Here is a 68,244-nt window from a genome sequence, read left to right as displayed (position 1 = left end):
AATAAAATTGGTCACTTCAATCCACGACTGTTTGTGGGACGCTGCACAATTGGCTGCCGCGTTCCGCCCACAAATATACAGTCAATTCATTCTGTATAATCTGTGAAGTGCTTTGAGACGTTCGAAGACATGAAGAGCACTATACCAAATGCAAGATTATTATTTATTATTCTCTCGCTCTCTCACTCTTTCTTGTACACTCCCTCGTCCTCCTTAACCTCTCTGCTGCCTTCGACACAGTCAACCACTTTATCCTCATCCACCACCTCTCCTCTCACCTCAATCTTCACGGCTCATGGTTCAGATTGTACCTCTCACACCCCTGCACTTCATCTCCACAGAGGGTTCCCCTCCAGCCCCCACACCATCTCGTGCGGTGATCCTCAGGGCTCTGTCCTTGGTCCCCTCCTCTTCAACATCGAAGTGCTCCCTCTTGGTGACATCATCTGCAGACGCCCAACTCTCCCTCTGACCCCCCCCTTGACTCCAGGACCCACTGCTGTCCTGATGGAATATCTGTCAGACGTCAAGTCCTGGATGAGAGCCAACTTTCTCCAGTTGAATGTCAACAAGATCGAGGCTCCTGATTGGCTCCCATCAGCGCCTCCTCACCTCAGGCGCTGACAGCATCACCATCCCTGGGGCTCACTCCCCCTCCCTGACCCGGTCCCGAACCTTGGGGTCTGGTTTGACCCTCAACTATCCTTTCTACCCCACATCTGCACCATGACTCTGCCTTCCCCACCTCCGCAACATCGCCCGACTCCGCCACTGTCTCACACCGCAGCCCCCGAGACCCTCACACACACATAGCATCCAGGCTCCACTGTGCAAACTCGCTGCTTGTCGGCCCCCAACTCCTCCCCCACAGACTGCAGATCATCCCGAACTAACTCTGCAGCCCGTGTCCTCTCCCCCACCGGGCACCGTGACCCCATCACCCCCATCCTCTCCCCCACTGGGCTCCGTGACCCCATCACCCCCATCCTCTCCCACACCGGGCTCCGTGACCCCATCACCCCCATCCTCTCCCACACCGGGCGGCACCGTGACCCCATCACCCCCATCCTCTCCCACACCGGGCTCCGTGACCCCATCCCCCCATCCTCTCCCACACCGGGCTCCGTGACCCCATCACCCCCATCCTCTCCCACACCGGCTCCGTGACCCTATCACCCCCATCCTCTCCCACCGGGCACCGTGACCCCATCACCCCATCCTCTCCCCCACCGGGCTCCGTGACCCCATCCCCCCCATCCTCTCCCCACCGGGCTCCGTGACCCCATCACCCCCATCCTCTCCCACACCGGGCTCCGTGACCCTATCATCCCCATCCTCTCCCACACCGGGCTCCGTGACCCTATCACACCCATTCTCACCCGACTCCACTGGCTTCCCATCACACAGAGGATGGGATCAAGATCCTGGTCCTCACCTTCAAAGCCCTCCATGGCTTTGCTCCCCATGACCTCTCCGACCTCCTAGCCCCCTACCAACTTGCTCGCTCCCTCCACTCCAGGCTGCTTCACGTCCCCCGCCTCGCTCACCCCACCATTGGCAGGTGGGCCTTCTGCCACGCTTCCCCCACCCTCTGGAACTCCCTCCCACAGTCTCTCCACCTCGCCCCCTCCCTCGCCACCTTCAAGACCCATCTCAAGACCCTCCTCTTTGACTGTGCCTTCGGTCACCCTCCCCGATCCTGACCCCCAGCTCAGCTCCGAAACACTGTCTGTTCAGCGCCGTGGGACGTCCTCCCGACGTGAAAGGCCTTTACACATGTAATGTTGTTGTTGTTGTTGTTGTTGTACCAGTATTAGGCACCAGGCGTCAGTGTTGAAACTGTTCCTCATCTCACTTTCTGTAGGTCCCAAAATGTTTAAATGCTTTTGAAATGTCTTCATTTATTCCCTCCTCCCACCCACACCCCCCTCACTTGAGGAAGCCATGTGGTCCATCATAAAATGATTTGCAGAGAGTAGCAATAATAAGTGTTATTGCTCCTTTAATCAAATGTATCTGTGTATTTTGTTGGCAGCCAAATGTGGCCAATTTGCACACAGCAGTCCCACAAACAGCAGTAAAGTGAACAACCAAATTATCTGGAGGTTTTTTGGCCAGGACACCAAGAGACAAACACCCTCGGCTTTTTAATAGTGTCATGGAATCTTTGACGTTAATCTGAAGAGACAGACAGACAGAGCCTTAGTTTATATATAATAATAATAATCTTTGCATTTGATATAGCGTCTTATTACGTCTTCAAGACGTCTCAAAGCGCTTCACAGAATATACTGCCAAGAGAATTGACTGTGTATTTTGTGGGTGAAACGCGGCAGCCAATTGCGCACAGCAGCGTCCCACACACAGCCGTGGATTGAGTGACATTATTATTTATTCATTTTTTTTGAAGGGATTATTACCCCCGGAAAAGCGATCCGCCAATCAACTAACAACCGGGTTCCTACTGACTGCGGGTAAACAGAGGCGTGTGTGGGGAGTGAGGAAACTTGCCAGTGTTTCTCAATCAACCCCGGGTCCTCTCGCTTGCGAGGCCTCCAAACAATACACTACTCCCCAAGGACTCCACAAGGTTAACATCTCATCTGAAGGATGGTGCCTCTGAAAACGCAGGACTCATGCACTCCCCCAGCACTGAAGTTCCTGACCAGGACGTGAATTCAAAGTACCTTCTGAAACTATAGGCAAGAGTCCTACCAACTGCGCCAAGTCAACTCCGCCTCCGGTGTGAGCTCTACTGAGAAGAACAGTGCGTACCCACATACGGTATAACTTGGCAGGAGCTAAAATACCAACAGCTTATTTTTATCTACAAGATGACAGGAAAAGTCACGGTTTTATTTATATTGTGTCAGAGTATAACAAATGACCACTTAGTCACATTTCACTGAAGTGCTAACAGAGTACAAACATTTAGTAAAACACATCTGTGCTCTGGCAGGAAATTGCAATGAGATTGTTAATGGAAATTGCACGCAGCAGTGCCCCACAAACAGTCGCGGATTCAGTGACCAATTTTTAAAAGAAAGGGATTTGAAGGGTAGATTTTTCATGGCTGCAAAGTTAAAGGATCATAGTTTCACTCCTGTACAAAACGTGTCTGACAGACGGCACAGACTAGTTTTACTGCTCGTTCTTTTATAACCAGAATTGTTTGTTGTTTAGCTTTTGTTCCACACTGTGACTTGGTTGCAAACTACATTTCACTCAGGGTGGTTTGTTTAGGAAACATTTTTGTGGTCACAACAAAGCCAAATGGTTTGAGATTTCCTGTCATGACAAGTTAATATTTAGTTGCTTAAAACAGAACACACAGAAATTTAATATTTACCCACTCATTCTAAGATTTACAGTGCAGTACAGTACAGTAATGAATAAATAACTGAAAGATTTTGTCCTCGGGAATTCTAATAATAATAATCCCTGCATTTGATACAGCGCCTCATCACGTGAAGTGAATTGACTGTATATTTTGTGGGCAAAACACGGCAGCCAATTGCGTACAGCAGCGTCCCACACACGGTGGTGGATTGAGTCACCGCATCATTATTTTTTAAAAGGGATTATTACTCCGGAAAAGCGATCCACCAATCGGCTAACAACAGGGTTCGTACTTACTGCTGGGAAAACAGAGGCGTGTGTGTGGAGTAAGGAAACTTATCTAAGGTTTCGCCCTGTCTGCCCGGCAATCAAAGCCAGGTCCTCTCACTTGCAAGGCGAGTGTCTAACCACTGAGCTACAGGACTGCACTCTATAAGTTTACAAGTTTAGTCAATTCCTGTTTAGAATAATAAACCCAGTTGAATCTCACAAGACCCAGACTTTATCCCAGTCTAATGCTTCTGTATATCAGCTCTGGAGAAGAGCCATATCGAAAGCAAATACATTTCCAAGAAAGCAGCTGATGGGTTTGGCACTTACTGTTCCTGGAAACGTTCTACGGGTCATCTGCTGGGAAAACAGTGCTCTATTTGCACAGCCACTTGGAGGGTTAAGCCCTTTATGCAATGAGCTGTTAGTTTTGTGGCTACCTTGACTTTTAATTCTTGTCCCAGCTGGTGCCGTTTAAATGGAACTTATACTCTCGCACAGCAAGTCGCACTTACACCACACCAAACAAAAAAATCTCTTCCAACCAAAGTTATCTCCCTGTCGGCAGAGAAGTCACAGCTCAGGTGCCCGACAAGCTTTCTCCTGCTAAATCAAGACAGATTCACACTTCCATCATTTACCAGCAATATTTTTCCACCTCAGTTGGTTAAAAAAGATTTGGGTACAACAGCTTAAGGAACTCTCCACTAGGCAATGAGTTCGCAAACTCCGATAAGATGGTTAAGGAGCCTTGGTGTTCAAAGACGACTATTCCACCAGAATTAGACAAGAATGTGAAGATTTGATCAACTCTGTACCTCCCGTTGTGTCCATAAGAAACAATCTTAGTTTTTTTGTTTTGTTTTTAAAAAGGGTTTATTACCCCCGGAAAGTGATCTGCCAATCGACTAACAACCGGGTTCCTACTGACTGCTGGTAAACAGAGGCGAGTGGAGTAAGGAACTATTTTTTTTCTTGAGGGATTATTATCAGGCGTTTGGAGTAAGGAAACTTGCCCAAGGTTTCCGCTGCTGGGAATCGAACACAGGTCTCTCACTTGTGAGGTGAGTGCTCTAACCACTGAACTACAGGACTCCAAAAAATGCAAAAAGTGGTTTAAATGTTTAATATTAATGCAGATTTAGGAATATTTTTCAATGTTGCATTTACAACCCCGGGGATCTGGGGATTCTATAACCTGCTTCACGTGATTTTTTCAGGTTTGGTGTTAAAATAATAATTTGGTCACTTCAATCCACGACTGTTTGTGGGACGCTGCTGCGAGCAATTGGCTGCTGTGTTTCACCCACAAAATGTAGTCAATTCACTTTACAGTAAATTTTACACTGTACATCGCCGTATCTCACAGGAGAGACATCTGAAAACGTTTCACAAAGTGAATTGACTATTGTGTGTGCTGTCGCGTGTCACCCACAAAATACAGTCAATTCACTTTACAGTATATTCTGTGAAGCGCTTTGAGACGTCTCAACAAAGTGATGAGGCGCTGCATCAAATAATAATGATCCTCGCATTTGATACAACCTCTTAGGAACGTCTTCACGACGTCTCAAAGCGCTATGTTATCTTCATGGGGCGATAGTTCATTTAGATTCAGGAGAAGCTCCCAAGCATATAGAAAGCCACTAGGTGGCAACCTAAAGATGACAATAATCCTTGCGCTTGATAAAGAAACTCTTCACCTTGTTGAAATGTTCTATTTTGTGGGTAAATACTGCAGCCAATTTGTATATAACATTGTCCCACAAACAGCCGTGAATGAGGTGAACGATCAATTTTTCTGGGGGGGTAAAATTCAGATTCAGATATATTCTTATTGTTTTGGGACGTCTCAACGACAGGATAAGGCGCTACGCCAAATGCAAGGATTATTATTATTAAATGTCGAAGGGTGGCATATTTGCATATTACAATACAAACAAAATGACATTTACACGGCGCCTTTCACGTTGTGAGGACGTCCAAAGGCACTGGACAGTCAGGGATTGGGACCTGAGCTGCGGGTTGGGATCAGGAGGGGTGGAGGGCAGGGAGGGTGGGGGTAGGAGGGTGACCGATGGTGTGGTTGAAGAGGAGGTTCTTGAGTCATGCCTTGCAGGAGGCGATGGAGGACATTAAATTATTCTCTGTGTCTGCTGGCATTGTGATGCTCTGCTGTGACTAAAAGTCTGCAATCCCAGCTTCTGCTGTTATTATTACTTATATTTTGTCTCTACCCAAATCCCGTCCAAATCCCGTTAATGAGCCAGAAATAAGATTGACAAAACATTAATAATAATAATAATCCTTGCATTTGTTACAGCGCCTCACCACGTCTTCAAGACGTCTCAAAGCATTTCACAGAATATCCTGTAAAGTGTAGCGACTGCGTATTTTGTGGACGATTGGCCCAATTTGTTTTTTTTTGAGGGATTATTACCCCCGGAAAGAGATCTGCCAATTGACTAACAAGTGGGTTCCTACTTACTGCCTAAGGAAAGTTGCCTAAGGTTTCGCCCGGACCAGGAATCGAACCCGGGTCCTCTCGCTTGTGAGGTGGGCCACTAACCAAATGATTATTTTGCTGAAGCTTATTATTATTTGCAAACCTCTTACTTGAATTTAGTCAGCTTCCGCTAAAGGCGCACTGTATGGTGTGACCCAAAGAGGTTCTAAGTACAGTACACGATTGTGAAAGATTATAGAAGTCTGAATAGATTGGGCTAATGGGCTAAGTTTCCTGTAATAGGCACTTGATATCGCGCCTTACTCTAAAGTTCCATATCAAATGCATTCAATCTTATCCTAAATCATTGGAGATCTGAGGGAGTGAGCGAGTGAGGTTTTGATGAGACTTATCTCTGATAACGCATGTTCACCATCGCAGACTGTTACTGGTAATAATAATAATCGTTGCATTTGATGCAGCGCCTCATCGCGTCGTTGAGACGTCTCAAAGCGCTTCACAGGATATACTGTGAAGTTTATGTTTTGGGGGTGAAACACGGCAGCCAATTGCACACAGCAGCGTTCCACAGACAGTCGTGGATTGAGGAGGGGTAGTGTTGACATAAAAAGAGCAACTGCCACATTCGGAAATGTGAGCCTAACACAGATAAACACACCGGGCGTGACTGCCTCTGCTGCCAACAGCAGCACTAGTGTATCTGCCAGTCAATTCTCCTCTCACACAGCTACCAGCAGCGCGTGTGTAGGTGTTTCCAAATTAATAACGCTGCCAATTCAACCCCAATCTGCCAGTCAAGCCCTTTGATAGCAGTGTGTTTTTGTAGGTGGGATGTGTGAAAATCTCAGCTTGGTTTGGATGCTCTTTAAGCACAGTGATGGTTTTCCGTCTGTGTCAGACACCGACTGACCAACACCTGAACCACCGCAGTCACATTTTCTCCTGTACTTACAAGGCAACTGTCCTGTTTTGAAGGCATCTCAGTCTTTCCTCCTGGTGCTATATTGAAAGTGAGATTAGTGTGGTAGAAACAGGCCGGGGAAAAAGTAAGTTGAAGGCTATTCAAACATGCCCTGACAACTAGTAATCGTGCAACTAGTGACAAAAGCAGAAGCTCCAAAAAAAAAACCTTACAACCAGGAGGAAACCCACAAACGGAAAAGGAAACACATGGTTTTGAGCAGCAAAAAAAAAAGCCCAAGTTACTTAAAGTTAGTAGCACAACTGGCAGCAATCGGGAACTTGGAAGATGTAATTGAGTCGACTCCGTCAGAACATAACAACGTTAACCAAAGCCATGGGTTCCCCGCTGCCTGTACATGTCTTGTGCAGTTGTCTCTTTCTCTGTGCCATTGTTCCTAAGGGGATCCACCCATCAGAACATTTCTTACTCCCCAACCGTGGCAATAACATGGCCCTGAGTGGAGTGACGGGCAGAGTGTATGTGACCACAGACAACTACATGTACCGGCTGAACCAGACCCTGGGGTTGGAGGAGTCTGTAAAGACCGGTCCTGTCTCTGTCGGCCCCTGTACACCAGGGCTGTCCTGCTGTGAGGCCACCAACGTCAACAAGATCCTGGTGGTCGACGACAATCAAGGGCAAGTGCTGACCTGTGGAGTGGTTCGTAGGGGAGGCTGTGAAATCCGACTTCACACTAACATCAGCAACGCCACCCTCAACAACTTCACCTTCATCTCCCCAGTCCATCCCCAAGCCTCTGCTGTAGCCTTTCTAGTGACCTCGGGCAGCAACATTTACCTAGCGGTGGGTATCACCAACATCAGGAAAGACAGCAGATACTCAACTCCCCCATGCATCGATAACCAGGTCAACGAGCAAATGATCATTAGTGTGAGGAACATTAAGAATGCTAAACCACTCCCTTTTTGAGCTACGATTTCAACTTTGGTGAGCAGCTGGTCACACTGGAAGATCTCGGGATGGATTTGAAGTTTGTGGACGGTTTTCAGGCCGGAACAATGATATACATGTTGTTAAATATCAACAATTCCAATCCCGAGCTGGTACAGATGTCAGTGAACAATGAGCAAACTCGTGGGATAGTGCAATCCTTTTATCAGGTCTCTCTGACCGTCAAGAAGCTGCAGCTCAGACTGCTGTCCAGCGCCCTGATCTCACTCCCGGGCCAGCTGTCCTATCTGGCCACAGTGTTCTTACACATAGACAAAGATACTCCGAGAGAGTTTGACAGCACCCTTCTCTACATCTACAACCTGAACAGCCTCAAGGGTAAAAGCCCCATGAAAAATTCCTATTTCAAAATCGCAGGAACTGAAGTACGTATATATATATTTGTTCTTTTTTGTGTATTTTGTAATAATAATACTTTACACTATATCCTGTGAAGCTCTTTGTGACGTCTCGACGTGATGAGGCGCTATAGAAATGTTGATCCTCAATACCAACAAAACCCAGTCACTCCCTTTGCTCGCTCATTCCCTAACTGCTTCATGTCCCCCACTTCACCACCTCCCCACCCCCCCACTCCACCATCAGCGGCCGGGCTTTCAATGTATCTGCAGCCCCCTCTGGAACTCCAACCTGCAGTCCCTTTGACTGGTTCCTTGACTCACCTCCTCCAAAGCCCACTCAATAATAATAATAATAATAATAATAATCCTTGCATTTGATATAGCGCTTTTCACGTCGGGAGGACGTCCCAAAGCGCTTCACAGAACACACTGTAAAGTGAATTGACTGTATATTTGTGGGCGAACGCGGCAGCCAATTGCGCACAGCAATGTCCCACAAACAGTCGTGGATTGAGTGACCAAATTATTATTATTTTAAAGGATTATTACCCCCAGAAAGCAATCCACCAATCGACTAACAACAGGGCTCGTACTTACTGCTAGACAAACAGAGGCGTGTGGAGTAAGGAAACTTGCGTAAGGTTTTGTCCTGCCAGGAATCGAACCTGGGCCCTCTGGCTTGCGAGCGTACTGTATCTACAATGTGCCGTGTATATCTAGATTGATGGATGAACAGGTGGATATTCAGTGTTGTCCAATTATCTTTCTCCAGGACCGGACATCACGTTTTGCCCATTTATTGGGGTTGAAATAAATAGCAGTAATTTAAAAAGTACTAAAAGTATAGTACAAGCATTTGTGACTTTAATGTACAGTAATTCTGTTTGCAGGTCCGAAGCTCAGAACCCTTACAACCAAATGAGGAGACAGCAGTTTTTGTTCATCCTGAGATGGTGTCCATATCAGCCATAAATGTGCGAAACTGGACAGTTTTCATTCTCGGCACGGCAAACGGACAGTTAATCAAGGTCAGAACCGATATTAATGAATAATTCACTTTATTTATGAAACTAGTAAAACTAACTCTAAAACTAATATGTATTTAAATTCCGTGAAATTCTCTCACACAAAATAATAATAATAATAATAATCCTTGCATTTGATATAGCGCTTTTCACGTCGGGAGGACGTCCCAAAGCGCTTCACAGAACACACTGTAAAGTGAATTGACTGTATATTTGTGGGCGAACGTGGCAGCCAATTGCGCACAGCAATGTCCCACAAACAGTCCTTGCATTTCATACGGCGCCTTATCACGTCTTCGAGACGTCTCAAAGCAGAATATTCACAGAATATACTGTAAAGTGTAGTGACTGTGTATTTTGTGGGCAAAACACGGCAGCCAATTGCGCACAGCAGCGTCCCCACAAACAGCCGTGGATTGAGTGACCACATTATTATTTAAAAAAAACTATTTTGAAGGGATTATTACCCCAGAAGAATGATCTGCCGACCGACTAACTACTGGGTTCTTATTTACTGCTGGTAAACAGAGGCGTGTGGGGAAGTTCTCCTGATGTGAAAGGCGCTCTATAAATGTAATTTTGTTGTTGTTGTTGTGTTGTTGTATTTTGTTGTTGTAAGGAAACTTGCCTAAGGTTTTGTCCTGTCCTGGAATCGAACTCGGGTCCTCTCGCCTGCGGGCGAGTGCTCTAACCACAGAGCTACAGGACTCCACAATATGCACATTTACTGACATTTTCTTTTGCAGTTGGTGATGGACAACAATATGAAGGTGAAATCCCGAATGATTCTTTTTGAAACAAAGGAGGAAACCCCATTACATCGTAAAGTATTGTTTGAACCCAAAACGGATCCAAACTATTTGTACCTGATGACTGACAAAGAGGTACTGAAATATTGTTCTATACAGTTTATTACAGGATTGTCATACTTTTATTTTGTATTGTATTTTGCCTGAGGTCCAACTTGCCTAAGGTTTCGCCCTGCCCAGGAAACAAGGTTAAAGAGATTAGAATAGATTAGATGAATTACTAGATCTGGTTATCAGGAGGGGTGGTTGTGGCGAGGTTGCTGATGTTCTGCTGGACTGAAATGTTCCTGCAGCAAATGGAAACTGCTGAAAATAGGAAAGAGAGACCAGAAATTCATGAGGAAGTGAGGAACTAGAGGACAAGTTGACCAACAAAGAGAACTCAAGATGCACGCAATGAACTCGGGAGTTTAATAGACAACGAGTACAAAAAGTACGGGGATTCCTGTAGCTCAGTGGTTACAGCTCTCGCTTCGCAAGCAATAATAGTAATAATCCTTGCATTTGATATAGCGCTTTTCACGTCGGGAGGACGTCCCAAAGCGCTTCACAGAACACACTGTAAAGTGAATTGACTGTATATTTGTGGGCGAACGCGGCAGCCAATTGCGCACAGCAATGTCCCACAAACAGTCGTGGATTGAAAATGGCCAATTTTTATTATTGTTTTTGTTTTTTTTGGAGGGATTATTATTAGGCGTATAATCTGTGAAGTGCTTTGAGACATCTCGGAGATGTGATAAGGCGATATATCAAATGCAAAGGTTATTGTTACTATAATTATTATTATAATGTAAAATGTATATTTTGTGGGAAAATTGCTGTGGTTAGTATATCACAATTTGTAATATTTTTGTTGTGCAATTAGTTACTTGTGCTTCCTGTTAAGCAGGTTCTGGATGGGAAACATTGTGCAAACAAGAGTTTGTTTAATGACTCCTGCTCCCATATCAACCTGTCCACTACCTCCGCTCAGCAGGCTCTGGCTTGCTTCACATCCCCAACCCAGCCTGTCCCACCATCGGCGGTCAGGCCTTCAGTCTCTCTGCCCCCACCTTCTGGAACTCCATCCCACAGTACCTTCCCCTCACGCCCTCCCTTGCCTCTTTCAAGGCCCATCCCATAGGAACAGGAGTACGCCATTCAGCCCTTCGAGCCTGTTCCGCCATTTACTTAGATCATGGCTGATCTGTAACTCAACTAATCCTTTCAATTCCTATTTCCCACTTTCTCCCCATATCCCTCAATCCCCTGACCTACCAACAATCCATCAACCTCACTCTTGAAGGTGTGGATGGATCCAGCATCCTCGGCCTTTTGGGGGAGAGAATTCCAGATTTCTAACCCTCTTTGAGTGAAAAGATGCTCCTGATTTCACTCTTAAATGGCCTGGTTCTAATTTTAAGACTATTCCCCCTTGTTTTGGATTCCCCACCAGAGGAAATAGCTTCTCTGTATCTACCCTATCAAATCCCTTTATCATCGTAAATTCCTCAATCAAATACCCCCTCAATCTTCTAAACTCGAGGGAATACAATCCAAGTTTACGCAGCCTTTCCTCGTAACTTAACCCTTTTATTTTTTTCGGTCCATAGTGGGTGACCTCACACTTCCCTGCATTGAACTCCATCTGCCACAGCTTTGCCCACTCACTTAATCTGTCTAAGTCCCTCTGTAACTTCCCATCGACACAGCTTACTGAGCTTCCTATCTTAGTGTCATCTGCAAACTTGGATATACAACTTTCTATTCCTTCATCCAAGTCATTTATATACATATATATGTATGGCAAGTAGCTGAGGTCCCAGTACAGACCTCTGGGGGACACCACTTATGATGTCCCGCCAATCAGAGAACATTCCCGTTATCCTTCCTCTCTGTTTCCTGCCTCCTAACCAATTACCAAGCCATGTCACAAGGTTACCTTTGACTCCATGCACTTCCATTTTCGCTAATAATCTTTTGAACGGAACCTTAGCAAATGCCTCTGAAAGTCCATATAAATGACATCCACAGACACTTTCTTATCCACCATTTTAGTGACCTCCTCAAAACATTCAACTAGATTATTCAGACACCATCTTTCCTTCGCAAACCACGTTGACTCTCTTTGACTAGCTCCAAGTGTTCAGTCGCTCTGTCACTGATGATTGATTCCAGTATTTTCCCTACAACTGACGTTAAGCTGACAGGTCTGCAGGTTCCTGATTTCTTCCTGGTCACAAGACCTTCCTCTTCAACTGTACCTTCGGTCACTCTCCTCCCCCACACCCTCCCTGCCCTCCACCCTCTTAATACCATCCCCCAGCTTGGGTCCAAATTCCTGACTGTCCAGCGCCTTGAAATGTTCTCCCGTCGTGAAAGGCACCGTGTAAATGTAACTTGTTGTTGCTAACTTTGGTGTGTTTCTGTGCAGGTGATTCGGTTGAAGGTGGCTGATTGTGCCCGTTACCGTTCCTGCCAGGATTGTGTATCTGCACAAGACCCCTCCTGTGGCTGGTGTAATCTCCACAGCAGGTCTGTACATGTTTTGTGAAATTCAGTCCTGTAGCTCAGTGGTCAGAGCCCTCACCTCACAAGCGATAGAACCTGGGTTTGATTCCTATGGAGGGCAGAACCTTAGGCAAGTTTCCTTACCCCACACACCTCTGTTTACCAGCAGTAAGTAGGAACCTGGTTATTAGTTGATTGGCAGATCGCTTTTCTGGGGTTAATAATCCCTTCAAATAAATAAATAAAATAATAATTTGGTCACTCAATCCACCACTGTTTGTGGGACGCTGCTGTGCACAATTGGCTGCCGTCTTTCACCCACAAAATTCACCATCAATTCACTTTACAGTATATTCTGTGAAGCTCTTTGAGACGTCTCGAAAACATGATAAGGCGCGATATCAAATGCAAGGATAATACAAAACAGAGATTGCTGGGAACACTCAGCAGGTCAGGCAGCATCTATGGAGAGAGGAAAGTGAGTCAGTGTTTCGGGTCCATGCTGCCTGACCTGCTGAGTATTCCCAGCGATCCCTGCTTTCGTTTTCAGATTTCCAGCAGCTGCAGTGTTTTGTGTTTTGTAAGGATAATACTGTTCTGTGGACCTAATATAAACTTTCCATGTTCAAGGTGCTCTTTTGAAAGTGAATGCGAAAATGTGGTGAAATCAGGGAATTGGATTAGCATCTCCGAAGGGAAAGACAGCTGTCTAATGATAAACATTAAACCTTCAACAATAGATTATTCATTCAACAATATGAAGGTACTAGATATAACATTCTCTACACTGAAATCGTTCAATTATTTTCCTAATGTTCCTCGACTGCACTTTGCTATGACGTGTATTTCTAGCTGTTTACAGTAACTGTACAAGGAAAGGTCCCTGATGCAGCTACAACTGGAGGAGAGGCTACTTGTACATTGTCCAGAAACAAAGGATTATTATGTCAAAGTCGTTATGTCAATGGATGTTCCTGCAATGTGACCACAAATCAATACAGTCAGCTGGAAAATCAGCAAGGTACGTCATGAACCAAAGCGAGGCCCATCTGTGTAGCATTGGCCATATGATAAGATCACATGGAGTCCTGTAGCTCAGTGGTTAGAGCACTCACCTCAAACATGAGAGGACCCGGGTTCGATTCCCAGTTGGGGGGCGAAACGATGGGCAAGTTTCCTTACTCCACACGACTCTGTTTACCAGCAGTGAGTAGGAACCCGGTTGTTAAGTCGATTGGCTGATCGCTTGCCTGGGGGTTATAATCACTTCACTAGGAATAAAAATAAATTTGGTCACTTCAACCACAACTGTGTGTGGGACGCTGCTGTGTGCAATTGGCTGCCATGTTTCATTCACAAAATATACAGTCAATTCACTTTACAGTGTATCCTGTGAAGCGCCTTTAGACGTCTCGAAGCTGTGATAAGGAGCTAAATCAAATGCAAGGCTTATTATTATTATTATTATCATACAATATCTCGTTAGGCCAACTCTGGAATACCAAGATCACACAGGAGGGGGGGAGTGGGACTATTTGGCAGCTCTTTCAAAGAGGCATAACGGGCCGAATGGCCTCCTTCTGTCCTGTAAGATTTGATGATTCGATCACAAGATATCTTTAGAAAGCTGCGTTATAGAGTTTCTACCGTTTCCATTTGTTGATGTACAAGACGGTGGAAGCAGAATGTGTCGATTTGTTCAAAAGCAAATGAGATGGATTTCTGTCAGGAAATAATATCTGGGGATACAGTTTATAGTGTGGGACACGACATGCCATGTGATTGCCAGGATGGTGGAAGGCCAACAGGAAGGTCCTTGATCTGCTTTTGTCCAGCTAATTCTTATGTTCTTATCTTCTAATGCAATTTGCCACAGTAACTAACCTTCAGTAATTTGACTTGTTTTGAGTTGTATTTGTTTTTTCCAGACCCGATTATTGTGGAGGCATTGATTCAATTTAGCCACTTCAATCTCTCCAAGCAGGTCACTCTGCGTAACTGTTATAACATCAAAACAGCTCAACACAATACTCCGTAAGTTTGGAATATCATTTGCTCAATAGTCACCTTCTGTGTGGGTTAGTGTTAGATTAACAGAAATATGTCAATCCATGCATCTCATCCATCTATAATCTGTGGAGCGTTTATAAGATCTCTTATAATGGTAAGGTCAGGGTCAACAGATACGGGGCCAAGGGGTAATTGGAGTTGAGGTACAGATCAGCCATGAACTAATAGAATGGCGGAACAGGCTCGAGGGGCTGAATGGCCTATCCCTGTTTCTGTACTTCTATAAGATTGTAAAGTCTGTTTAGACAGAGCTCTGCAGCCCTCACCAGGCTCCGGGGTTGGTGGGGGTGGGGTGGTGGGTGGGAGGGTGCGGGGGCGGGTAAGGGAGTGCAGGGGGATGAGGAAATAGACGACTGAAATCAAGGTCAAAGAATTACGTGTCACAACCAATCCTCCCTTTATCCCCAGATGCTCTGAGTGCAGCGACGTTGGATGCCATTGGTTAGCAGCCAAACATCAGTGTACAGTCAATGCATTGCAGAATCCTGACCAGGTGATGTTCCATCAGAGAGAGAGAGACATGTGAACAACCAAAGGTTACCAAGAGACACACAGCCCCTGGCAGGATAAACCCACCCCTGTACAAACATTTAAGAAAAGCACAAAACAGAATTCTCCGTCACAAACTGTTCTTACCGCTGTCCGGCCAGCTTTCCACTGCTTGTCCAGCGAGGACCTCCCTCCCCATTAGGGCTTTGGCTGTGGGGTTACCAGGAGCTGAGGGGGAGGATTCCCGGCCCCCAGTGACTGGTCGGCCCTTCCAGGTCCTGCTGATGGGCCGGGCCGGGCCGTGCTGTCATCTGGGTGCGGTTTGAACTGTACTGGGTGGACTGAGGCAGCAACTTATTTGTAACCACTTAATGCACTGTTTCTTTACGATTGATATCACAGAAATCTTCAGGGCCCAATAATTTCTGTGTGTGTGCGTGTGGTGTGGGTGTGTGTATGTGTGAGTGGAAAATCACAAGTTCAACCCCATTTTGAGTTTACCGGCTATTTGTGTGTGTTGGTGTGTTAATGATGATCACCAACTCTAGGCAGGAGATTGTGAGGGGGAAGATGGTAGCTTATTACTGCTGCAGATGTATGTATTCAAATCAAAAAGGTTCACAAGTTTGAAACGTTTTAAAACATTCATTTTCATTTATATTTTTATAGCAGTTTTGTCCCCAGGTTGAAAAAGAATCCTATTCACCAGAAGGGACAGAGCTTGATGTTTTACTGAGCCATTCGGCATTGCTAAAGGTAAGGTCAAACAGCGGGAGATCTCAAATTCCTCATGGTCTTTGGTGTAGTGGTTAGCGCAATCGCCTTGAAAGCGAGAGGACAGGGTTTGATTCCTGGGCAGGACGAAACCTTCGGCAAGTTTCCTTACTGCACACACACGCCTCTGTTTACCTCGCAGCAAATAGGAACCCGGTTGTTGTTGATTGGTGAATTGCTTTCCCCTTTACCAACCCCCTTAAAAAAAATTAAATCCACAAAATATAGAGTCAATTCACTTTACAGTGTATGATATGGGTAAACAGAGACATGATAAGGTGCTACGTCAAATATGTATAAGTACATAAGAATTGCTAGACGAAAGAAGACCAAAGTCCATCCAGTTTGCCCTCCACCATCCTGGCAGTCGCATGACATGTCCCAAACTGTGGATTGTATCCCGAGATATTAATTCCTAAAATAAATCTGTCCAATTTGCTTTTGAAAGAATCAACACTTTCTGCTTCCACTGTCTCCCTGGGGACAGAACTCTTTTTAATGAAAGAAAATTGGTGTTGAGTGCATCAGCTGTAATTCTAGTCAAACTGCAGTCAATTTGTGTAGAGCAGATTCCCACACACAGCCATGAGTGGAGGCCACAATATAAATGCAAGTTGTTGTTGTTGACTGCAATGTTTTCAACAGGACGCTAATATCAGCCTGAGCTGTAAATTTGATGAAACATTAAGTGCTGGGAAATGGATTAACAATTCTGCCATCCGCTGTAACATACCTACGGTGAGTACAGTTTGTTACGTTGCTTCAGTGGTTTGAGTTTCAATAACTATATACCTTGTCTCTGGAATAACCCAAACACGAGTGCGCAATGCAGCAGTTTATTCAGCTCTATTTCATTGTCACCGTTCAGTCTCTACATAGACTTCACACCCAGTATCTCACAAATATTCTACAAAGATTGGCGTGTGTTATTAATGAAGAATGAAATACCTCAAGAAGTTATTGTGCTATTGAAATGAAATATCGCAAAAAGTTATTGTGGTATTGTGGTGCTGTGTTCAATAAAACCCATCCATTGAAACCGACTAAAACATTTTACCCAGAGAGTTGTTAGGGTCTGGAATGCGCTGCCTGAAAGACTGGTGGAAGCAGATTCGATAGGATCTTTCAAAAGGAAACTGGATAGGGACTTAAAAAGGAAGATTGTGCAGGGCTGTGGGGTAAGAGCGGAGGTTTGGGATCAGTTGGTAGCTCTTTCAAAGAGTCGACACAGGCACGATGGGCTCAGTAAGATTCTATGATTCTAACACAGATCAGTCTGAGTTAGTTATTGCTAGTTATTGCCTTACAAGAGGCAGTGACTCTGTGGATTAATCTGCTAAATTAAGCCTCATTGTAAACTCATGACATTTTCTGGTTCAGTTTCAGGAGCAACGCAAGATCGTTTCTGTGAATGTCGTTCACACCAATCACGCCAGCAATTTTATTGATAATCCGAAAAACATCACAGGTAATAGACATCTCAATTCTACCCTAAGTTCAACCATTATGTTCTTCTTAATTACTAAAATAAACTAGGGTATTAATAGCTCCTCTGCAAAAAGGATCACATTGTGTTTCTAACAGCAGTTAGATGTGGTTTGTAGATACTGTATGTGGACTGTACTAGAATTTAACAAGATCATAGGAACAGAAGATTGGTTTGGATGTTGCAAGCTCTTTTGGCTCATCAAATGTAAAAGTGATTCATTTGGCAGGAAAACCAAAGAAGCCATCTATAGTCTAAAGAGAAGGAACCTAGGAGGAATAAATGCAAAGACATCTGGGGATTCAGATCCACAAATCTCTAAAAATAGCTACACAGATAGATAAGGCTATATAAAAAAAGGTCAAGTGCTCTGGGACAGTACCCTGGGTGAGGGGCGCGATATAATGCAAGTTGTTGTTGACATTCAAATTGCACTAAAATGATTATTGTAACAGTTCACAGTTGCAAATCACAGAATGAAAGTTGCATTTTCTGCCCCTCGGGAAAGCAATGTGAGGTAAGGCACGTTTCATGTTTAATCACAAGTTTTAGTTGATAGCCTGAAAGGCGCTATACAAATGTAATGTTGTTGTTGTTGTTGTTGTTGGAAGATTCAGTCCAAATCACTGAGTTGGGGCATCATCTTACAATTAGAGTTGGGCCATTTAGCAGTGAAGACCGGCAGGAGGCAGGTTTTCACACAAAGGCTAGTGGAAATCTGGAACTCTCCCCCACAAAAGGCTGTGCATTACGGCTGGATCCATTCACATCTTCAACACTGAGGAGGATAGACATGTGTTAGGTCAGGGCATCATGAGGGAGAAAGGAATAGCAGGTTATGCTGATAGGCTTAGTTGAGGAAGAGCAGGAGAAGGCTCATGTAGAGCATAAACACCGGCGTAGACCGGTTGGGCTGAATGGCCTGTTTCTGTGCCGTATATTCTGTGTAATTCTAGGTAATCAGGGGATACGGGGCAAAGGCAGGTAATTGGAGTTGAGGTACAGATCAGCCATGATCTCATAGAATGGCGGAACAGGCTCAAGGGGCAGAATGGCCTCCTCCTGTTCCTATGTTCCTATGAGTTGAAATATCAGAAGTAATGTTCAATTTCTGTGAAATAGGAGTGGAATGGAGTATTTCATATTTTTGGTATAACTTCCTCTGTACTTCATATTATTCTTATATACAGAACAAATAAATCCTTATGTTACAGAAGAGCAGTAAGCAAATAGCAGAATAAGAAATACACGTACAAATAAACAGACATCGGTACTCTCTCCCTCAATCCCTCTGCCTCGCCCTCCCTTCCTCCCTCCCTCCCTCCCTCCCACTTCCCTTCATTTTGATCGTGCTTACAGTCACCTCCCCCTTCCCTCTCCCCCCGGCTCAGGGTCAGACTCTGTCACTGTCACTGTGATCCAAACCCGTGTGAACAGCGCTGTGTAAAGGCAAGTTGTTATTGTTGACATTGGTACTCAAATATATTAGTGCAGTCTTAATTAAAGAGATTCATCCAACTGTGCCCTGTGCCAGGCGTGTGTTTGACTTCATCGTGTCGCCCCTCAACCTTCTCTTCCCCAATGTGAACATGCCCAGTTTACCTACTTGCTCCTCATGGTCCAATCCCTCCATCCCCTCGATCATTCTGGATGCCCTCCTCGATCTGCAGGTATCTGTTATTGACTCTATCACTCCAGACCGGGTGTCCATCCTGGAGACGAGGACATTGAAGATCTCTGGGGCTAACTTAGATGTCGGAGCTATGGCTATGCTTCACATAGAGGACATGAGTGATGGTACAAAGTTTACGTAAGTAAAGGAAAGTCATCCTTAAACTCTTCCAGATAATTTGTTCAGTTGTGACCAGGCTGCCATACAGCTTATTTATTGATGATAGTTTGTCTATTGGCAGAGAGAGGGACATTGTTTCACAGAGCACTCAAATCTTCAGCATTTAAGTCCTACATGTTATTAACATGTAATAATAATAATAATAATAATCCTTGCATTTGATATAGCACTTTTCACGTCGGGAGGACATCCCAAAGCGCTTCACAGAACACACTGTAAAGTGAATTGACTGTATATTTGTGGGCGAACGCGGCAGCCAATTGCGCACAGCAATGTCCCACAAACAGTCGTAGATTGAAAATGACCAATTTATTATTGTTTTGGGGTTTTGGAGGGATTATTATTAGGCTCTGTGTGGAGTAAGGAAACTTGCCCAAGGTTTGGCCCTCTGCCTGGAATTGAACTCAGGTCTCTCACTTGCAAAGCGAGTGCTCTAACCACTGAGCTACAGGACTCCACTGCTTTGTGGGATATCAAATGCTAACGGTAATAGTGATCTGTCTCTCAAGACTGACAGCTCTCACCTGAATCCAAAAAAAATATATTTTTTAAGAGAAGATAGCTTGTCTGAGCGGGAAACTGATGAATATGTTTTCTTTTCATCATCTCTCCCAGAGTGAACGACTGTACTATTGAGAGCAGCAAATTAGTCACGTGTGAGTTACCGATCACCACAAAGGGATTGAAGAAAGTGTGCTTATTGTATGACGCTGAACAGTATGGAAACTCGTGCACAAGTAATAGGACATCGATTCTCACATACATCAGTGATGTCTTGATTACACAGATTTATCCAACAGTGTCCTGGGCCAGGTGGGTGTTTGATTTCATCTGGTTTTAAAACTATAATACACTTTACACACCCGATGCTCTGACAACACGAGATGTCCCAAGGCACTGGACAGTCAGGGATTTAAACCCGAGCTGGGGGTTGGGATCAGGAGGGGTGGAGGTGGGGGGGGGAAGGGGAGGGATGGAGGGTGACTGAAGGTGTGGTCCAAGTGGAGGGTCTTGAGACGTGCCTTGAAGGAGGGAAGGGAGGGAGGAAGGGAGGCTAAAGGCCCTGATGGTCCCTTTATCCAGTAAGAGTAAACAGGAACATTCTGCGAATGATTGTGTGCCTCTCAGCACATCGGTGATGAAAAATAATGGTGAATATCTTTTCTGATTTGTACTGAACAGCGGTGGCCGCAATATCACAGTGACCGGCCGCAATTTAGATGTGATAGATAAACTGCACATGCAGACAAAGGAATTGAAGATAACAAATGTAAGTTCATTCATTCAAACAAACTTTATTGAAGTTATATCATATTAATAATAATCCTTGCATTTAACATGGTGCTTTATCATATCGTTGCGACGTCTCAAAGCCCATCACAATATATTGTAAAGTGAATTTACTGTATACTTGTGAGTGAAACGCGGCAGCCAATTGTGCACAGCAGTGTCCCACAAACAGTCATGGATTGAGTGACCAATTTTTGGGGGAGGATTATTACCTTTGGAAAGTGATCTGCCAATCGACTAACAACCAGTTCCTACTTACTGTTGGGTAAGGAAACTTGCCTAAGGTTTGCCCTGCCTGGGAATCAAACTCAGGTCCTCCGCTTATGAGGCGAGAGCTCTGCCCACTACACTACTGGACTCCTTGAATTGAACTTTATTGTGGAATGAAAGAAAAAATTAAATCTACTTACATCTGAAACCTGTAGAGGATATATGTTAAGTCTTTTGCTTGTTTTGATCAATCTATTAACAACTTGTGCCATTTCTTTTCACAGGATTGCTTACGTTATAATAATTCAGCCTGGATTTGCAAATCAGTACCAAACAGAATGAATCTGTGCACTGTATCTTTTCTAATTGGTAATCATTCCATCAAGGAGTTTAACTTAAGTTACTACGCTGACCCTACGTTTTATAAATTTACAGAAATCCACGATACAGAACTTGTAATTATGGTAAAGGTAAAACATTCTTTTTCATATAATAATAATTATTATAATAATAATAATCCTCGCATTTGAAAAAGCGCCTTATCGCGTCTTTGAGACGTCTCAAAGCGCTTAACAGAATATACTGTATCGTAAATTGACTCTGTATTTTGTGGGCGAAACGCAGCAGACAATTGAGTACAGCAGCGTCCCACTAGCAGTCGTGGATTGAATGTCATTTTTTAAAAATAATAATAATAATTATAATAATAATAATCCTTGCATTTGATATAGCGCTTTTCACGTCGGGAGGACGTCCCAAAGCGCTTCACAGAACACACTGTAAAGTGAATTGACTGTATATTTGTGGGCGAACGCGGCAGCCAATTGCGCACAGCAATGTCCCACAAACAGTCGTAGATTGAAAATGACCAATTTATTATTGTTTTTGGTTTTGAAGGGATTATTACCCCGGAAAAGCAAATCGCCAATCAACTAACTACCGGGTTCCTACTTATTGCTAGGTAAACAGAGGAAACTTGTCCAAGATTTTACTCTGCCCGGGAATCAAACCCAGGTCCTCTCGCTTGCGAGACGAGTGTCTAACCACTGAGCTACAGGTCTCCAGATCCACTCAACAAATTAAAAAGTGACAGTGTTATTCCCAAGATTTTTTTATCATAAGTGTATATATATATATATATATATATAGGTGTTTGTGTGTGTGTATATATATATATATATATATATACCTGCTTCTCTGTTTTCAAAATCTATACATTTGTTTTACAGAAATCAAAAGATAATTTAAATCTTCAACCTGAAGAAATAGTGATGCACATCCTGGACAGGGAGGGTAGAAGGTTTCCATGTAATATTACAGAGATTTCAGAAGATAAGATCAAGTGTTCATCCAAACAATTTAAGATTTCAGTGCACCACATAAAAGTAAGTAGAAAATGGCCCAGTTCTGATGGAGAAACATTGCCATAAATCTTTAAAAAGGAAAAAAGATCAAATTATAACTGGATCTCGGACTTCTTATGTTCTTATAACAATTAAGTTTACGATAAAAATGTGAATACATTGTTTTCATGCTATCAACAAGTAAATAATAATAATAAATAAGAATAATTACCCAACCACAGCATTTTGACTTGACTTGCTTTCCCTTCAACTACTACTACTGATAATAATAATCTGGCATTTGATATCGCGCCTTATCACGTCTTCAAGACCCCTCACAGCGCTTCACAGAATATACTGCAAAGTGAATTGATTGTATATTTGTGGGTGAAACACAGCAGCCAATTGTGCACAGCAATGTCCCACAAACAGTCGTGGATTGAGGGGCCAAATTATTATTATTACTTCATTCATTTATTTATTTATTTATTTATTTATTTATTTATTTATTTATTCTTGACCCCCAATTTCTGAGGAGGGTTTGTAAGATCAGAAGCTACATATTGGTTTCCTGGTTGAAGGGGTACATTATGACGGCCTAATCTTATCTCGAAAGCTATTCACACATGTATTGCACCAGGATCAATGAGGTACAGGTAGCAGGAGGAACCCTGGTTTGGTGTTTACCCTCCCGAGCGCACGGGCACTGACATCAGTGCCAGCTCTCTGCTTGGCAAGGGCAGCTGACTCCTCACGCACCAGAGTTTGAGCCTCAACTTCTATGGTTCTGCAGTTTCACAGTCAATAACAACAATGACATTTGCACAGAACCTCTCACATCGGGAGGACATCCAAGGCGCTGGACAGGCAGGGGTTTGGACCTGAGCTGAGGGTAGGGATCAGGAGGGGTGGAAGGCAGGGAGGGTGGGGGTAGGCGGGTGATCGAAGGCGCTGTTGAAGAGGAGGGTCTGAGACGGGCCTTGAAGGAGGGAAGGGAGCGAGGCGAAGGGACTGTGGGATGGAGTTCCAAATGGTGGGGGCAGAGAGGCTGAAGGCCCGACCACTGATGGTGGGGTGGGGCGGGAGGGGGTACGTGGAGCAGTCAGTGGCTTACACACTGCGCGATCGGGAAGATTTAAGTAAAGCAGATGAACAATGGGCTGAAGTGTTGCGGGAACTGTGGAACCAGAGGAGGCTACAAAGGTTTTATAAAGAGCTTGATAGATGCACGTGGGCTGATATCTGGCAAATTAATAATAATCGTTGCATTGGATATGGAGCCTTATCACGTCTTTGAGACGTCTCAAAGCTCTTGACAGGATATATTGTGAATTGACTGTATATTTTGTGGGCAAAACACGGCAGCCAATTGCACACAGCAGCATCTCACAAACAGTCGGGGATCGAGTGACCAAATTATTATTATTATTATTAAATTTTAAGGGATTGTTACCCCCAGAAAAGCGATCTGCCAATCAACTAACAACCAGGTTCCTACTTACTGCCAGGTAAAGAGAGGTGTGTGGGGTAAGGAAACTTACCTAAGGTTTCACCCTGTCCTGCCCCGCCCCGCCCAGGATTCAAACCCAGGTCCTCTCATTTGCGAGGCCAGTGCTCTAACCACTGAGCTATGGGACTCCATGGATGGGGAGCTGAGAGATCTAGGGGTGTTACTTCTGTGTTTGTATTGCATTTTACTTGATTGATCGATCATCAGGTCAAAACAGTATGAGCTGGTGCTAAACAGGGCAACCAGGACACTGGGCTATATTGTGATGGGTTTCCGCGTGTGTCAGACACCCGGCTGACCAAAAGGAAATGTGCTCATTCATCCAGTATAAAACATATATTCAGATGAGGAGTTACTAGTGGTGGGAATTTTTCATCTCAACAACAACACCTACAACAAAATGCAGAATCTAAGTTGTTAAAACAAATGTTTGAGTTTTGATACTGTATTTAATTTTATTTTAGGTGAACATCGGAGAGTTTAACTTCTTACTGAAAAACAAAAGTTCAAATAATATCTTTTTCATGCTGATTGCGATTCCCGTTATGCTGGTGATATTCATTGGCAGTAAGTAGTGCGTTTTCTACATCATTGAGGGCAGGGAATCCTCCCCCTCAGCTCCTGTTAACCCCGCAGCCAAAGCCCAATGGATAGGGTGGTCCTGGCTGGACAAGCAGCGGGAAGCTGACCAGACAGTGATATCAATGGCCAAGCTGTGTGGGTTGAGCTGGTTAGACTCCACCAGTTACCCCCAACACACACTTGGCCTCTCCACCCCTCTTCCCGCTCAGTAATTCGGACATGACGCAGTGAGAGATTGTTGCGATTTAGTGGTGTTCGGTTTGTTTATTTTGCGTGTGATTTGTGATGATGTTGTTGTTTTTGCTGGTTTCGTGAAGGTTCTAACCGGTGAGCTTTTCCATGTTCACAGTTTACTGCTGGGCTTCCAGTCGCAAACAAAAACAGTTCTCAAAGACATTGGATACTCAGATTGAACTGCTGGAGAGTCAATATCGAAATAAGATGCGAGAAGGTAACTTTAATAATAATAATAATCCATAATAGTAATATTTAATCTGATATCCTATTGTTCCCACCGTTCCAGATTATAATCTTCCAAGCTTTCCCGCTGCTTGTCCAGTCAGGATCCCCCTCCCCGTTAGTTAGGGCTTTGGCTGTGGGGTTACCAGGAGCTGAGGGGGAGGATTCCCTGCCCCCAGTGACTGGTCGGCCCTTCCAGGTCCCGCTGATGAGTCGGGCCGGACTGTGCCCTGGGACACTGCGGCCCCTCCAGGCTCAGGAACCGGACGAGAGACCGGCACAGAGGGGGGGGGCTCGATTCCCACATTCCGTTGCCAGGAATGTCACCCTGGGGCCAGTTCAGCTCAGAGAAGACACTGTTTAAGGTGACGGTGGATGGGCTTCAGTGGCTGGAACACAAACATAAGGATTGTGACATGTTACAACCAGTGAGTTATTTTGGGAGCAAAACCAAATGAGGACATTGTTTTACTGCAAAACTCAACAAATGCATTTGGAGTCGTGGGTCCCTGAGGAAGGGCCGGGCTGCACACTTGGCTGAGTTTGTGCAGTTCCTGGTACCGGCTGCGGAAGTGCTTCCGATGGTATAACAGCTTCACTCAGCAGATGTGCGGACTGGCTTTCTCACATTGCTATTGTGATTTGTCCCTCGTCCCCTCGGTGGCCGTGCCTTCAGTCACTACACCCCGAAACCGTGGAACTCTCTCCCCCAATCCCTCCGAGGGCCTCGCCCCCTCCCTCCCCGCCTTCAAATCCCACCCAAAGACCTTCCTTTGTGATGGTGCTTGCAGTCACCTCTCCCCCCGGCTCAGGGTCAGGCTCCGCCACTGTCAAGCGCTCCGGGACTCTACCCCACGTGAGGGGCGCTGTGTAAATGCAAGTTGTTGTTGTTGTTGTTGCAATGTGGCCGACAATGTTCTGGTGACATAAACTGATCATTACAATGGTTTCTGGCAGGAACTTGAAAGATCCTAACACCTGAAATTGGAATATAATAATAATAATAATAATAATAATTATCCTTGTAACTGACGTAGCGCTTTATCACGTTGTTCAGCCGTCTCAAAGCGCTTCATGGGATTTAATGTAAAGCAGATCGACTGTATATTTTGTGGGTGAAACACAACAGCCAACTGACACAGCAGTGTCCCACAAACAGTCGTGGATTGAGTAACCAAATTATTTTTTGAAGGGAATTATTACCCCTCCAAAAGCGATTCGCCAATCGTCTAACAACCGGGTTCCCACTGACCGCTGGGTCAATAGAGGTGTGTGGAGTAAGGAAACTTGCCTAAGGTTTCGCTCTGCCCGAGAACCGAACCCAGGTCCTCTCGCTTGCGAGGCGAGGGCTCTAACCACAGAGCTACAGGACTCCACGAGTTGAATACATTTAAATTAGAATTGTTCCAAAGCAACCATTTTTTTCTACTTCTGCCAGGTTTTGTGGAACTCCAGACAGAAGGCTCGGACGTACATCTGATAGAAAATTCCGGAACTATCCCCTTTCTGGATTACAAGCATTTTGCTTTAAGGACATATTTTCCTTCTGAGGTGAAACCTTATTTCACAGTTATAGCTCTTGATTTTTAGACTCTTCAGAGCGATATCGCTTAATATTTTAAGACCACAGTCCTTAAAATATAATATAAAAGATAATGATTCTTATCTGTTCAGAGGCCGTTTGTCTTAAAATTTAATATAGTGCAGAATTGTAGTCCCTTTTTAAATCCAGTGAATTTGCACGCTAGTTTCTACAGTTCTTAAACTTTACCAGCTTCCAAATTAAATATTGAATTAAGGATTTTTCCTCCACTCGACTGGCTCCGGGACTCCGGCATGTCCCTCTTGCCCACCGTGCTTTCAGCCACTACAACTTTATTTTGTTTTGTTTTTCCTCTTCGACCGCGACTACGGTCTATATAAATGCAAGTTATTGTCGCTGTTGTTCTTGTTGTAGTTTTAAACTCCTGTGTTACTATTTGTTATGTTGATCTGTTTAATATCTTCTGGTAGAGTGGACTTGAATCAAATACACAGATTGCTGTCAAGGACCTCATTGTTACGGCCCCGCTAGTAAGTATTGTGTGATATTTGTACCTATGTTAACTCAGTCGTGTAGTGGTTAGAGCCCTCCCCTCGCAAGCGAGAGACCTGGGTTCGATTCCGGGCAGGGCAAAACTTTCAGCAAATTTCCTTACTCCACGCGCCTCTGTTTACCAGCAGTGAGTAGGAACCCGGTCGTTAGTCAATTAGCGGATTTTTTCAGGGGTAAAAAAATCCATGTCTGTTTTTGGGCCATTGCTGTGCGCAATTGGGCACTCACAGTATATTCTGTGAATCGCTTTGAGACATCTCAGCGCCATGATAAGGTGCAGTATGAAATGCGAGGATTGTTAATATTAAGCATTTTTTAGGACTTTTACTTTGGTTATTCTGCATCAAACATTGTTTGGATTAACGTGTCTCCAACACAGACGAGGAAGTCATATCATAATAATGTTTGCGTCATGCTGTCTAGATGTCTCATGGTGCCTCACATGATTTACTGTGTTTGCAAGCAAATGTAGCAGCCAATTTGGGCAATGTCCTACAAACAGCCATGAAGGTGTATGACCAATTTTATCTGGGAGATTGTTCGCCAGGAGAATTGGCCTTCTATTCTCGCAAACTATAGCACAAATTATTATATTATATTTATTATATTATTATAGTTCAGACAAACAGAGGCCATTATCATTTTTCTTTTTTGTTTTGCCCACAAATATAGTCAATCCACTTTGCAGTATATTCTGTGAAGCACTTTGAGACGTCTTGAAGACGTAATAAGGCACTATATCAATTGCAAGGATTATTTATTATTGTCTATAAAGTGTAATGCCACATCTAGATATAGAAGAATGCATTTGATCCGTGATACATTTTCTCTTTTCTCTTCAACCTAAAGGTAATGAAATAGTATTAATAATAATAATCCTTGCATTTGATACAGCTCTTTGTGGAGTCCTGTAGCTCAGTGGTTAGAGCACTCGCCTTGCAAGCGAGAGACCTGAGTTCAATTCCAGGCAGAGGGCGAAACCTTGGGCAAGTTTCCTTACTCCACACAGAGCCTAATAATAATCCTCCAAAACCAAAAACAATAATAAATTGGTCATTTTCAATCTACGACTGTTTGTGGGACATTGCTGTGCGCAATTGGCTGCCGCGTTCGCCCACAAATATACAGTCAATTCACTTTACAGTGTGTTCTGTGAAGCGCTTTGGGACGTCCTCCCGACGTGAAAAGCGCTATATCAAATGCAAGGATTATTATTATTATTTATCACGTCTTCAAGACGTCTCAAAGTGCTTCACAGAATATACTGTAAAATGTCGTGACTATATTTTGTGGGCAGCCAATTGTGCACAGCAGTGTCCCACAAACAGTCGTGGATTGAATGTTTTTTTTTGGAAAGATTTTTTTTGAGAGATTATTACCTCTGGAAAGTGATCGACCAATCAATCAACCAACCGGGTTCCTACTTGCTGTTAGGTAAACAGAGGCGTGTGGAGTGAGGAATCTTGCTCTAGGTTTTGCCCTGCCCGGAAACACAGGTCCTCTCGCTTGCGATACAAGCCCTCTAACCACTGAGCTACAGGACTCCACAATACAGCATCACACTAATTCAGTGTGAATGTACAAGCGAGTTACTCTGATTCCTTTATCGTCTTTTAACTCATTTCAGTCGTCTACTAATCACAGTCAGAATGAGGGATTCAGGGCACTGTCTGACTTCCTACGCAACAAACAGCTTCTGGTGATATTAATCCACACTCTCGAACAACAGAAAAGCTTCTCAATAAAAGACCGGTCAGTGGCCAGACATTCTGTTTGCTTCTGTAGAGTTACCGTCATTGGTTAAAGGATAGTTTGGGAGCTTGTAATATTCCCTAATGATAATAATAACAGCAATAATCCTTGTATTGTTCCCTAATGATAATAATAATCCTTCCACTTGATAGAACACCTATAATGTCTCAATGCACTTAGTAGTTAATTGCTGTCATGTGTTGTGACTGTATATTGGCACACAGATCCAATCTTATATCTGTTTCTGTTCTACTAGTCATAGAATTGTAGAATCATAGAATTGTGCAGCACAGAAGGAGGCCATTCAGCCCATCATGGCTGTGCTGGCTCAGTGAAAGAGCTACCAACTAGCCCCACTGCCCCGCTCTTACCCCAACTAGCCCCACTGCCCCGCTCTTACCCCAACTAGCCCCACTGCCCCGCTCTTACCCCACAGCTCTGCACATTATTCCTTTTCAAGTCCCTGTCCAATTCCCTTTTGAAAGTTATTATTGAATCTGCTTCCACCAGCCTGTCAGGCAGTGCATTCCAGACTGTAAGAACTCTCTGGGTAAAAACATTTCCCCTCGTCTGGTCTCCCCTCTGGTTATTTTTGCCAATTATCTTAAATCTGTGTCCTCTGGTTCTCAGTCATAGTATAAATATTTTACTCACAATAAGCACCACTTGAAAAATATCTCAAAGAGTGTTGTTTTAAGTAGTAATCCTGCTTTCAAATCATTTCTAAGCACCGAATTACCAAATGTTTGTCTTTCTTCCAACAGCTGCAGCTTTGCATCTTTCCTGAGCATTGCGCTTCACAGTGAGCTGATCTATCTGACAGCTGTGCTCGAGCATCTCCTCACAGACCTGATGGACCAGGCGGGAGCTCAGCCAAAGCTCTTGTTGCGTCGTACAGAGACGGTGGTGGAGAAGCTGCTGACAAACTGGGTGTCCATCTGTATGTACGGGTATCTGAGGGTAAGGTCTCCGAATGCCTTTCAGTGGAGTGTAATGCACCCAGACTCAACTACGCTTGTCAGTCTTCCCAACTCTTCCCTCTACATCCAGAACTCTGCAGTCGTGTCCTCTCCCGCACCAGGCTCCGTGACCCCCATCACCCCCACCCTCCACTGGCTCCCCATCCCCCAGGGGATAGAGTTCAAAATCCTCGTTCTCACCTTCAAAGCCCTCCACGGCCTCACTCCTTTGTGCCTCTGTGACCTGCTAACCCCATATCAACCTGTCCACTCCCTCCACTCAGCAGACTCCGGCCTCCTGCTTGTTCCTCGTCCCCTCCATTCCACCATCGGTGGCCACTACGCCACTTCAGCCACTACGCCCCCAAACTCTAAAACACTCTCCCTCTATCCCTCGGCCTTGCCCCTTCTTTCCATATCTCCAGGTCACGCCTGAGGACCTTCCTCTTCGACCCTGTTTACGGTCCCCGCCCCCCGGCTCAGTGTCGTGCTCCGCCACTGTCAGCGCTCTGTGTGACGGGCGCGGTGTAAATGCAAGTTGTCGGTGTGTTGGATTCTTTTCTTTATTTTCATAAGAAGGCTTGACATGTTCCCAACTGCAGGAAACTGTTGGGGAATCATTGTTTTCACTGGTGTCTGCGATAAAGCAGAGGATTAATCAAGGACCAGTGGACGCAGTCACTGGGAAAGCTCTGTACACCCTCAATGAAGATTGGTTGCTGTGGCAGGTGTCAGAATTTAACACAGTGGTACGTACAGTGGTGACTCGCCATAAAACACGAGCGGAAATAACTTTTTTAATAATCAAACGTTCAACGTACTGTACTGCTGATGTTACTTACATGTGACATGTATGTGACTTTTTTTCCAGCAGGTGTGCAGTTAGTGTAGTGTAATGTGTCAGCTTCACTCTGTGATGGATTATCTGATTTTATAATAACAATAATCCTTGCATTTGATACTGTGCCTGATCACGTCATTGAGACATCTCAAAGTGCTTCACGGAATATACTGTAAAGTGTAGTAACTGTGTATGTTGTGGGCGAAACGCGGCAGCCAATTGTGCACAGCAGCGTCCCCACAAACAGCCGTGGGTCGAGTGACCAAATTATTATTATTATTGGGGATTATTACCCCCAATGTACCAGAGGCTCCAGGAGTGCAAGATATCACCTTCATAAGGTTTTATTAATAATTATAATAATAACAGTAATCCTTGCAATTGATATAGATCTTTATCCTTAGTGAAAATAATGGTTGACTGCACCTCTCGAATCAATGTGTCATTCAACTGGTAACTGAAGGGCTTTGTCCTGGATGTGACAGTCATATCTTCCAGCTTGACCATCTGAGCACAATTACTCATACTCTTGTTCCTCTTATAACCAGAGTTATATTTGCAGAGAGCTCCAGTTTGCAACCAGATGCAATTTAGGGGAAGTAACAGCAAATAGCATATCACAGGCGTAATATACAGCTGATGCTATTTATAAATTACTGGATTCATGCGTATTATTTGACTCCCTCCCGCTCAGTGGGCCCCGGCCTGCTCCACATCCCTGCCCTCCATCGGTGGCCGGGCTTTCAGCCTCTCTGCCCCCTCACTCTTTGGAACTCCATCCCACAGTCCCTTCACCTCTCTTCCTCCCTCGCCTCCTCTCAAGACCCTCCTCTTCGACCGCGCCTTCAGCCACCCTCCTACCCCCACCCTCGCTGCCCTCCACCCCTCCTGATCCCAACCCCCAGCTCGGGTCCAAATCCCTGACCAGCGCCTTGGGACGTCCTCACAATGTGAAAGGCGCAGTGTAAGCCCCATTAAAGCTATGGCTTGTAGGGTTAACAGGAGCTGAGGGGGAGGATTCACTGCCCCCCAATGAACACTCAGAACTGCAAATTCTATTTACATCAAGTGCAACCTGTTTCTGCTTTCTTCGTCTCCTTGGTTTAATGGTTTAATGTTGGTTGTGTTCGTGATTACATGCTAGTTGCTAGTTCTTGGCCAAAGTTCCTTTTTCTACTTTATCAGTTTCACATCATTTGGTTAAACATTGGTGTAATGTATAATATACTTCACTTCATCTTATTTGTGGGACACTACTTTACGCAATTGGCTGCTGTGTTTTGCCCACAAGATATACAGTTAATCCACTTTACAGTATATTGCATATATCAGTTGCAAAGATTATTATTATTATGTTTCTTAAACTCAGCAAATTCTTCCTGAAAACTGTGCTTTCTGTTTGCAGGTGATGCATTAAGGTGTAAATAGTCCATTTCTGAAATTTGATTAATGTGTAAATAGTCCATTTATGAAATTTGAAGCGCTCTGGGGCTCTGCCCTGGTGAGGGGCGCTATCTAAATGCAAGTTGTTGTTGTTGAATCCTTGTCCTCGCCTTCAAAGCCCTCTGTGACCTGCTAACCCCACACCGACCTGTCCGCTCCCTCCGCACAGCAGGCTCTGGCCTGCTCCACGTCTCCCAGCCAGCGCCACCCCACCATCGGCGGTCAGGCCTTCAGCCTCTCTGCCCCCACCCTTTGGAACTCCATCCCACAGTCCCTTCGCCTCGCCCCCTCCCTTCCCTCCTTCAAGGCCCGTCTCAAGACTCTCCCCTTGACAGCGCCTTCGGCCACTCTCCTACCCCCACCCTCCACCCCTCCTGATCCCAACCCCCAGCTCGAGTCCAAATCCCTGACTGTAGGGGTTTGGTACTTTGGAAGCTTGGTACTTCCTCCCAACATGAAAGGTAAATGTCATTTGTTGTTGTTGCTGTCGTTGTTTCCTAGAGCTTACCCGACTTACCTCACTTTTCTCCTTACAGAAACTCAATGTATTTAATCTGATCACCACTGACGCAGGTGACTGTGATCTAGATGACAACCCACCTCTCTCAGTTGAGGTTCTGGATTGCGACACGATAGGCCAAACAAAGGAGAAGATTTTTGATGCATTTATGAACAAATACGGCCACTCGCAGAAATTTCATACAAAGGACATTGACCTGCGTGAGTTATGTTCTTATTGTGTTCTCTTCTGTTCTCGCAGAGTCCTGTGGCTATTAGTTAGAGCCCTCGCCTCGCTAGAGGACCCGAGTTCGATTCCCGGGCAGAGCAAAACCTTAGGCAAGTTTCCTTACTCCACATGTCTCTGTTTACTTTGGATGCCACGTTTTACCCACAAAATGCACATTCAAATCGCTTAACAACCGTGTTCCCCTCTGGGACGCTACCCTGTGTGAGGGGCGCTGGGGTGGTTGTTGTTTCCTGAAGTTTTATTTTACAAATACATTTAGTTTTTCTTTCTAGAACTGGATAAGAATGAAACACACCGGATACTGAGAGATATTGATGAGTCATCACATGTTCTTGAAAATGGTTTGAAGAAATTAAACACCATTGGCCATTATAAGGTGACTGAAGCCTGGGTTTTTCTGTTAGTTTTGCTAAACAAAACTATCTGCAGGATAATTTTCTGCCAAATAAAATTATTTAATCCCCAAACTATCTGTTTGGTTTTGGCATTAAATAATTTTATTTGGCAGAAAATAATTTTTTTCCCTGGGAGCTGAATAGAGTTTGAGTGTGGGAATAGAGGACTTTGTGGATTTTGTGAACATTTTCATTTATCAAATGCGAGGATTATTATGATTACTACTTTTGAAACAACATTCGTGGCGGCCTGTAGGGTAGTGGTTAAATAACTCGCCTCGCAAGCCAGAGGACCTCCGGTTGTTAATCGATTGGTGGATTGCTTTCTGCGGGTAATAATCCCTTTTAAAAAAAATTGGTGACTCAATCCAGGACTGTTTGTGGGACGCTGCAGTGCGCAGTTGGCTGCCATGTTTTGCCCACAAAACATACAGTCAATTCACTTTACAGTATATCCTGCGAAGCGCTTTGAGACGTCTCGAAGACGTGATAAGGCGCTGTATCAAATACAGGGATTATTATTATTATTATTAATTTGGAAGCCGGTTTCCTGCAATCCTTAATATTGATACTGAGTTGAAGAATCTTCCAACAATTCTGTGAGATGTTAAATTTTAAGACAAAAAGTTTCGCAGGTTAAGATTAGGTGGAAATTTGTTGGATTGAATAAATAATTAATTTGTCAATACATATTCAGATTTCAGACACGGCTAACGTGACTGTCATCAAATGTGCCGGTTGTACAACAGCAGGTAATGGTATTTCATTATTTATTGTTATTAATCATTACATAATTACATAATAATCTCTCTCTGGGATTTCCATGTGTGGGTGAGATGTATGGAATTCTCAGTTTGGTTTGGAGACTCTTAAGCGACGGTGATGGGTTTCCGTGTGTGTCAGACACCCGTCTGAACCCCCAAAAATTCATGCAAATGTTAAATCACATAAATCTCTTCATATCGTATTCTTTTCCATCTATTCTAGATTCTGAAGATATAGATAACCATGTCCATCTGGTGAGTGTGTGTGTAATGTGTGCGTATGTACATCCCAAGTTCCCAGCGCCTTGGGACATCCTCCCCACGTGAAAGGCACTATATATAAACGTAATTTTGTATTGTATTGTAAGGGTATGTGTATGTGTGTGTGTGTGTGTCTGTGTGTATGTGTGTGTCTGTGTGTATAATAATCCTTGCATTTGATATAGCGCTTTTCACGTCGGGAGGACGTCCCAAAGCGCTTCACAGAATATACTGTAAAGTGAATTGACTGTATATTTTGTGGGCGAACGCGGCAGCCAATTGCGCACAGCAATGTCCCACAAACAGTCGTAGATTGAAAATGACCAATTTATTATTGTTTTGGGTTTTTGGAGGGATTATTATTAGGCGTGTGGAGTAAGGAAACTTGCCCAAGGTTTCGCCCTGCCTGGAATTGAACCCAGGTGTCTTGCTTGCTTGCAAAGCAAGTGCTCTAACCACTGAGCTACAGGACTCCAGGACTTGTATGTGTGTGTATATGTGTGTGTGTGTCTGTGTTTATGTGTGTGTATATGTGTGTGTGTGTGTGTGTGTGTGTGTGTCTGTGTCTGTGTGTATGTGTGTGTATATGTGTGTGTATGTTTGTTTTTCATATTATATTTCAGTTGATATGAACAAGCAACTCAGTGAATGTTTTGTGACCATATTTCCCTTAGATTTCTCAAGAATACAACTTCACAGAAACCTCTAAACAAGATCAAGGCAAAGAGAAGTTCAAGGTCAAAGAGATGTACCTAACAAAGCTGCTGTCGTCTAAGGTACAGTGCTTATTTCTTTACAGTGATTGACTGAGTCAGATACAACAAATTAGCGTCTTTATACTCCTTATCATTTTAAGACGCTGCCCGCATGAGCGGTGATATATAAATGTAAGTTGTTGTTGTTGTTTGGTTATTGTAAGAGCCTTGGCAGGGTAAGCAGGATGGGTCCCTCCAGGGAGAGAGAGAGAGAGAGCACATTCAATTCCAACAATCTATCTTTCCACATGTAGGGGGGGATGTGGGGAATTCTTAGTTGGGTTTGGATATGTTTGAAGGGAAGTAAATTCAGAACAAATCTGCAGAAGCACTATTTGAGTGAGTGAGTGAGTGAGTAGTAAACGGATGGAACAGGCTCCCTGGGGAGACGGTGAAAGCAGAAAGTGTCAATTCTTTCAAGAACAAATGAGATGGATTCTGTTAGGAAATAATACCTGGGGATACAGTATATAGTCTGGGACACGACATGTGCAAGTGACTGCCAGGATAATAATTATAATAATAATGCCAGGATGGTGGAAGGCGAACTGGATGGACCTTTGTCTTCTTTTGTCTAACAATTCTTATATGTTCTTATGTCTAACAGTCTATGAGCTGTTGATTCAGAGCAATTTTACAATCTGTCACCTTGTGAGGAGTTTCATTAGGTCATAGCCAGGCTGCTGTGGAGGGGATGGTAATGCTATTGCAGTTTGGCTCTTTGGGGGAGAGGAAAGGAGATCTTCTGCTATCAACGGTCAGTTAGAGAAACACTGAGGAACTCACACAAAGAGGATATGTGACTTGGGTGAGTGGCTCTTAGTGCAAAAGAGGAAATGCAATCAGATGAAGACAGAAGTGGAATCAGGAATAAAATTGAAACTCAACGTATTTTTGGAATTAATTTGCACTTAAGAATCGCTGGTTAAAAGAAGACCAGTTCAGCTTCCACCATCCTGGCAGTCGCTCATACATTTCATCATGTCCCAAGCTATATACTATATCCAATAAGAACATGAATAATTTAGAATATCAGTCTAATTGATTTCTTATTTAATTACATTATGTGCCACTTTCACCAATCTCCTAGTTACTGACTATTCACAAGGATCAATTATACATATATATATAATATATAATTGATCCTTGTGAATAGAGTCAATAAGTAGGAGAATTAGCATTTAAAAAAAAAAGTGTATTTCATAAAACCTTACAGCACAGAAGGAGGCTATTTGGCCCATCGTTGCCTGTGCCGGTTCTATGGTAACTCTTTCAAACAACCCCCACAGGCTCAATAGGCCGAATGGCCTCCTTCTGTGCTGTAAGATTCTATGATTTACATACAGTATTGAGATTGAAATGATTTAGGATTATTTATATCTGATTTGCTGTGTTGCTGTGTGTTACAGGTTGCACTTCACTCTTTTGTTGAGAGATTTCTTAAAAGCATTTGGACGTTACCAAACAACAAGCCTCCCGTGGCCATAAAGTTCCTCTTTGACTTCCTACATACACAGGCCCAGAACAAGAAGATAACTGACCCTGATGTCTTACACATATGGAAGACTAACAGGTATTGAATTTCACTGATTTTATGTTTTGATCGTCCTTTATCAAAGCAGTTTAATATCAAGTAAGGTTTCTGCATCAATTTGGAGCCTTGTTGGGTAGTGGTAGTTTTGTTGTTGTTGTTGTTGGTTAGTACACTTCCCTCACCAGTGAGAGGACTAGGGTTTGATTCCCGGTCGGGGCGAAACCTTAGGCAAGTTTCCTCACTCTATACTCCTGTTTATTTAGCAGTAAGTAGGAACCCAGCCGTTCATGGATTGGTGGAACGCTTTCCTGGGGTAATAATCTCTTGAACAATAATAATAGTAATAATTTGGTCACTCAATCCACGACTGTTTGTGGGACGCTGCTGTGAGCAATTGGCTGACGCATTTCACCCACAAAACATAGTCTCTACACTTTACAATATATTCTGTGAAGCGCTTTGTGACATCTCGAAGACATGATAAGGCGCTATATCAAATGCAAGGATTATTATTGAATGGATGCTTGTGTTAAAATCACGCCTCCTCTTTTGCCCTCAGCCTTCCTCTGCGGTTCTGGGTGAACATCATTAAAAACCCCCAGTTTGTGTTCGACATGGAAAAGACCCCACATTTAGACAGCTGTCTGTCTGTCATTGCACAGGCATTCATGGATTCCTTTTCGTTATCATCACAGAAGCTCGGGAAGGTAATGCTCATTTATTTAGATTTCTATTTGCAGATAAATTAGTTCGTGCATTTTTTTTCCCATTTCTGTTTCTCAGACATTGCCATGACACATAAAGGTTCTCGACCCAGAAGCTCAATTCTCAGCTGCCAAGTCTCAACCAACGCTGTACCGTAACATATCAAATGCAAGGATTATTATTATTATTATTATTATTAGCCATATGAGTCTTCACCTGCTGATCCTCTCTGCTATATCCTTGTTTCACTCTCGCTCGTGTGTGCATCGAGTTTTGTTTTAAATACATTGATGCTTTCTGTTTCAACCACAGCTTTCCAACCTAAATGTTCCCAAGAGAGATTAAAGAGGTGAGCTCTCAGTGAGTTCCACATGCTATTATTATAATAATAATAATAATAATAATAATAATAATGGAGTAAGGAAACTTGCTTAAGGTTTTGCTCTGCCTGGGAATCAAACCCAGGTCCTCTTGAATTCTGACAAAGGGTCGTGGACCCGAAACGTTGACTCACTTTCTTCTCTCGGTAGATGCTGCCTGACCTGCTGAGTGTTCGCGGCCACTTCTGTTTTTGTTTCAGATTTCCAGCATCTGCAGTGTTTTGCGTTTTGTTTCCTGTCGGCAGAGGGGCAAGTCCTCTAACCACCGAGCTACGTGACTCCTGCGTTCTCACCACACCCCTGCAGAAAGAAGTTCCCCCTGAACTCTTTTTTAGATTTGCTGCTGGCTATCGTATGTCTTGGACTCACTCACCGACAAGTGGAAACAGACTATTTTTGTCCACTTTATCAAATCATTCATAATTTTAAACACATTCACCCGCCTCTGTGTACCAGCAGTAAACAGGAACCTGGTTGTTAAGACGATTGGCAGATCGTTTTTCTGGAGACAATAATTTCTTCAAAAATAAATTGTCACTCAATCCACAACTGTTTGTGGGGACGCTGCCGTGTGCAATTGGCTGCCGCGTTTTGCCCAAAAAACACACAGGCAATCCGCTTCACAGTATATTCTGTGAAGCGCTGTGAGACAGCTCAATGACGTGATAAGGCGCTGCATCAAGTGGAGTCCTGTAGCTCAGTGGTTAGAGCACTCGCTTTGCAAGTGAGAGACCTGAGTTCAATTCCAGGCAGAGGGCGAAACCTTGGGCAAGTTTCCTTACTCCACACAGAGCCTAATAATAATCCCTCCAAAACCAAAAACAATAATAAATTGGTCATTTTCAATCTACGACTGTTTGTGGGACATTGCTGTGCGCAATTGGCTGCCGCGTTCGCCCACAAATATACAGTCAATTCACTTTACAGTGTGTTCTGTGAAGCGCTTTGGGACGTCCTCCCGACGTGAAAAGCGCTATATCAAATGCAAGGATTATTATTATTATTATATTATTATTATTATTATTATCAAATGCAACCACAACAACAAAACTACATTTGTAAAAGCAAGGATAATAATTATTATTAATAAAATGCGTGTCTTAGGAGTGAGCACTTCTAACCACAACACTATTGAGATGAGGAGTATATAGCTGATGCAAGAGTTGGGTCACAGTTGTTGCTGAAGATACTGATGTCAGCATCATTATCACTGCATTATACAAAATGACCATGGAAACCAAGTGATTGCCGCAATTAATGTGATTTTATCCAGCAATGGAGTTGGCCAATGGCAATGTCCTGTGGTGAGAATGATTGCAATAATACTGACAAAGCAATTATACATTGTGCTAACTTCCAGGCTATTTTCTTCCTGAATCAAACAGAGAGAAAGACACACAATTACTGCTTTGTGCCTACAGATCTCCACAGGCTCCTGTTTCTCTGAACTGGCAGTATTCTCATGATTCTAACTCGCCCAATGATGTTGACAAATTACTAATATTAAAGTAATAATAATAATCCTTGCATTTGAAATAGAGCCTTGTAACATCTTCAAGACGTCTCAGAGAACTTCAGAGAATATACCGTAAAATGAATTGACTGTATGTTTTGTGGTCGAAACATTATAATACATTTATTATGATTGATCTGCAGTGTTTAAGTCCAACATACATCGCAGCAAAATGCTATGCTCACGTTGCTATGTTTTACTTAAAAGTTATTTTCGTTCAATAGATCAATGCAATAGATCAAAGCTACTAAATCGTAGGAAAAGTCTTTTCTCATTCATTGCTTTATATTCTTAGAGTACATATACAATTAACCTCCAGTTATCTGTGATAACTGGTAAGATCAGTACTGTATTGAACATGTGCTTGAATGGCTTTGATGGACAGTGTTGTTCTGCCTTTAGCACTCTCCAACAAACAAAGTCTTGTATGCCAGAGACATCCCACACTACAAGGATGAAGTGAAAATCTACTTCAAGCAAATTGCTGAGGCCCCAGCACTGTCCAGAGAGGAGCTGGAGAACTTTCTGACTGAGGAATCGAGGGTAATGACAATTACTTTGTTACAACATGTCACCATTGCTTAATCACTTTTCCACAAGCAAGCAAGCTTTCCCACTGCTTGTCCAGCTCGGACCCCCCTCCCCGCTAGTGAGGGCTTTGGCTGTGGGGTTACCAGGAGCTGAGGGGGAGGATTCCCGGCCCCCAGTGACTGGTCGACCCTTCCAGGTCCTGCTGATGGGCCGGGCCGGACTGTGCTGCCATCAGCAGTGATAGCCCTGGGTCACTGCGGCCCCTCCTGGCTCAGGAACCGGGGGCTAGAGACCGACCGGCACGAGGTGGGGGGGGCTCGATTCCCACATTTTGTTGCCAGGAATGTCACCTTGGAGCCAGTTCAGCCCCAAGGAGACTCTGCTTCCCTCCCACCCCCCACCCCTACACCCCCAGGAGGATAGACTTTTCCACAAAGAATAGTGGCCGTTGAGAAATAAACTGACCCAGGGAACAAATGTTTACACGGTGTTGTTCACTTTCTTTCAGAAACATGAAAATGAATTTAAAGAACATGCTGCAATGGAAGAAATTGGGAAATACATCAAGAGGTATCTCGGTCAGGTAAGGGAACAGTCATTTTCTGTAGCTCATATGTTTCTACGGTTTTAGTAGGATTTCTGGTTATGTATCCACATCTGTGTGGAGTATTTATGTTTACTTATGTTTATAGTTTAGATTGAGCTGGTTACCTCCTGTGAAAAAAAGGAGATGCAGATTAGCCGAGGAACCATACCAGTGTCTTGAAAGGACTCTTTCTCAACAACAAGAACAAATTACATTTGTATAGTGCTTTCACGCCGGAAGGACGTCCCAAGTGCACAATTGGCAATACACAGTCAATCAACTTTACAGTATATGCTATGAAGCCCTTTGAGATGTCTGAGGCGCTGTATCAAATGTAATTTTGTTGTTGTTGATGAGGCACTAGAGCAAATGCAAGGCTTATTATTATTATGTTTTTGTAATGTATCCTATTGTAATCAACTTATTCCTGTCTTTATTTCAACAGTTGCAAAGTAAACTGGAAAATGAAGGTGTTCAGGTAGAAAAAGAACTTTCAAAAATAATGCAGTATTATGAAGCAAAATCCATGTGTGGATGGGAATAAACCTTTATTTTTGCACAGAAACAACTAAACAAATAACTTTTGTAAATGTCTAACACTTATTGATTATTTTGTAAAGTTCTCTCTGAATGTTGTTATAATAGATTGAAAGCTATCCCAAGCACAATTATCTTCCTCTAGATTACCTGCTATAATTTTTATCCAGGAATGTCCCTTGATCTTTACGTTGAAAATAGTTTTACATATTAAATCGTATGATTGCCTTTGCTACTTTTTCAGGTGTAACAAGTTACCGGATGTTTCTCCTGTAGTGTCTTGTTGTCGCATCTGCTTAACCCTAGATCAAGTGAATCTGCCAATCAAGTCTGTATTAGCTTAATTAGATTGTGGCAACGCTTTATAGGAACGTAGAACAGGGTAATAATTATAATGTAAAAAGGCCTTTGAGGTTTGTGTAAAATAATTCACATTACAGCTCTAAACAAATAGGAACAGGAGTAGGCCCTTCAGCCCCTCAAGCCTGTTCTATCATTCTATAGGATCGTGGCTGATCTGTACCTCAACTCTAATTGCCCGCCTTTGCCCCATATCCCGTGATACCCTGACCTGACAAACATCTGCACCTCAGTCTGGACAATTTGAACGGATCCAGCCTTTTGGATTTTTGAATGTATATATTTGTAAATCAATTTTTTTTAAGTCATTCTCCATTTCTCTTAAAAGCTTGACCTCCCTCGAGTGTCCAGCTCTCTCTGAAACACTTCGGAAATGTTTCACTAACAGCAGCACGATTTAATTTTTAACCGAGTTAGGTTTAACTTTACAATTCTCTCCCCTCGTTCGGTAAAGTTTCACTTTCATTTTCTTTGAAAGGTGAACACTGGTTACATAAATTGAGACATGGTTTATTAATATTCCTAATTACGAATGTATACATACACTCAGCATTAAAACACCCCAAGTTTTGTGTCTTTCTCCGAGGATATTAATTCACCTCCTATCAATTCACCGCAAACTTGTAATACAATGAAGCTATATGCAGTCCTGTGGCTTAGTGGTTAGAGCACTTACCTCGCAAGTGAGAGGTCCTGGGTTTGATTCCCGAGCACAAAACATTGGGCAAGTTTCCTTTCTACGCACACATGCCGCTGTTTACCGAGCAGTAAGTAGGAATCCAGTTGCGAGTCGATTGGTGGATCACTTTTCCAGGGGTAATAATCCCATTGAAAATAATAATAATAATTTGGTCACTCAATCCATGACTGCACAATTTGCTGCCAAGTTTCACCCACAAAATATAGCCAGTTCACTTTACAGTATATTCTGTGAAGAATTTCGAGATGTCTCAATAGATTCTATATCAAATGCAAGGATTATTGTTATTGTGACTCACTTTTTAATCATGAAACTAAAGAACACTGAAAAAATATTGTACTTCTTAAAGTTTTAAAAGGACCTTAGTTGTTAGTCTCCTCTTTAGCTCTGTAGCTTTCAAAGTTTACACATATTTTATCACAGATTTGCAAAATTAATTTCTGTGGGTTTGTTACGTTCTGTGAAAATATTAGTCCTAGTGCTGTTAAGTACTTTGAGACGTCCTCCTGCTGTGAAAGGCAGGATTAATTAATGTAAATTTGTATCGTTAAGTCACAGAACTCTTCTGTTATTCTCTAATAAATTAAGGAAACAGCTCTCGGGTTTGTTTTATTACATTGGTTCAGCAAAGCTACTTGAAATGTTGAAAGAATTAAAATGGGTTAACATATATTTATGAAACAATTCTCCTTTTTTGTACGACTGTAATATTAGTCATAAACCAAACAAAAATGTAAAAATAATAGTGATGCTGTTACCCTAGGATTTATTTTTTTTAATATAATTTTACTAACTAGAAGAGTGAAGTGTTTTGGCTCACAGCATTTTCTTTGCAATAATAGACTAATTAAAAGGCATAATTACAGTTCAGAGGTTATTCCTTCAGTGATACACATCACATCTCTTTGTGCTGGTAGATACGAAACAGGAAGCTCAAATGAGCCGCTGCTGTGATCTTATGACATCCTCAACAACAACAAAATCTTAGGATCCAATTGAACAACAACTTGCACTTATTTAGCGCCTGCCACACAGGGCAGTGTCTCAGAGTGTTTAACAGTGGCTGAGCCTGACTCCGAGCCGGGGGGAGGGTTGGAGGTGACCGTAAGCACGGTCGACAGCGATCGTTTTCGGGCAGGACTTGAAAAAGGGGAGGGGGCAAGGTGGAGGGATTCAGGGAGAATGGTCCAGAGTTTCGGGGCGTAGTGGCTGAAAGCATGATTGAAGGTCATTACTCTCCACTAGCAAACTTGTGGAAGTTTCTCTACAAAGCAAGTGATATGGCTTTTTCCTCTTAGATTTAGGACTTTTTATAATATAGAGAGCGTAATACTAAATATAGACCAGTTATAAGAGCGCACAACACACCATCAAGTAAATCACATAATTATTTAGTACAGGTAAAATATTCTACACATTAGAATTTCAGTGATCAAATTACAATTTTATTTCAGTATCTTCAATAACAGGTCAAATGTAAAATTCAAATGATTAGAAAAATATAAATAGTAAACAGGACAACGTGTAACATATCTAGTTACAAACAAAATACAAATCAAATAAAGCCAATAGAAATAATAAAAATATTTTACAGAAATATATTACATCTTTCATACAAATTATATTTTCCAAAACAATGATAGAGAAGCTGTAAGACAGTGTAAACATGGAACAAGTGAATGTAATGCTGTTGAATGCTCCGTGCCATGGAGTGAACACATGGGGGTTCAGACTCCACTCATTTCTTGACCCACAACAGGAGTGAAGTGAACGACCCCCCAGCAAGTGCAGAGAAAATCTCAGTAGAGTCGTCCATGAATGGTTCTGCACCTCATGACAATTTGTGTTTGTCTGACACATGTGGAAACCCATCACCGTGCTTAAGAGTCTCCAACCCAAACTGAGGAATGAATATAGAATAGCCCCCCAAAATAAACACTCACAGAACATGGTTGCCGAGTGCCATTTTAGGTAAAAGCTTTCTATAGATATGCTGGGATTAAATTCAAGCCGTAGGACTCTGACAGTAAATTTAAAGATTAATTAATGTCGCTGCTTAATCGCAGCATATCATAATTCTTCAGTGATACAAAAATAAAGATGACCACACATTTAGTAATTAAAAAAAACATTCACCCAAATCATTCATCATCAGTGAAATAATAAATGTGCAAAAATTGTGCAGAAGATATCACCTCTCTCGTGTTATATAAGGCATTTAGTGCAGAATATAAAGTAAATGTTTCCTTTTGTTCTGTACACATTTCACTGATAAACAATTTGGTCTTTCAAAACTCTAAAAGAAAATTTGATTTAGAGAAAAACTATAAAAGTTGGGGATTTGAGATAAGCCACACTTACTATTCCAGGTTTGTTGGGTTGCATTGTCTCGCAGCGCAGTGTTGCTTGGTACATTGTGTACAGTAACCAGAGTTTTAGCCAGGAACCTGTAATAGGCCAACATCAGTTTGCTTCAGGGATCAGAAGCCAAGGAATCAGGCATTATTTGGAGGTGGAGCTCAGTTTACATCCATTACCTTTGAGGCATTGCATTTTTTGGCACTCAACATTTTGGAACTTCTGAAATCATCAGAATGACAGCAATGTGGTTCTGGACTAAACCTATGGAGGCAAACACATTTTTCTGAGGGGGAACATAAATTGCGTGATCCTATCTTTAGTGCCCGTGGGTTTGTCGAGCATGATAGATTTCCTTATTCGTGTAGAGCTTCAATGATGAAAATACTAAAACTGTATACTGATGTAATTAAAACAGAAAATGTTTTTCAAGGCACAAAAGTTATTGGGAAAGAAATATGAAAAGGTTCTGTCAAGTAAACCTGATTATGTAGACTGCTGATTACATTTACAGTAGTCTTTTAAACATGGATCACCTTTGCAATCGATATTTAGCACCAATATTTTACATTACCTTTCTCTATTTTTGAAGTGTGATGCAGTATTTCCAAAGGACTTCTCAAACACCATGGAAAAGTAAATACATTTCACACTATTTTCCCACATCTTAGCAAAGGGCTATATATACTCAATCAATTGCCCCAAGGTCCTGCAGCTGTTGTTTCTGGTTTGTCTCCAGTTCCTCCAATCTCTTGCGGAGAACAGAGAGTTCACACTGATGCTGTTCTTCCTAAAAAATGATGGAAAAAACAAAAAATGGATGTTCATATAAAATGCTGACCTATTTTTAAAGAGGGAAATGCAGTGAACGTTATTTACATGGATTTCAAAAAGGCTTTTGACACTGTACCGCATAAGAGATTAATACAAAAATTAGAGGCCCACAGTATTAAGGGGACAGTGGCAGTTTGGATTAAGAACTGGCTGAGTGACAGAAAGCAGAGGGTGGTGGTTAATGGGTGTCTCTCGCAATGGAAGGAGGTGTGCAGTGGTGTCCCCCAGGGATCGGTATTGGGACCACTGCTCTTTCTAATATATATTAATGATCTGGACTTGGGCATAGGGAGCACTATTTCCAAGTTTGCAGATGATACCAAGTTAGGTCGGGTAGTAAATAGTGAAGCAGATTGTGACGGAGTGCAGGCAGACATACACAGAATGGTGGAATGGGCTGACATGTGGCAGATGGATTTCAATGTGGATAAGTGTGAGGTGATACACTTAGGGAGGAAGAATGATAGGAGGCAATATAGGCTTGGAGCTCAATCTTAAGGGGGGGGTGAACGTACAGAGAGATCTGGGTGTTCAAGTAAGCGAATCATTAAAGGTAGCGGGGCAGGTAGATAAGGCAGTAAAAAAGGCATTTGGTGTACTGAGCTTCATTAATAGGGGCATAGAGTATAAGAGTAGGGGTTATGGTTAATCTACACAAAACACTGGTTAGGCCTCAGCTGGAGTACTGCGTCCAGTTCTGGGCACCGTACTTCAGGAAGGACATTAAGGCACTGGAAAGGGTGCAGAGGAGATTCACGAATGGGGATGGGAATGGGGAACCTTAGCTATGAGGACAGGCGGGAGAAGTTAGAGCAGAGGAGGTTACTCGGGGACCTAATAGAGGTCTTCAAGATCATGAAAGGTTTCGACAGGCGAGATAAGGAAAAGCTGTTTCCGCTGGTAGGTGTGTCTGTGACTCGTGGTCACAGTCTTAAGATATCTACCAAAAGAAGCAGAGGGGAGGTTAGAAGAAATGTTTTCACTCAGCGAGTTGTTCGGATTTGGAATGATCTGCCTGAAAGGGCAGTAAAGTCCGATTCAATAACAGCTTTTAAGAGAGAACTGGACAGGTATCGGGGGAAGACGGGTTTGCGGGGTTATGGGGAGAAAGCTGGTGATTGGGGTTAGTGAAAGTGACGCTCTGTCAAAGAGCCACACAGACTCGATGGGCCGAATGGCCTCCTTCTGTGCCGTAACATTCTATGAATCTATGTGCAACACGGACTCGATGTGATAAGGCGCTATTGTATTAAAATAAAGGATGAGTATTTTATTTTCACTTATAATTTAATAAATGATGATCCTTGCATTTGACACAGCACCTTATCACATCGTTTGGAAGCCTCAAAGCGCTTCACAGAATACACTGTGAAGTGAACTGTGTATTTTGTGGGCGAAACTCGGCAGCCAATTGTGCACAACAGTGTCCCACAAACAGCCATGGATGGAGTGACCACATTATTTGTTTTTTTTTACGTAAGCAGTAAGCACACACACTTTATATTGAGATATATTGTTAATGCAGTGTGTATAAAATGGTGTTTATAATCACATGAGAATTTCAATGAAGATTTTGTACAAGTCCAGATTGAAAGCATAAAATATATTAAATTTGCTCAAATTCTGTACCTGAACATTCAGAAATGTTTCTGCTCCTTGCACAAAGCTGGGCGGCAGAAAATTTATTGAGTTACTTAAAGTGCTGGAGGGAAAATGTGCTCCCAAAATTAGTCTTCGGAATTCATTGTGCCTCCGCTGCAAGTCCTTCAACCTTTTCTGAAGTCTAGAATGATCGTCATAAGAAACACTTTGCCTGGAAAACATTGAAATGAATTGAATAGATTAGAGTAAATGCCGGCTTGCCTGCACTCTCCACACATTTGTGTAATGTTGTCTCTTGTATGGAAAGGTTTCTTTCAAATTAATTTGGTTTATTATATATACACACACACTTACTTAACTGTACATTTCTCAATTTCCAGCTGCTCTTTCTTTGCCTCTAACAGCTGTATTTTCTCTTGTAACCTTTTCTGTTTACTTTCGTTCAATGTTTTTCTCTGTAAAAAAAGACAGAAAAAGATAATGTTTCTGACCCAGAGATGAATTGCAGCACAGGAGGTCGTTCAGCTCCTTGAAACTGTCCCGCCATTTTATAAGAGTATGGCTGATTTGTACCCCAACTCCAATTACTTACCCTTGTCCCATATCCCTTGATAGTTACCTAATATAACATGTTATAACATAGCATAACATATCATGCTGAATAAAGAATACAAGACCTTTTTCTGAGCCATAGCAGCACGTTGAAGTCGATCTTTGGCTTGACAATATTTCTCCTCCAGCTCTGCAATGCGCTGCTGCAGTTTATGTTTCTCCTCCAGCATCTCAATGCGCTTGTCATCGATTAATCTGTGACAAACAGATAAAACATTGCTGATCCAACAACCTTGTGGTTTTGGTTTAAAGTTACATTTTACAAAGTAAAACTTTAAACCGATTCAGAATGTGCTACACATTTCAGCTATAGCATTAATTATTTGTCACTAGCAATGTCTAAATAATAATAGTAATCCTTGCATTTGATACAGCCTTATCACATCTCCGAGATGTCTCAAACCTCAAAGTGAATTGACTATATTTTGTCAGTACAGCATAGCTGCTTACCTCTCAGCTTCCTGCTGTGCCTTCTCTGCTTGGCTTCTCACACTCCGTGCTTCCTCCTTTAAAATATCCAGCATCTCTCGCAGTTTCTGATTGGTTTCCAGTAAATCATGTTCTGACTGTGATAAAGTGTTAACCTGGACCTGAAGCTCATAGATTTGCTACAAAAAAGTACAGTAGAACCCCGTTAGAACTTTTACAGTGGAACCCAGTTAGAAGTTTTTTTTGCCCACAAAACACAGTCACTGTATATCATATATACTGTGAAGCGCTTTGAGAAGTCTCAACAATGTTTTAAGGCGCGATATCAAATGCAAGGATTATTATTATCAACTATCAATTTATCACCATAGCTAAGCACCCACTACATCAAAAAAGCTAGTTTATGATGCAATCAAGAACTCAATAGACCTAGAGGATAGTTTGTGGGTTTGCTTCTGGTGAGGTGTGAATCCCATGTGCTGACTGGGATAAAGCACCAATAGAGCAGGCTGTCTTTCTGCACACGTGACAGTGAATGCAGAAGTGCTGACAGTGTCCCGTTATAGGGTTGGTTGGTATTTTATCAATCCCAATTACCACACTATTGTAAAGAAGCACTGTAGTTTCCACTCAGATTTTAATTTTTTCATACGTTTTCTTTTTGGTTCCCTTCTAAACATTTCTGAATTTGGTTAATTTTACCACTTCAATTTCATACAACCCAAGTACAATTCCTCACACAGCTTTACAGGGAAACCAGTGAATGTCTCATCCATTGCACAATCAGGGACTTTCTATCAGACTGGATAAACAACATGAACCAGCCACAAGAACTACAGTATTCATGAAAAACTGCTGACGGACAGTGACTTCATTTTAAAAGCTTCTGCAATGGAAAGTACACAAGTGCTCACTAGTTGGAATGAAAATAATAATGAATAATAATAATAATCCTTGCATTTGATACAGGAGTGGAGTGACTGTTTATTTGTGGGCGAAACGCAGCAGCCATTCTCACAATAGCCACAGAAGTAGTGACCAATTTTATTTTATTTGTGAGATGCTGGCCAGGCCATTGGGAGAAACTCCCTTCCCCTTACAAATAGAACCATAGCATATTTAACATCTACCTGAACAGGCAGATGGGACTTCAGTTTACATCTCAACAGCACCTCCAACAGTGCAACACCCTCAGCACTGAAATGGAGCGTCAGCTTAGACTGTGACTGTAAATTTCAATGTGGGCTTAAACTCACAACCTTCTGACTCAGAAATGAGAACGCTAACACTAAGTCAGGCTGACACACAAGGGAAGAGATTTGAAAAAATGTACTTTACATTGGCAGTATTTTCCCCGCACTGGGGTTTATGGAGTGATTTACGATACCTGTCTGAATTCCACACTGTCAAACTTTTCTTTTTCAAATTCTTCCATCTGAAGCATTTGCTGTTGAACTTTTGACCTACAATTCAAATAAATAAGTTTAAGCTTATTGAAAATATTTTGCTATGTATACATATATCCAGTTTTGTTTCTAGTAAACTAAAACTTCACTGAACTTAAGTGAAGTAGGAGGTACTAAGACAGTAGAAGAGGTACTAAGACAGTAGAAGAGGTATTAAGACAGTAGAAGAGGTATTAAGACAGTAGAAGACAGCAAATGGAAAGATAGTGAATTGAGGTAGTTCAAAATTGATGTGATGAATCTTTTAAAATTATAGTTTTCAAAAACATTTCATCACATCAAAACATCTCAAAGCAGAGGTACTTCATGCCATCAGATAAAAGTTTCCTTTCCCCTCTGAGTCCTGTGTTTAGCCCCTGCCCACACTATTAATGTGGAAAAATTATCCATTTTTTAATACTTATTGAAAAGCTTACTGTGCAAAAACATCCCCCACCAAAAAACAATGTTGCAAAGAGTTTCCATCTTAGATGTAGTAATATAATACACTGAACACTTTCCCCTTTGACTGTGCTTATGGCCACCTCCTCCTCCCCACCCCCTACCACCCCACGCCTAGTTTAAAATATTTTCTATTTCCCTTGTTGGGTTTTATCTTTATTTATTAATTTGCATTTTACAAAATGTGATTTCCAAAGCGTCACTATGCTTTAAACATCGTGCTTCTAACCTGAGGGTCTGGATCTCTCTCTTGGCTGCTTCTTCAGCCAAGTGTACAACTCGGACTTTATCTTCCAGCTGATCCTTTTCAGCATGCCAGGTAATGTCCTGCTCAGCCTTCAGTCTTTCCAGGTCAGCTACTTTATTCTCCAACTCTAGCCTGGGAACAAGAATGAACAGTTCACATCATGCTTCAAATTCCGGACAACTAGACAACTGTACAATGGTCAGGTAAATCTCCTAGAACATTATGAAGATTCTAATATTTTAACATTTGAGTTACTTAATACTTGGCACAAGAATTCTTGACTACCAGCAACCACTTCTTATTCACAGATGGAGAAACAGCATTACAATAAAAGTGACATTACTTTCCATTTAAGACTTACTTTTCATCTTGAATTACTGTAAGTTTCTGGAAGTCTTCCTCCTTCGCTGCTTGTACTTTGCGAATTACCTCTCGTTCTTTTTCTGTCAGGAGTTCTTTGTGCCTTTCAATGGAGGCTTTCAAGATGTCAATGTCTGACTGCAGCCCTGCAAGTTCAACAGACGTTCACTGGAGACAGGAGTGGGCTGATCCACTGGGAACTGAGCAAATTGTGACTACCTCTTCTGCCAATTCAAGCATATCAGGACTTTACAGTATATTCTGTGAAGCGCTTTGAGACATCGCAAAGACGTGTTAAGACACTAGATCAATTGCAAGTATTATTATTATTATTAGAGCTCACAACCTAGGCTAATAGGTTCGTGGAGGACTTTGTGGAGTCCTATAGCTCAGTGGTTAGAGCACTCGCCTTGCAAGCGAGACACCTGGGTTCAATTCCAGGCAGAGGGCGAAACCTTGGGCAAGTTTCCTTACTCCACACAGAGCCTAATAATAATCCCTCCAAAACAACAATAAATTGGTCATTTTCAATCTACGACTGTTTGTGGGACATTGCTGTGCGCAATTGGCTGCCGCGTTTCGCCCACAAATATACAGTCAATTCACTTTACAGCATATTCTGTGAAGCGCTTTGAGACGTCGAGAAGACGTGAAAAGCGCTATATCAAATGCAAGGATTATTATTATTATAATACTCTCCCAGCACCTAGTATCGTTAATATAGATTTTATATGTACACACACGGTGACCTCAGCTATAATGCACCCTGAACCAGGGTGCTAGGATACTCATAGTGCATTGCGGTCCCACACTACACCATAAATTGGGAGATTTCTGGCTTCAGGAGTTGATTGGTCAGCAACCTGGATTATAACAACGTGTGCTGAAAATATGGCCACCATTCAGCACTGTCAGGGTGTCAGATAGCCACTAATGGCGCTTTCTGTACATGTACAGCTTGTAGGAAGTGAAGCAAACAGTGACAGAAAGATGTGGAAGCACCATTTTGTGGTGTGCAGGTTGACTTTAGGGACACAAATTGCGATGTTATAATAGCCTTCCTGTACTTCCAAGTCATGAATGCCGCATACAATTGAGCAGAATATTTGTATGATCAAAGTCAGAAAAGCTACAGTTAATTTGGTAAAACCAAATTAAAAATAAATCAGAAGGTTACCATCCACTTCACTCTGCATGTTATCTCTCTCTCTCTCGATCTCTCCTTTGGTTCTTGCTCCTTCTAGCTTGAGGTTAGCAACTTCCAGCTTATGGGAATGTTTATCTTCTTCTAGCTATAATGAGATTAAAACAACATGAGTGCAACATCCTCTTCTTAAAACTCGGAAGGGAATCACATGTTCAGAAATAACATGGGATTTTGTTTTCTTCCTCGGTAATAAAAGTATTCAATGAAAATAAAGACCAGGTCAGGTCATCCGTGGCAGGCTATAAAATCAAGTCTGAACATCATGGAGGCTCTTCAACTTGAAATGCAGCATGAAACTTAGTGGAACTGGAACTGTAAACAAGCATAACATTACAAATAGGAACATAGGAACAGGAGTAGGCCATTCAGCCCCTTGAGCCTGTTCCGTCATTCTATAAGATCTATTTTGAATGGATCCAGCATCCACAGCCTTTTGGGAAGAGAGTCCCAGATTTCCACTACACTTTGGGTAAAAAAATGCTTCCTGATTTCACTCCTAAATGGCCTGGCTTTAATTTTAAGACTATGCCCCTTGTTCTCGAATTCCCCTACCAGACAAAAAATAGATTCTCTGTAACTATCCAAGACAGGTAGCTACAGAGCGCTCTGGGACACTACCCAGTATGAAGGACACTATATAAATGCAAGTTGTGGTTGTTGTCGTTACCCTATCAAATCCCTTTATCATTTTAAAAACCTCAATTTGGTCACCCCTCAACCTTCTAAACTCAATGGAACAGTGGTTCCCACATAAGAGGTTTCTCATCCACAGCAGTTCCCACATAACAGGTTTCTCATCTCAGTTGCAAACTCAGGATTGGCCAATTGGCTCTGCATAGGAAGGTAGAAAGAAACAGTGGTCAAGTCATATATAATCATTCTCAGTCTGGTTTGGATACGCTTAAACATGCTCTTGGGTTTCTAATGTGTCAGACACGTAGCTGGGAAACAAAATTTCATGGCACTGAAATTATGTGAAATAGTGCAAATTCAAAAGCATAATGTCTGAGCGCATAAATAAATAAGCGCAAGCAGTCGGTCATTTTCAGATCTTGACTCACTTTGCTTGATAAAGAATTCACTTCCCGTTCTGTCTTGTGCAATTTGCTGATCAGTAAGTTGTTTTGTTCAAGAACCAGCTGCATTTCCTTCTCTAAACGCTCCATCTGCAGTTTAATCGACTGCTTCTCTGCCTTGGATCAACAAGAAAAATACACAGAAAGATATTGTGAAAACTAATTCAAAAAGCAATCGAAAAGAAACTGAAATTTTTCAGTTATTTATTTTCCCTCCATCTTCTATAGCCTGAAGTCACTGAGACAATTGCTGACTCCATATAACATTATTCAGAACTTCATAAAAAATGACAAACCGCTAGGCGAAACTCCCTTCCCTTTTCTAAGCTGCGTCAGGTTGACCTGATTTTGACGGAAAACTGTTAGAAATAGCATTGAATAGCAATAGAAATAACAACAGAAATAGCATTAACACCCATTTGAACAGGCAGATGCGTCCTCAGTTTAACATCTCATCTGAAGGATAGTATAAAAGGGTATAGCGGACAAAATGAAATTACAGTAGATAATTTCAATGGGTGAGCTAGCACATGCCAGGCTAACAGGCCTAATGGACAGCTTTTGCGCTTCATATTCTATTTCACTACATTGATTGTCAGAGCAGATAGTCTATTGTATACAAACAGTTTTATAAACCATTTTACTGTAGAGGAGATTGGGGATGATTTCATTGTAAGAAATTTGGTCACACACAGCATTTAAGAACAGTGGAAATGAAACATACCTCCAAAGACTTAACAGCAGCCTGTGTTTCAAACAACTGTCGCACCTGAATCCTCTGTACACTTTCCGCCTGCAAACCAGAGTTTTCTCTTTCTGACTGGAGCTGAACTAGCTCAGCCTCCAGGCTCTTGATCTTTTGGTGTAATTGAGCCTTCTCCCTCAGCAGGATCTCCACTCGCTTTTTATCTATGCTGGAGTCCACGCACATCAGCTGGTTATGTAGCACTTCTTTGTCCTTCTCCAATCTAACTACCTGGTGTATGAGATACAGGAAATTAAACAAATAGAAATTCCCTGCAGAACAAGGAGCTACTGCCCAAAGTGCGATCAATCGAAAATGTGTGCCGACTGCAGACCACATCGCTGAACACTACAGCCATGTTTCCTGTTAGTTAATCAGTGTGGCTCTAGAAGCCGTCACGGAGAAGCAACCAACCTAAACCCAACTCAAACTAAAGAGAGAACACCCAATAGTTCCAAGAATACACCATTAAAGCAATTTAGTTTTTACTTTCAGAGAATCTATTTCCAATGGTGGGTGAGTCAGTAACCCAGGGACACCGATTTAAAATAGTTGTTGAAAGAAACAGAGGGGAGGTCTGAAATGCATTGCCTGAAAGGGTGGTGGAAGCTGATTCTATAACAACTTTTGAGAGAAGTAGATATGATTTGGGGAATTTGCAGGGCTACGGGGAGAGAGCAGGGCAGTGGGATTGATTTGGAAGCTCTTTTAAAAGCTGGCACAGACATGATGGGCCGATTGCTCTCCTCCTGTGCTGTATAATTCTATGATTCTATGATACATATGTGCCTTGTATATGGATACCCCTAATCATAGAATCATAAATTGTGAAGTACCATCTGCAAATGAAATATATCAGTGCAGAAATGTAGCACAGCTTTGAGTACTTGGGGATAAAATAGTGTGGTCTCATTTTGAAATGAGATAGAATAAGTCCAATATTGAAAGTCGGAGCTGAATGTTTCAGGACTAAAAGTCACGCAGACATGCAATGTGCAGTGAAAACAGGAACCAGACTGATATTGAGAGAATGGCAAAGGATCTTCAAAGAAACATCAGCCTTTTTTCAGCTTTGTCTAAATTGGGCCTCCCACCCCTCCCACTGGGGAAGTGGGACTAGTTGGATAACTCTTTCAAAGAGCCGTCACAGACACAATGGGCCAAATGGCCTTCTTCTGTGCTGTAAAATTCTATGATTTACTCACTAGCTTCAACTGCGATACCTACCTCAGCCTCATATCGGATCTTTTTTTCATCCAGCAAGCGCACATGTTCTTCCTTCTGATGCTCAAACTCGGATTTTAGGAAAGTATATTCATACCGTAGTTTATTATATTCCGTCCTAAATTTTTCAACCTCCTAAAATATTGAAAGAGTCCTTAAAGCTCATATACAGCTCAAAGTTACATAAACATAATATTTTTCAGTTCAGTTATAAATGTTAAACTGGAATGTTTCCATGAAAACAAAAAAGGGAAGTGGCTGGGAGCCAGCAGTGCCAGCATCAGCAATATTTTGCATTTTTTGCATTATTAACACCTCTTTAACCCATCATCCCTGTCCTCTATCCCATTTTCTTCTTTATCCTCCTTGCCCTGCATCCCCACTCTCTGTTAACCCTTAAAAGCCTCTCCCTCCCAACATGCCTCAGTTCTGATGAAGGATCATAGACCCAAAACATTGACTCACTTTCCTTTCTCCATTGATGCTGCCTGACCTGCTGAGTGTTCCCAGCGACTTCTGTTTTTGTTTTCAGATTTCCAGCATTTCAGTATTTTGCGTTTTGGAATGTTTCCATTCTTACCTCATCTTGTTTCTTAAAGCGTTCTCTCATAGGTGCCTCCAGCTCTTGTTGGATATGTGCTTTTAATAATTCCAATTTTTGGGGAGTTAATGCCTGCCAATCATTTATTTAAAAATAAGCAGCAGTTGTGAAAACGAACATGACACATATCAGAATTAGCAATTTGACGAAACAAGCATCACAGACAGTATTTTTGTTCCTGTTAAGTTTTCACCAACAAACAAAAATTACACTTGTATAGCACCTTTCAAGTCGAGAGGACGTCCCAAGGTGCTTACGTGATATTCTTTTGAACAATAGAACAATGTAAAAGGCAAGCCTCACATAGTATATCTCCCTGGCTCATTGTATTAGACAGAGCTATTATAAATCTAACGCCCAATTTTAGGGCTCTCACAAATATGTGTTGCCTGTGAAACCTGATAAGAATTTTTATAGGTACTTAATATAAAATAGTACAGTAGTCATTTTCACATCTGTGTGAAATTACTCATTGTGTCACATTGACCAGTCATTTTCTATTCACATATTGCTTTCTTAACCAGGAACACATTACCCATGCGGTTGTGGTTGGCATTTTTTTCCCCTAAAAATGGCCACCTCACCTGGATTTTGAGTTCTTCGAGCTCCCTAGTTTTATCTAATAATTCACCTCGCAGCTCAGTGAGAAGAAGCTGAAATTTCTCCTGAGTGCTTTGTTTATCCACAAGTTGACGTTTCAGTTCTTGTTGGGCTTTCGTATATTCACTTTGCAACCTGCAGTCAAAATGTCAAAGAAATCTTACAATAAACAGGCAACATGCAGATTGTATACAATTCACTTTGCCTTCTATCTTATACAATTACACGAAGTATAGAATAACATCACCAACGAGATCTATCATCTCACTTCTACGGCTTATTAACTTGGAAAAGTAAAAGCATGACAACGGTAAAATAATTCCATCACAAGATCAAAGAGAAGTTTGGATGAAGAAGTGATTCATTTGATCTCATCCTTCCAGAATACCCACCAACCCATCATAGAATCAAACTGTTTCTTAAATGAGCCTAGTGTCTGGACTCAAACAATTTTCCTGGTAATTTGTTGCAATTGTTAATTACCATGTAAAGAAATATTTTCCCGTTCCTGATCTGCAAATGCCCTTTAAATGCTGAACCTATCCCTTCTTGTTCTGCTAGCTCAGTACATCTGAAACTATAGTTTTCAGTTTATGTTCTTAATCCCATTTTTAAAAAATCCTGAATACCTCTATAAGGTTGATTAACTTGACTAATTGTTGCTCATAATTTATTTCTCCGACACTCTGAATCATCTTGTGCTCTCCTGTACATTGCCTCTAAGGGCTGGGCAGATCCCACAACAGTACACAGTACTATAGGTGCAGCCTTCAATGTGCTTTCCGGGGACCTGAAGTCAAGTCATTTGTTAATATAGCTCAGCACCCCATTTGCCTTATCCACTGCATGCTTCACTCTGTCTTGATATGGTGACTGATGAGTCAACTAACACACCTAGATCTTTCAGCATTCCCCTTGGCAAGCTCTACCCCATCCATGGAGTACATATACCTCCTATTCTTGCTTTCTATGCAACACTTTGCATTTACCTATTGGATTTCCATTGCCAATCATCAGCCCATGTGCATACCTATCAATTTATGACAATTTATATAGAAAAGTCAGTTGATATAATGTATACTCTATTATTATTACCTTGTGTGTTCAGCTTTCAGAGTCTGGTAGTTGGTTTTATGATGTTCACATCTCATTCTTTCATCAATTAACATTTTTTGTAGTCCTGTATCTGTAAGACCCACTCCTATGCTTAGCTGAGATGGGTTGTTGGATGGATTCAACAAACTGTAGGGCAAGGTTTTCCCACTTAAAGGACAGGTTCCAGCACCAGGAGCTGATTCTCTTCCTGACGCCATTTCAAATCAAGAAAATCAACTGTCACGAAAAAGTCACATACACAAAAAAATCAATATTCTCAGCAGTTCTCCTCATAAGCCATTTTCAAGAGAAGGCAGTTTTGAATATCAATAAACATGATAATTTAAAATGTGACAAGGTACAACGGTGTGATAATAATCCTTGCATTTGACGTCTTCGAGACGTCTCAAACCGCTTCACAGAATAGACTGTAAAGTGTAGTGACTGTGTATTTTTGGGGCGAAAACAGCAGCCAATTGTGCACAGCAGGGTCCCACAAACAGTCGTGGGTTGAATTGGCCAAATTATTATTATTTTTCTTAAAAAAGGGACTGTTACCCCCAGAAAAGCGATCTGCCAATCGACTAACAACCGAGTTCCTACTCACTGCTGGTAAACAGAGGCGCGTGTGTGGGTGTGTGTCTGCGTGTGGGTGTGTGTGGGGGTGTGTCTGGGTGTGTGTCTGGATGTGGGTGTGTGTCTGCGTGTGGGTGTGTGTCTAGGTGTGTGTGTGGGTGTCTGGGTCCGGGTGTGTGTGTGGGTCTGTGTGTGGGTGTGTGTGTGTGTGGGGGTATGTGTGTGGGTGTGTGGGTCTGGGTGTGTGTGTGTGGGTGTGTGTGTGTCTGGGTGTGTGTGTGTCTGGGTGTGTGTTTGTGTGTGTGGGTGTGTGTCTGCGTGCGGGTGTGTGCGGGGGTGTGTCTGGGTGTGGGTCTGTGTGTGGGTGTGTGTGGGGGTATGTGTGTGGGTCTGGGTGTGTGTGTGTGGGTGTGTGTGTGTCTGGGTGTGTGTCTGTGTGTGTGGGTGTGTGTGTGGGTATGTGTGTGGGGGGTGGGGGGAGTAAGGAAACTTGCCTAAGCTTTCGCCCTGACCCGCGCCCCCCTCTCGCTCGCTCGCTCTGACCACTGAAAGCTACAGGACACCACCGACTGTGATACGGCACCGTATCAAGTGCAAGGATTATTATAGGATTATTATGATGGTGTCTCCCTCCCTCCCGCTCCCGCTCCCGCTCCCGGGCCAGCAAGCCAGGTTACCGTGGCAACGCCAAGCAATGGCGGCTCTGGCGTCAGCTCCCTCCCTCCCTCTCCCTCCCTCCCTCTCTCTCTCTCTCTCCTCCCTCCCTCCCTCCCTCCCTCTCTCTCTCTCTCCCTCCCTCCCTCCCTCCCTCTCCCCTGTGTAAGTCTTGCTGATGTTTAAGCGGGTGCTGAGGCGCGTTATATCACTTCAAACTGGAAACGTGACCGAGACGAGACCCGGAGCAGTGCGAGGGCCGGTGAGCGCCATTTTTAAATTGCTCTCTCTCTCTGTGTGTGTGTGTCTGTCACACTCCCCCTCTCCCTCTCCCTCAAACAGCGCCGAGCTTTACCCTCCGCGCGGCTTGGCTCTGACTTACATGCCCGTCCCCTCCCCTCCCCTCCCCGGAAGCCTCGGCGCATCCACCGGGGCCGCTGTGCTGTCGGGTCTGTCCGGCCCTCACTCCCTCCCCTCCCCCCCCCACACTGCGCCTGCGCCACCAACCGTCGGCCTCGGCTCGCGCCGCCTCCAGACAACCCAACCCCGGAGCACGTGAGCACTGGGCAACGCCCACCTGTCAATCATCCTCCCCTCCCCCCGCCCCCTTTACCCGTCACACACGCCTTTGCCCACCTGTCCATCACCCTCCGCCTGTCAATCATCCTCCACCTGTCAATCATCCTCCACCTGTCAATCATCCTCCACCTGTCAATCATCCTCCACCTGTCAATCATGTATGCAAACTGCACTCATTCATTCATTCATTCATTCATACACACAGTGGCTCAGTGTGTGGGGCTGTGTGTGTGTGGGGGGGGCTGTGTGTGTGTGGGGGGGGGGCTGTGTGTGGGGGGGGCTGTGTGTGTGGGGGGCTGTGTGGGGGGGGCTGTGTGTGGGGGGGGGCTGTGTGTGGGGGGGGCTGTGTGTGGGGGGGGGGCTGTGTGTGGGGGGGCTGTGTGTGGGGGGGGGGCTGTGTGTGGGGGGGGCTGTGTGTGGGGGGGGCTGTGTGTGGGGGGCTGTGTGGGGGGGGCTGTGTGTGTGGGGGGTGTGTGGGGGGGGCTGTGTGTGGTGGGGGGCTGTGTGTGGGGGGGGCTGTGTGGGGGGGGGGCTGTGTGTGTGAGGGGTGTGTGTGGGGGGGGCTGTGTGGGGGGGGGCTGTGTGGGGGGGGGGCTGTGTGGGGGGGGGCTGTGTGGGGGGGGGCGCTGTGTGTGGGGGGGGGCTGTGTGTGTGTGGGGGGGGGCTGTGTGGGGGGGGGCTGTGTGTGTGTGGGGGGGCTGTGTGTGGGGGGGGCTGTGTGTGGGGGGGGGGGCTGTGTGTGTGTGGGGGGGCTGTGTGTGGGGGGGGCTGTGTGTGGGGGGGGCTGTGTGTGGGGGGGCTGTGTGGGGGGGGGCTGTGTGTGTGGGGGGGCTGTGTGTGGGGGGGGGGCTGTGTGTGTGGGGGGGCTGTGTGTGGGGGGGGGGCTGTGTATGTGGGGGGGGCTGTGTGTGTGGGGGGGGGCTGTGTGTGGGGGGGGGGCTGTGTGTGTGGGGGGCTGTGTGTGGGGGGGGGCTGTGTGTGGGGGGGCTGTGTGTGGGGGGGGGCTGTGTGTGGGGGGGCTGTGTGTGTGGGGGGGGGCTGTGTGTGGGGGGGGCTGTGTGTGTGGGGGGGCTGTGTGGGGGGGGCTGTGTGTGTGTGGGGGGCTGTGTGGGGGGGGCTGTGTGTGGGGGGGGGGCTGTGGGGGGGGGCTGTGTGTGTGGGGGGGGGGCTGTGTGGGGGGGGGCTGTGTGTGGGGGGGTGGTGTGTGTGTGTGGGGGGGCTGTGTGGGGGGGGTGTGTGTGTGTGTGTGTGTGTGGGGGGGGCTGTGTGGGGGGGGTGTGTGTGTGTGGTGTGTGTGTGTGGGGGGGGCTGTGTGTGGGGGGGGCTGTGTGTGTGTGGGGGTGTGGTGTGTGTGGGGCTGTGTGTGTGGGGGGGGGTGTGTGTGTGGGGGGGTGTGTGGGGGGGGGCTGTGTGTGGGGGGGGCTGTGTGTGGGGGGTGTGTGTGTGGGGGGGTGTGGGGGGGGGCTGTGTGTGGGGGGGGCTGTGTGTGTGGGGGGCGGTGTGTGTGTGGGGCGGTGTGTGTGGGGGGGCTGTGTGTGTGTGGGCTGTGTGTGTGGGGGGTGTGTGTGTGTGTGGGCTGTGTGTGTGTGGGGGCTGTGTGTGTGTGGGGGGGGTGTGTGTGTGGGGGGGGTGTGTGGGGGGGCTGTGTGTGGGGGGGGTGTGTGGGGGGGGCTGTGTGTGGGGGGGGCTGTGTGTGGGGGGGGCTGTGTGTGGGGGGGGGCTGTGTGTGTGGGGGGGGTGTGTGGGGGGGGGCTGTGTGTGGGGGGGGGCTGTGTGTGGGGGGGTGTGTGGGGGGGGCTGTGTGGGGGGGGGTGTGTGGGGGGGGCTGTGTGGGGGGGGGGCTGTGTGTGTGGGGGCTGTGTGTGTGGGGGGGGCTGTGTGTGGGGGGGGGGCTGTGTGTGGGGGGGGGGCTGTGTGTGTGGGGGGGCTGTGTGTGGGGCTGTGTGTGTGTGGGGGGGGGCTGTGTGTGTGTGGGGGGGGGCTGTGTGGGGGGGGGGCTGTGGTGGGGGGGGCTGTGTGTGTGGGGGGGGCTGTGTGTGGGGGGGGGGCTGTGTGTGTGGGGGGGGGTGGGGGTGTGTGTGTTATTCTTAATAGTAATCATTGCGAACGACGTAAAGCCTTTCACATCAGAGTGTGTTTCACCGAATCAAAATTAACAAAATACCGATTTACGACAATAATAAAATAATAATTCTGGCGTTTGATACAGCGACACATCGCGTCTCCGAGAGGTCCCAAAGCGCTTCGCAGAATATACTGTAGAGTGTAGTGACTGTATTTCATGGGCGAAACCAGCTGACGATTGCGCGGAGCAGCGTCCCACAAATATTCGTGGTATGAGTGACCAAATTTTTTTTTAAGGGGTGAGTACCCCTGGAAAAATGATTCGCCAATCGACTAAACAGTCGTACTCTGACTTACTGCTGAGTAAACAGAGGCGCGGAGTAAGGAATTTCTGTTGGTACCAATACTCTTTGCTGATTGCAGCAGTATTTCCACAAAGATTGATTAGATGTTATGTGTTCAGACGTCACGAGTTCCTGTTAAGGTGTTGAAAAACAGGAAGGTTTCTCTCTTGAAAGTTTTAACAGTACGTTGAAGAAAGTAATAATTTTCACACAACACATTTGACCCCACCCACATTAGGTTTGATGTGGTTCTAGAGGTGCAGGGACTGTTCCGTTATGTTTTATTGAGTATGTACTCTAAACCTAAAGAAGTAAAGGGCCACAGGAAGTATTTGGTATGGTATCCCAACACTATTATTTTTGTGTGCATGTAGACTAAATTTTGCAATAATTCAACGTGTTCAAGGGTAGGACATGAGAGCTTCAGAAAGAAAGGAAATAAATCTTTAAAGTTTCCACAATAGTAATAATCCTTGCATTCGATGTAGCGCCTTATTACATTGTTGAGATGTCTCAAAGCGCTTTGCAGGATATACTGAAAAGAGTAGTTACTGTGGATTATGAATAATCTTTGCATCTGATATATAATCTTTCCCTCACCTCCGGAACATCGCCCGACTCCGCCACTACCTCACCCCTCAGGCGCTGAAACTCTTGTTCGTGCCTTCATCACCTCCAGACTCAACTGTGCAAACTCCCTGATTGTCGGCCTTCCCAACTCCTCCCTCCACAGCTGCAGATAATCCAGAACTCTGCAGCCCGTGTCCTCTCCCGCACCAAACTCCGTGACCCCATCTCCCCACTCTCGCCCGACTCCATTGGCTCCCTATCCTTCAGAGGATCCAGTTCAAGATCCTGGTCCTCACCTACAAAGCCCTCCATGGCCTCGCCCCACCCTACCTCTGTGACCTCCTAACCCCTGACCAACCCGCTCGCTCCCTCCGCTCAGCCGCTCCGGCTGCTCCACGTCCCCCGACCCACCCGCCCCACCATTGGTGGGAGAGCCTTCAGCCACTCTGCCCCCAACCTCTGGAACTTCATCCCACAGTCACTCCGCCTCACCCCCTCCTTAGCCTCCTGCAAGTCCCCCCTCAAGACCCTCCTCTTCAACCATGCCATTGGTCACCCCCCTTCCTCTCCCACCCCCCCACGCCCCCCCATCCCCAGCTCGGGTCTGAAATGCTGTCACTGTCCAGCGCCTCGGGACGTCCTCCCGCCGTGAAAGGCGCTGTACACGTGTAATCTTGTTGTTGATATACCGTAGCTTCTTTCACATCTGCAAAAGCACTTTACAAAATATGCAAAATATACTGTAAGTGCAGAAACTGTGCATTTGGGAGGTGAACAGCCAAATCAGGCAACAAGATATTGTGGTTTCTTATCTTTGGCCTAGAAAATGTTATGGCAAGGAAGGCTACTCGTAACGGGTCCATAATGTAGCGTCTAAGTTAATGTAATCTTCTGAAGTTAAATTTAAGCAGGAAGAAATAATAATAATCCTTGCGTTTGATTTAGGGACAAATCATTTCTCTTATTTCCTCATAGGAATTTGGTACCTTTCTGTCCATCCAGTGAAGCTTCCAATGGGTTTTAAACTTCCAGTTTTTTGTAATAGAGTCCGTCTGAATGTTTGATTTCAAAAAAGACAAGGGAGGATATTTGTAAAATGAGGCAAACCTAGTTTTACGACTGTTTGTGGGACACTGTGTGCGCAATTGGCACACAGTTAATTCACTTTACAGTATATTCTGTGAAGCACTTGAGACGTCTTGAAGATGTGTTAAGGGGTTATATCAAATGCAAGGTTTATTATTATTATTGTTATTATTATTATTATTTTTGGGTGAATTCCAAACTAAACCACCTGAACCAGCCTTCGAAGATACAGGTAATATCAAACAGTACAAATTGACAGGAGTTCCTTCAACTGGTGTCACGTAGCTGAAACTTTTTAAACTCTTTTAAAAACAAGGTCAGTCGGAAGTCTATTTGAATAGACTCAAAGCTATTTTAAATCAATGGTGGTGATGTTTCATTCGCTGTACCTGGATCCAAATTCTGTCAGCCTAGGACTCAATCTTTGAAACATAAAACAAATTCATTTTAAATCAAACAATGATTCTTCCACTATTCAAGGAATGATCTTTTCACTTCTGAATCATAGAATCAATCAACCGGCTGTGCGTCAATCAGTCAAGTCATTTTGTTCATAATTAATCACCCGCATAATTTGGTCAGCGTTCAATGCTGGATCTCATTTTAGATAGAGGAAAAAAATACAAAGTACAAAGAGTAGGTCTTTATTAACAGCAATACAGAGAGAAAGATATGGCCTCTTTCATGTTTACTGGGAAGAATGAAATGGACAGGAACACATATAATTAAATAACGGTTTGCTTACAGAGGGAGCACATTCTGTTTACTGCAGGACGTAGAATCATAGAATCATACAGCACAGAAGGAGGCCATTCGGTCCATCAGCTCTGTGCCAGCACTTTGAAAGGAGCTTCCAAATCAATCCCACTCCCCTGCTCTCTCTCTCTCTCTCTCCCCATAGCCCTGCAAACTTGTCCTCCCCAAATAATTATCTGCCACAATGATAATGACTGGCAAGAGCTTCAAAGCACAACTGTCCTCTTTATCATTTATTGGCCGGTTGTGTTGAGAGGATTGACTGAACTCTGCAAAACAATTTTGAGGCATTGAATGGCACTTTAGTAATTTAGCTTATGGCAGTGCATTATAATATACCAGATAAGTTCTACAGTAATAATAATAATGGTAATAATCCTTGCATTTGATATAGCACCTTATCTCTAAGCGCCTCACAGAATATACTGTAAAGTGAATTGACTGTTACATTTTGTGGGCGAAACGCGGCAGCCAATTGCGCACAGCAGTGCCCCATACAGAGTTGTGAATTGAGAGACCAAATTATTTATCTGTTTATTTATTTTGGAGGGATTTATTACCCGCAGAAAAGCGATTCCCTCAATCGGCTAACAACCGGGTTCCTGCTTACTAGGAAAGCAGAGATATGTGGAGTAAGGAATGTTTCGCCTGCCAGGGAATCACATCCAGGTCTTGTCGCTTGTGAGGTGAATGCTCTAACCACTAAACCACAGGACTGCACGGGGTCAAAATAGGCCCTTTTGGTCATAATAAATATGGCTGAATGTGAGGTATGTGACTGTATTGGTCCATTTGAAATACTTTTTCTTCAAAGCAGCTTAAGTTAAAGTGTCCTGAAAAATTATCTCTGATTTCACTGAAACACTCATCTCAATGACATTCCTTTTTCTGGTCCAACTGACAGAATTAACAGTTTAGTATAAATACAGATTAGGCACATTTGTCTCCCACGACACCCTCTAAGGAGCCTAACCATCTCTATTCAGGTGGTTTGACACTTCCATTTCCGTATGTTGTGGTTGATGAAGACATTTTTTATCAGTAAATTACATTTATGAGCCAGCCATTGTGTATAAACCGATTTTGGTTTTGGTCAGCCAGGGTTAGACACATGTGAAAACCTATCACCACACTTAAGAGCATCCAAACCCGACAGATTTATACTATCTACGCATGTGAATTCCTAGGTTTGGAATGGAATATGTTCTCTCTCTCTCTCTGCACAGACTCCCTCTAATTCCAGAGATTATTAGGCACAAATTGGCAGCAGCCAAGGCTTGGAAACCCCAAGATGTGGGATTGGGGTCTAATAATAATAATAATCCTTGCATTTGATATCGCGCCTTATCACGTCTTTGAGGCGTCTCAAAGCGCTTCACAGAATATACCGTAAAGTAAAACTCAGCAGTCAATTATGCACAGCATTGTCTCACAAACAGTCATGGATTGAGTGACCAAATTATTATTATGATTATTTATCTTTTGAAGGGATTATTACCCCTGGAAAGTGATCCTCCAATTGACAAACAACCGGTTTCCTACTGACTGTTGGGTAAACAGAGGCTAAAACCACATAGTAGCCATTCAAACCTCTGATGGGCTTCCTACTGTTTGGTGAGCGTGACTCACCAGTATGGGAATATTGTTATCCTCTTACTTCCCACAGTTCAGACACAACCACATGCCTCCCCATTGAGCAACGATTCCACCACATGGAGGTGCGGAGTTTAAGCAGCAGTTGCCGGCCTCTCTGCAAACCAGTCTAAGCGGATTCCAAGCCCTGGACGTACGAACACGTGTTCAAGAACTTGGATTGCAGGTAACACCTTCCAGCAGCTCTGGCCCCAAGTCTCAGAGTTTCCTCATCAGCTATTTGGCAGACGAACACCCGCCGTGAGGGTGGTGGGAGGACCTTTACAGCACAGCTTGCGATGTGCCAGCCATCTTGATGTTCTCAAGGGCTAAAGCCAGTGCTGAATATCAGGTTTACTCACACCAGCTGCTTAATCCAGGTCATTATGTGAGGAGCTTTAGTAAACAGACGTGCCTGCCGTGAATACATTCATCATAATTTTACTTTATCCAGTTGATCCAATAAATAAAAAGAGGTGAAGAACCACATCCATAGCCTGGTTGCCCCTCTTGGCCAAGTGATTAAAACAGATGCAAGAAATTCCTTACAGGGCAGGAATGTCAAAGAAAATATTAATACATTACAAGAAACACATAATAATAATAATAATAATCTTTGCAGTTGATACAGCGTCTCATATTGTCTTCGAGATGTCTCAAAGCGCTTCACAGAATATACTGTAAAGTGTAGTGACTGTATACTTTGTGGGCGAAACGCGGCAGCCAATTATGCACAGCAGCGTCCCACATACAGCCGTGGATTGAGTGGCCAAATTATTAATTATTATTATTATTATAAGGCCTCCCAGGAATTATTTCAGTGGCCGACGTAACAATAAAACCAGGAGTGTATCTTACAACAAAATTAATATCTGTGGAAATATTGGTAAAACGCTGTCCTTTGGACATCAATCACACGCGTGTGGAGCTGAACATATAACCTTTTTGTGTCACTGAATATCTTTTGCAAGTTTTTTTATTTCCGGAATAGTGACGTTCATTAAAAAAAGGGATAAATATGGTAAAATTACACAGAGGATCACCTGGATACAATGATGTGCTCAACAAGACACTGAATGTCATCCCATTTCTTCCACAAGATGAAGATGAGCAGCACCGAGCAGACCGTGCACAGTACGTGGAAGCGACTCTTCAGCAGAGGGACACTGAACTTGGCGATGGTCGAGACGCACACGAGGATGACGGTCATGATGGCCAGCAGGACATTGATGCACTTGGCGAGGAGGACCTTGGCATTGGCGTGTTCGATCTGCACCACTTGCTGCTGCTGATGATGGAGCTCTAACGTGGCGATTCGAGTCTGACACGATTCCAGGGCTTCCTGTCCCCCAACACAAACACAAACACAAACACAAACAAACAGGCTTCTTGTTAGTGGACACGCCTGCAGAGGTTTGACAACGTGCGACACAAGAGAAGATTTTAAGAAGAAAAGAAACTTCTGACTGAGAGGTGAAGCTGCTTTCTCCCCACTCCACTCCTATTTGTCCCTCGTCCTCTCCGCTCCATCGTCAGCAGCCGGGCTTTCAGCCACTACACCCCGAAACTTTGGAACTCTGGGTCTGACCTCCTCCTCGTCCCCCGAGTCCTCCACTCCCCCCTCGGTGGCCGTGCCTTCAGCCACTATGCCCCGAGGCCCTGGAACCGCCTTCCTCACTCCCTTCCCCTCGCTCCCTCTCTTCCCATTTTCAGGTCTCGGCTGAAGACCTTTCTTTTCGACGGCACCTTTGGTCACCTTCCCCCCCCCCAGCTCCTCCCCCTCCCCTGGCGTGTGGAGTAAGGAAACTTGCCTAAGGTTTTGCTCTGCCCGGGAATCAAACCCAGGTCCTCTCGCTTGCGAGGCGAGGCTCTAACCACTGAGCTACAGGACCTCTTGTGGTTATGATAAGCGTATGGTGCTGCCCGATTTGGGAAAATACAGCTTTAACCTTTACTTCAGGGGAATGCACTGAACTACAAAACAAATGTGGTTTGTGTTTAGGTTGAGTTTAAACTGTTAACCTTTAATAAAGCTCCGTCTGGTGTTTAAAGCCCTGATCTAACAGAATGGCGGAACAGGCTCAAGGGGCTGAATGGCCTCCTCCGGTTACTATGTTCTTTAAAACAAGAAGAGGATTAAGCCGGGCTGGCACCTAACGATGAAATAACATTGACATGGTACATGTATTTAAATGTTCGCTAATTCTTATTTCGTTTGAAATGAACGATTAGTTCCGCTGTGGTGGGTGGCAAATCCCCTCTCTCTCTCTCTCTCTCTCTCGCTCGCTCGCTCTCTCTCAGGTACATTATGCTCCTGTGTGAGGAGGAAGCGGTGGCAAGCTTGTGGACACTGCCCCAAGGGGAACAAACACACAAAACCAGCGCAAGCTGTTTCACCGACAGCAACTGGGCTCTGGGAAAGGGAACCGAGAATGTTGGTGATGAATTTGAACTCCTTATTTTCAACTCCCCCTTGAACTCCAGATTCCCACTCCCCTTTGGGTGAAAAACTGCCCCTGATTTCACCCCGAAATGGCCCGGCTCTAATTTTAAGATGATGCCCTCCTTGTTCTGGATTCCCCACCAGAGGAACTAGTTTCTCTGTAGCTAAACACTACACTGCAGGACTTCACATTACCCTACAGTACTCCAGATGCAATCCGAAGTTATGAATAAATTCACCAATTAAAAACACATACTTGAATGTCTCGAGCTCTCTCGTAAGATTGATAAGTCACTTTCTCTTCAATGCTAGCGAGTTCCTGCTTCAGGTCGATCGTCTCGTGCTGGTGAAGCTCCGTCAGATCATTCAGTTGGTCTTCCAAATGCTTGGATCTGAAAATAAAATAATAATAATAATTCTTCCATTTGATACAGCGCCTTATCGCGTCTTCGAGACGCCTTGAAGCGCTTCACAGAATACACTGTAAAGTGGATTGACTGTATATTTGTGGGCCAATTGCGCACAGCAGTGTCCCCCAAACAGCCGTGGATTGAGAGACCAATTTTTTTTATTATTTACTTTAATTCTTTGAAGGGATTATTACTCCCAGAAAAGTGTTCCGCCAATCGACCTGTAGCTCAGTGGTTAGAGCACTCGCTTTGCAAGCGAGAGACCCGAGTTCAATTCCAGGCAGAGGGCGAAACCTTGGGCAAGTTTCCTTACTCCACACAGAGCCTAATAATAATCCTCCAAAACCAAAACAATAATAAATTGGTCATTTTCAATCCACGACTGTTTGTGGGACATTGCTGTGCGCAATTGGCTGCCGCGTTCGCCCATAAATATACAGTCAATTCACTTTACAGTGTGTTCTGTGAAGCGCTTTGGGACGTCCTCCCGACGTGAAAAGCGCTATATCAAATGCAAGGATTATTATTATTATTAACCGGGTTCCTACTGACTGCTGGTAAACAGGTGTGTGGAGTAAGGAAACTTGCCTAAGGTTTTGCTCTGCCCGGGAATCAAACCCAGGTCCTCT

At 43.9% G+C, this 68,244-nt stretch overlaps 3 protein-coding genes across 5 annotated transcripts in view; 1 reads left to right on the top strand and 2 right to left on the bottom strand.

Moving 5' to 3' along the window:
* Positions 1–7,977: 7,977 nt before the first annotated feature.
* On the top strand, positions 7,978–41,587 carry LOC103188861 (plexin-C1). Its single transcript, XM_042335020.1, has 35 exons — positions 7,978–8,377; positions 9,244–9,381; positions 10,125–10,262; positions 12,604–12,704; positions 13,311–13,443; positions 13,533–13,701; positions 14,609–14,714; positions 15,159–15,243; positions 15,909–15,995; positions 16,659–16,751; positions 17,394–17,481; positions 17,955–18,016; positions 19,170–19,309; positions 19,967–20,164; positions 20,534–20,621; positions 21,136–21,321; positions 22,081–22,274; positions 22,811–22,844; positions 24,169–24,271; positions 24,636–24,737; positions 26,184–26,296; positions 26,759–26,818; positions 28,468–28,592; positions 29,357–29,552; positions 30,154–30,300; positions 32,372–32,555; positions 32,856–32,959; positions 33,676–33,730; positions 33,966–33,997; positions 34,678–34,779; positions 36,168–36,331; positions 36,852–36,999; positions 39,293–39,433; positions 39,930–40,004; positions 40,453–41,587. The coding sequence occupies exons 1-35, from the start codon at positions 8,021–8,023 to the stop codon at positions 40,549–40,551; spliced, it is 4,347 nt and encodes a 1,448-aa protein (XP_042190954.1). The 5' UTR covers positions 7,978–8,020; the 3' UTR covers positions 40,552–41,587.
* A 1,449-nt stretch (positions 41,588–43,036) lies between these two features.
* Positions 43,037–58,217, bottom strand: cep83 (centrosomal protein 83). The gene is made up of 16 exons (XM_042335149.1): positions 58,114–58,217; positions 56,502–56,738; positions 55,391–55,541; positions 54,786–54,878; positions 54,209–54,340; positions 52,961–53,212; positions 52,222–52,353; positions 51,131–51,245; positions 49,955–50,099; positions 49,576–49,725; positions 48,827–48,902; positions 47,461–47,618; positions 47,076–47,205; positions 46,753–46,853; positions 46,426–46,609; positions 43,037–44,752 (listed from the first exon to the last, which is right to left on the bottom strand). Exons 2-16 carry the CDS (start codon positions 56,717–56,719, stop codon positions 44,651–44,653), a joined length of 2,139 nt encoding a protein of 712 aa, XP_042191083.1. The 5' UTR covers positions 56,720–56,738; positions 58,114–58,217; the 3' UTR covers positions 43,037–44,650.
* Positions 58,218–65,588: 7,371 nt separating this feature from the next.
* The window catches only part of tmcc3 (transmembrane and coiled-coil domain family 3), a 33,775-nt gene continuing 31,119 nt past the window's right edge, over positions 65,589–68,244 (bottom strand). For all 3 annotated transcript variants that reach the window (XM_042335163.1, XM_042335164.1, XM_042335165.1), the window contains exons 4-5: positions 67,462–67,597; positions 65,589–66,104 (exon numbers count right to left, since the gene is read on the bottom strand). In XM_042335163.1, coding sequence (XP_042191097.1) covers positions 65,802–66,104; positions 67,462–67,597 — 439 coding nt within the window. In that variant the 3' untranslated portion in view covers positions 65,589–65,801. The remainder of the gene's footprint in view (positions 66,105–67,461; positions 67,598–68,244) is intronic.

This window comes from Callorhinchus milii, unplaced genomic scaffold, assembly GCF_018977255.1.
Source record: "Callorhinchus milii isolate IMCB2004 unplaced genomic scaffold, IMCB_Cmil_1.0 Scaffold5, whole genome shotgun sequence".
In the NCBI taxonomy this organism is placed as follows: domain Eukaryota; kingdom Metazoa; phylum Chordata; class Chondrichthyes; order Chimaeriformes; family Callorhinchidae; genus Callorhinchus; species Callorhinchus milii.
This window is presented reverse-complemented; position numbering and strand designations above follow the sequence as displayed.

What these genes read in the sequence shown, in the direction of transcription:
- LOC103188861 (XM_042335020.1), top strand. Translation starts at nt 8,021, where the DNA reads ATGGATTTGAAGTTTGTGGACGGTTTTCAGGCCGGAACAATGATATAC. An exon ending in TCAGCTGGAAAATCAGCAAG is followed by an intron (nt 13,702 to 14,608) that starts GTACGTCATGAA and finishes TGTTTTTTCCAG; the next exon opens with ACCCGATTATTGTGGAGGCA. An exon ending in AACTTGTAATTATGGTAAAG is followed by an intron (nt 21,322 to 22,080) that starts GTAAAACATTCT and finishes TTTGTTTTACAG; the next exon opens with AAATCAAAAGATAATTTAAA.
- cep83 (XM_042335149.1), bottom strand. Translation starts at nt 56,719, where the DNA reads ATGGCGTCAGGAAGAGAATCAGCTCCTGGTGCTGGAACCTGTCCTTTA. An exon ending in GCACAGCAGGAAGCTGAGAG is followed by an intron (nt 47,206 to 47,460) that starts GTAAGCAGCTAT and finishes TGTTTGTCACAG; the next exon opens with ATTAATCGATGACAAGCGCA. An exon ending in ATTGAGAAATGTACAGTTAA is followed by an intron (nt 46,610 to 46,752) that starts GTAAGTGTGTGT and finishes AATGTTTTCCAG; the next exon opens with GCAAAGTGTTTCTTATGACG.